Genomic DNA, 55,570 nt, shown 5'->3' on the forward strand with positions numbered 1-55,570 from the left:
TTTTGGCAGGTTGCAGGCTACAAATAATTGAAAGGAGTTAAATCCTTTCTAAAGAGTCTTAGGGCAGAACATATTAAAGCCACGTGGATGGACGCGCCTGGTGTGAGGAGGTGTCAGTTTTCCGTGCCTTCTGCACATGCTCTTTGCAAGCATTACCCTTACTTCGGATTTCTTTTTTTAATTAACTGTTCAAATGCTTTATGTGTTTGCTCTGAAGTTCCGCGCTGTGAACTCGGTGTTAGTTTGGAGCTATGCATTGTTTAATACCATGCCCTTTTCTCCTTCCCGAATCAAAAAAAACCCAAACCAAACACTCCATTTCTCCCTGATTATGCCAATCTCCTCTGACACCCTGGATTATCACGACAGCAGATTGGGGTCCCAAGTGTCCTTTATCCTGGATTTTTCCCCATTTTTCAGCTGTGGAAAGCTCCCGTGCCGCCCACCTCTGCCTGTGAACACTGCAGGACTCTGCTGTGGTGGGAAGAAGGGCTGAGGCTTTGGTCCCGCACCTGCTCAGAGCCCTCACGGCACATCTGACCAGTGAATTACTTGCCAGCCCCAGGGCGCTCTCTGGTTTTAAGTTCCCCGTGTAGAAATGCGCGGTGTCGTAGCGAGTACATAATCAATTATGCATTTCTTGTCATGCTCTCCGTACTCTTTGTCATGGTTGTTCCGAAAGCAAAATAGAGTGGAAAATGCCAATTGCTTCCTGGTTTTCATAGTGAAAACCTGACAAGCCTTGTGCTGCCTCCTTGCAGGCCGTGGGGAGGGAGCTCTGCCCGGCGGCTGCATGGACAGACAGCACGGTGAGCAGGACAGAGCTGCGTGGCGGCAGAGCCTTATTTAGCTATAAAATTTTAATGCCGCTTTGCTTTCCTTTAGCTTGTTGTTAGGGGGTGTTACACAGCACTCGGAATCTGCTCAGAGAGAGGAACCAAGGGGAGAATATTTGCCTACTGAAGTGCCCAGACTCATGGCTCTTGGCTATAAATGCCACGCACTGTGCTTTTAGGCGAGCTCCTGCAGGTTGGGACATCCACCCAATGTGCTGCGTGGCAGGGCTACCCTTGCCTCGGCTCCTGCTCCCTGTGCCCTCTCCCCATGCCCGCTCCCTGGACATCCCGGGATGCTGGACCACGCTCCCCGCATCCTCCCTCTGGTCCTCGTCCTGGGCAGACATAAAAAAGCTGAATTTCGGACCGTCTCGCATGCTTTCCGAAGAGCGCCTAGGAGACTTTGCTAACCGGAGCGTGAAACGTGAGCTGATACAGCGCGTCTCTGCCCGGGGTGCTGCGGGAAGCGCGCAGAGGGAAGAGCCGCCGGGGTATGCAGAGCGGAATGGCCCTAAACCCACCGGTGAGCCACATCAGGGCCTTTTCCACAGCAAAGATGACTTACAGAGCTGTCCCTTCTCAGCCTCCTTCCTTACAATAAACCACTTCAAAAGACATTGTTTTATCTAAGTTAAACAAAGGGGCCCAAGTGGACGCAAGTTCCCATAACAATAAATGGAAGCTGTAAGTTTCCAGGACAGCAGTGTCAGGATCTATTTTAAGTCTAAGCGAAGAATAGCTAAATATGGTTTGCAGCGAGATGCCAAGTTTTCTTTCTGATCCATGCCATGTGACTGAAGGGATTTTGGCTGTATAGGTACTTTCACCAACAGTCCCCCTGACATGTCAAGCAGGCATGAGGACAGGCTGAAATGGATTGATTTAAAAACATAACTATACATATTATTTGGCAGAATATGCATTACAAATAGCAGTTAGTAAAACGCTGTGATTTAAAGCCAGGAACAGCTCAGTTGTGGGCTTGGGGGGGTGTTACATGCAAACAGGGCAAACCCTTTTTCCTGCTAGTTCGTTTATCTGGTTTATCTACAGTGGCTCCCGCGGCTGGGTGTGCAGGGTGAGCCGAGCTGCGACAGCGAGCCCCGTGACACGGGGAGCAAGGAGTCTTTTGGGTGGCTCCCGGGGAGCTGGAACGGCCCTTCGTGGGCACACGGGCTCGGTAAGTGGTGGAGAAAACAGTGACATGGGATGGAAAAGATACAGGTGTTCCCAGAAAGCAGAAGAAACAGAGAAGGTGGGAAGGAGAGTGGAGGGCCCAGAAGGGAGCTTAACCTTCTGTAATTGAACATGCCGTTGCCTTCGAGAGGAAATTCCCATGAACTTTTGGCCACTTTCTAGTAAAAAGAGAAACAGCGTCATGCTACTTAACAATGAGCTGTAAACACAGTCGGACTCTGCAAATTTAAGCTCAAGTAAGAGAGACTTGGCAGATAGGCAGAAAAGAGTATTGTGAAAATACCAAATTACTTCAGAAGTCAAACAAAATCACTGTAATTACTTTCTTCCCTCTCGGAATAAGTAATTCTTGTGAACTATTGGAGCGGACTCTGCTGTTTCTGATCCAAACCCCATTATTTCTGGTGCTTTGCTGGACTCACAAGAAGGATTGTGGGTGCTGATACTCTCAGCATCCTGCAGCAGATCTGTATCGCTCCAACTCTGCCCAAGTGACACATCCTTCTTGTGGTTTAAAAAGGAAGTTTGTTGATCATAAATCACTTCCCAGTCATCCTGCAGTGTGGGAGCGATAAAATACCATCCGCTTCCTTCCATTACAGACCCAGGTGTGATCAGAGCAGGGATAAGACAGAAGAGCCTTCCTTTCATGCTGCAACCAGCGTTTAACTCCCAGTGCTATTTTCCTGGTGCCCCCGCACTTTGCCGACGCAGCACCTGGCAAGGTGGGTGGGGGCCAATGGCACAAAGCACTGCAATCACTATTTTTGTTATTCACAGACGATTTTTGGGCACCCATGTTCTCCGTTCGCACCTTACCTCTCTGCGGCCACGGCCGTCATGGAGTAAATGCTCACGAACATCGCAGTGATGGGGAACCAGTTCTGAAACCTGCAGAACTCCTCACCAAAGTACCAGACGTTGTGGCTGGCGTAAATAAAATTGAAGATGGTATTGAAAGCAGACATCAGCAAATCCGAAAGAGCCAAATTGACGATAAAGTAATTAGTAGCCGTCCTCATTCTCCTGTGCGCAAGAATGATCCAGATGACGGTGATGTTGCCAACGATGGATGTGATAACGATGAAGGAGTAGGTGATAGCCCACAAAGCAATCTGCCATCCCGGCTGGGTGAACTGGGTGACTGCCGTCCCATTGCTGCCGTCCTCGAGGGACTCAGCCTGCGATGAGTTGCTAGCGTTTAAAACGGAAAAGCTGCTCATGGCTTTTTCTTCAGCTAAACCTAAACCTAAAATGTCTTCTGGCATCTGCTCATTTTCTTGCAGTAGATGCTGGTGCTGAGAATCAATGTGCATATGACCAAGTGCCATTAAAAAGCCATTGGGATGAGACATCCCACGTCCTCTTGTCCTGTTTTCCAAGCAATGCAGTGCGGTTCCAGGAGTAGGTGAGCAATAGCGACGACCTCCTTGCCTGGCATTGTAACCTGTGCTTGAAGAGCAAAAACTGCAGAGTGACTCTCTGTCCTCAAGTTTCTTTTCCTCTAAGTAAGAAAGAAAAAAAGAAGATTAAAAAGAACAAAAGTGGGGGTCCTTTTCCAGGTGAATGGCAGGCAATGTCTTCCTATGGATTAGTTTTAAGGCCGAGAAAATATAAATGGAAATATCAAGCCATAAAGCATTTCAACCCAAGCGGAAATCCCTCTTTTGCAGGGCAGGGGTTTCCCGAGGACCAGGTGGCGACTGCCCTGCAGCAGGCTGGGGACGGGGCTCCTCTGCCCCGGGACTGTTACACCCAGGCGGTCGCTGCGCTGGGCGGATTCTCTGCGGGGCTGAAGGAGACTTTGAGGGGAGGTGGAGTCTCTCGCAAGCAGAAATTAAACAACCAATTTGACATCAAATGACAGGCGGCAAAGTGGTGCTTCAACCTTTCCCCCCACCATCCACTCAGTTTGAAATAACCTCTGAAGCAGATACACTGCTGTATCAGGATCTACAGGTTTAAATGCACGGGTAGCTACTTTGCTGGGTTTACCAGTCCTGCCGGACCCACCCCGGCTTCCCACGAGCAACCAGAGTGAAAAAGGAAACAAAATGCATTTTAGCAAGGCGGTCTTGCTCTCTGCAACTATTTTTAATACATTTTACTTAATGGTGACTGCTCAATATAATACTACTCAGCTTAAATTACAGCAACAAGTGCTGTTGGTGCTCGAGGAGTCGTCGGTGAATATTGCCAGGAGAGAGGTGTCTGTGGAGGCCGGACCTGAGCCGGGACTTGCGAGCAGGTTTCGGTGGGAAGCTGGTGACCAGGAGCCCACCCAGAGCTCCAGAAATGCCGCTGCAGACGCTCTCCAGCAGGGAAACATCTGGAGGAGCCTCGGCTCCCAGCCTGCGTGTCCCACGACGCCGAGGGGCTGAACGGGGACATTCCCCCTCCAAACTGCTGCAGCCCCTCTCCCCACGCGTGCTGCAGAGACTTCTATCGGCCCCACACCCGCAAGGAGAACAGTACCCGGTCCCCGCAGGAATGGAGAAGCATGACCCCCACCTCTGCTCAGAGCACAGAGCTCTCGCTCGCAGCTTTGCAGTAAGTGACAGGAACATAAGCAACATGCCGAGGCTGAGATTTCAAAGAGCACTTGGCGCTGCTCGCGCCTGCTCTGCTGGGAGCTACAAGTGTTTCAGGTATTTAAATCTGTTTTCAGCTACAAAACCTATTTTCAGATATTAACACTTGTTTTCAGGATTCAGAAAGCTCCTGGCGAGTAACATGAAGGAAACACTCTACCTCAAGTGCATGCGGCACTGGGACAGCAGTGGTTTTCCAGCTCCCCTATTCCTGGAGCTGCAGCTGTGCTACGGGGTAGTATTTACCCATTCAAGGTCCCTTCCACCAGCTCAGCAGCACCACTCTTGCCTTGCTTCATTAATTTGTGGAGGCAGCCTTTAATTAACCCATCACCTAACCACTGCAGCTCTTCAAAGCAAATCTTCTCTGATATGGTATTACCCAAAGTTAATACTTGTAGTGCTACGTGTTCTCCTCATGATGGGCTTTCCCGCAGGCAGCCCCACTCACTGCCTTACAGGGACTACAGAAATACACTTGCACGTATCTTCTCATGTGCGTTGCAAAGCTGTTCCAGGCTCTTCTTGAAGGTCTTACGCTGGTGCCTCGCTGAGCAGCTTATGAGCCGTGTGCCATGCAGGAGGGCTTGGCCTGTTTCGCAACACGAATTCAACAGTTTGTAGCGCTCCTCAGGTTTTTTTTCCTTTGGCTTGCTCAAATTTCTTCAAATTCCAAAGAGAATATGAGCAAAACTCTCTTTGTTGAGCTGAAGTCTTTGTCATAGAAAGCAGAATGTGAGCAGGGGCTTAGGGCAAGGGCTGTACTTGTTGGTGTTCTGATGGTGAACTCAAACCCTCTCCCAGCTGACTGTAAAGATGGTCACGGTGTCAGCGTTTCCCAGGAACCTTCTTCTGAGCCATTTTTCTTGGTCCCCGATCTGCTATGTGGGTGATAATCGGAGAGCAGCCACCCTTTGGTCAACATTTCATCACGTAAGTCAGCAAGGACTTGCTTTCATTTATTCACACCCACACATTTTATTCGTTTCCTGGTTGTGCATCGATGAGTTTATCATCCTGGAGCCTGCCCAGTGATACAACCTGTGCTATCGGCCTTTTACCTTGCAAACTGGAGCGACTGTTTTACAAAGGCAGGCTCCAAATTCCTCAGGAAAGCTGCGCTTGCTTGGGACTGTGTGCAAAGCCTGCCTCTCCAGTGAACTGGACGCATACCAGGGAAAGGGACTATCCGAGAGCAGGGGTTTGAGTTCGGCTGGTTTCACTGCTGTTTTTATTACAGGCAGGATTGTTTGAGGCCACACGTCGCTGTGCTGAGTCACTGATCCCAGGCCTGTGCAAAGGCTGAGAGATGCAAACAAACGATGCAGGTCTGGAAGGGGGAATAAAGGTGCATTTTGTCTTTTGGAAAAATAATACAATGTAATATAGGCAGTAGGGACTTTAATTGTATTGCCCGTTGGATTTGGCTCTGGGAGGAAGGACCTTTGTCCAGGGAACAGCAGGACACGTGGGCCATGAGCATACACCTGCAACGCGCAGCTGGCCTGCAGCCTGTCAGCCAGGCTCGGGCTGCAGGAAAGCAGCAGAAACGCTGCCGGTACCTCTGAAAAGTTCGGGGTCTTTCTGACACGCTGCCCTTCCTGGCAGGTCTCCGAATGCCCCGGCTCAAACGCTCTGCAGATCGTGGTTTTGGAGACCATCTGTGGCACCCACCATGCCCCGTACACACTTGTGACAGCCCGGAAGGAAGCGAGGGAGGAGATGTGGACGTTACCCGTCCTAAACGTGAGCCAAACCCGCTGCTGGTGAGCCATCAGGTGCCTTGGAGCGGATGCTGTGACGATGCTGGCACCGTTTCTGAGCTCCGGCTGGGAAGCTGCAGCTCCGTGCTGCACCAGGCTGGGCCGGAGGGAGCAACCTCAGCGCCGGCGCCATTCGGAACGTCGCACTTTAAACCACTGTTTGCTGCTGAACTACATTAACTGGGTCCAGGAATCTTGCCATTTCATTGTCTAGACAGAGCCCCAATTCAGACAAATAAAAGCATTATTCAATTATTTTTATATGGCTTTGTAACACAAACGAGTCTTAACGTATTGGTTCAATTCACAGTGAAAACAATGGGAAAACGGACACTCCTTTTAAGCGGCTTCCTGATGCAGCCTGTTGTGCCCTGATGTTCTGTTAGCAGAAATCACAGCACGAATGACAAGGCAAGGTGTGAGGAAAGTCGAACTCCAATGATTAATTTTGTTAAATAAACAAACACAGAATATGCGTAAGTGACAGGAGTTTGTTCAGGTGCGAATGATGCCCATGAGACATGAGGAACGTGTGGTGGACTGTAATCCCCAGCGTTTACATGATCTGCAATGCGATTTCCAGCCTGCACACTCTGGGTAAGCACCAGGGATATTTGCACGTTTGTCTGAAAGTTGCTGGTATTTTAGGAGATGAATGCTCTAGGCCATTGTATTACATATTATTGTCAGAAATGTAATAGGCGATGAGCTGCTCTGTTGCCAGCAGGGACAGGGGCTGGATTATTTGTTTCTCAGAAGCAGAATTTAGCACTGCATGCAAAAACAATGGCACTTTTTATAACAGAATTATGCAGGAGTCTTTTTTAGCCTTTATAAAAGAGGTTTTGGTAGTGATTACGGGTTTATTTTACGTACCTAACAAAATGATGTGCGACCGACCACTTATACATACACAGGTTTTCCACAGTCTCGTTGCTCGATAACAATAAATGCCGCTGCACTTCATCTCCCCTGATCGCAGACGCTACTTTCAGGGCCGTCTGTCTCTGCTCTGCGCCAGGATGCAACAACTGACCCTGTGACAGTTGTCTGCGCTTTGAATGAGGCCTTTTTCCCCGAGGAAAATGGTCCTTTGTGGGGCAGGAGTGCAGTGTTGCCAGCTTGAAAGGGCTTATTTCATCTCAGAGGCATGAATGGCGTTTGCAGTTCATGATTGCTGTGTAGACCCAACACCGACCCACTGTCACGGCAGCGGGACGTGGATAAATGCCCACGTAGGCAGAAAATTTGGCCAGGGCACTGCGCCCTTTCCCTGTTGCACTTGTGTGTTGTTATTTGCAGGATGGGACCCTCACTGCATGTGCAATTGCCTGGGTAGTACAATGAAAGGTAAATGCTCTGGTACTGCTTAATTGTGCTGCTGTAGAGTGTGTGGATTCTTCTTTGCGATGTTTATGCATGCTTAACCAAAAAAACCCAGCACCCATGTAGCACCTTTGCATTTATAAATATATATATATGTATTATTTTTTGCCCACGCCGTGGGCAATTGCAAAATAGCAATTGCAGAGGTTTGTGGGTGTGTGCGTTGCTCTGGGCTCTGGCAGCAGCGTCAGGTGCCTGTTTCAGTAGCAAGATATATATATATATATATATATATATGATTATTTTAGTGTTTCTGAGATCCGCGCTGCGGGGCGAGTCCTGGACGCGCGTTGAGAAACAACAAGAAAAGGAAGAGCCGCCGCCGGCAGAATCTCGGCGGTCTCCGTCCCCCACCCGTGTTATCCGTGTTTCTCCGCCGTGCGCTGGGCCACCCCCGGGCACCCCGTCGTTAAACCCCCGGCCGATGCCGCTGCCGGAAGCGGCGGTGTCGCCCCCGGACCCGCCCGGCGGGGCGGCCGCTCCCTCCCCCGGGCACGGGCCGCCGGGAAGGGGAGGGGAAGGGAAGGGAACGGAACGGAACGGAGGGAGCGGCGGGAGGCGGCAGGTGCTGCGGGGCGGGAGGATGGCGGCGGGGGACGCGGAGCAAGTGCGGTACTGCGGGCGGCTCTCCTACCTCTGCCTCAAGCTCACCCTCATCACCTACTCCACCACCTTCTGGGTGAGGGCGGCGGGGGGACAGCGACAGCGCTCCCCCAGCCCGGGGGCGGCGGGGGGCGCGGCCGCCCCCGCTCCGTGCGGCGTTGGGGGCGGAGGGTCCCGGGTCCGGCTCCCGCGGTAGCGTCTCGTCCTGCCGGGAACGGGGTTTTGCAACAATTGCTGCTCCCGCTGCCGAGGCGGCGCCGGCACACCTGTGGAGGAGGGTGTAGCTCTTCCTAGGGAGCGACAGACTGGTTTTGGCGGACGGGGGACTTGCAGGGGTTGGAAGTTTCGGCAGATAAAAATCACTCGTGCATGTATTAAAATATTGCCTTTTTTCCCCCTAGGGGAGCTAGGTAGATAAAGCCTTTGCCTGACAATGGCAGTCAGCAGTATGTGGGATAATTCCTCTTCTGAGCCTCGGCTCGGTGATACTGTGAAGTTTTAAAGCTTCAAGGTGTGTCAGAGTCACTGTCCTCCGCCGGGTGTCAGGTGAAACCCACGCACAGCCTCCTGGAAGTGGTGAGGTCCCAGCTTCTTACCTCTGCCAAATGTGGCAGATTCAGCACAACCTGGGCTGTGAAAGGAGCCGTCGGGGCTCACTTTAGCGAACGGTGATTTTACACGGTGCTTTTTCAGGGATACTGGGGTGATGCTGTCTGGCTGTGCTGGCTCCGGGCTGCACTCATGTATGAGATGCTTAGGTGGGATTTCTTTCCGGCTCTTTCAGTTTAAACACCGCGTAAGCTCTTGTTTTGCTGGTCTGTGTTTCTGTCTTAATAGTTGCCGTATTTACCAGGTGGGAGCATAAAGCTTTTATCATGTTGCGTGGGAGAGGCGGTTTAGATCCACCAAGTTTGGTGGTGGGTGTCTGATGAAAGCCACGATTTAAGGATGAACAGAAAACGAAATGCAAAGTGTTCGGTTGTCATTCAGACTTTCTGGGGTCCTGGATGTCTTTTGTGTTTTCTAAGCAAATAAAACCACCCAGGGAAAACCAGGTTTGCAGTCCCGAAGTTCCCTGCATTTCTCCACAACCCCTATTCCGCAGGTGTGATTTTTTAAACGGCAGTTTGCTGCGTTAGTTTTCCAACCTTTATTTCGGCGCGTGTCCTTCACGTAGGGCTGTGCATGTTGGTTGCTCCGCGTTGTCCATGGGCAGCAAGGGCCCTTTGCGGGTGGGACGTGAAAATTGCTCTGCTAGCAGAAAAAGGGCCCTTCTGAAACGTTTCTGTGAGAGTCCCTGGAGGACAAAGCCTCTTTCAAACAGCCAGAGGATTATATTTACTCTTTGTGATTGCTTGCTCTGGATTTTCAATGCTCTGCCCTTGTTTATAACCAAGGGCTTCCATGTCGCTGCTCGGCTGAAGAGCTGGTTTGCTCTCGGGGGGGGGGGGCTCCTGTTTTGGTTTATTTTGGTACATTTGTGAGTGATGAACATCGGGATCTGAGTCCCCAGGGTTGCTGAAATCACCAGGAAACGAATGTCAGCCGTGCCAAAGGCAGAGCGGAAGCGGCGGCACGCGGGAGCGCCAGGGGGTGTTCGCTGCGGGCCCTGGCACTGCCCCGGCCCCTCGGTGCTTTTGGAAACACTCATAGCCGTAACTTTCCTAGGCAACTGTTTGCTGGTGAATGCGGCTGTTGTGGCATTTCACCTGGCTGAAACAGCACCCAGCACCTGAAACACAAGGTGCTGGTGTTGAGCAGGCACTTTATTCAAGAGTAGGTATTGTAAACACAGGGTTAACTCACTAGTCTAGAAATAAATGCTCTTCCTTTCTCTTGGGAAAGCAAATCCTGTGCATGCAAAAGCCCCAGAGGAAGTCCCTGCTGTTTGCTGGTGGACACTCGTTTAGTGTGAGTCAGGGCCAGTTCAGCTGTCCTGTGGACAGAGTGCGAATTGCCAGCTTGGAAGCTGTTGTGAAGGATGCAGGATGTAAACAGCTCGTATAGGGCTGGGCTGCCTATGGGACAGTGGCGTTTCCAGCCCTGCTCGCGGGGAGGGAAGGCACATACGGGGGGATGATTGCAAACTCGCACAGCAGCTTGGTTCACGTAATTGCTGGTTTGACCATATGAAAGGTTTACAAAATGTTATTAAATGTTTAAAAAAATTAGAAGATAATAAAAGCGTAAATCCTGCTTGTTAGGGAATGCAGATTTTAATTGTGTGCCGAGGTGTCACTCGTCCGGGGTGGCATATCGGCCTCAGTCCGTGGGACAGTAAAAGCTGTAAAGTGTGGGAGTTTGGGGTGTGGGATTTTAGGGTTTTTTGGGGGTCAAGCTGGTGTCAGAAAACAAAAGGCGGGACTGTACACTTGCACACTTGAAATGCTACAAGTAGTCTTGGAGGGCGTGTGAGCAGAGGTGCAAACGGAACATAAAGATACGTATGTATCTGTAAGATTACTCTCTCTCTATATATATATCTTAAGCTCTCAAAGTGGAAATGCATCTTGTGTTTCTACTCACAGGCACCGAACATCTCAAAGTGAATGTACTGCTGAGAAAACGACATTTCAGTAAAACACTCTGGCCTTGAAACAGCAGAGTTTGAAAATTCAGCCAGTCCCCATCGAGTTATAACACCCGTGGTTTATGTCTGTCTTTGGTTTTGATTTCCTGAGCCTGGGATCTCCCAGGCAGGGCTGGAGCTCCTTAACGGCGCTTGCGCAGTCGGTCTCTGAGTTGCATTACTGCCGCTTTCCACGGGGTGAGCGCGGTTTGGGCACAAAGGGGTCAGCTTTTAGATCTTAGGCGGTTCATTTTCTTTTAAAATCATCATCATAATAATAGAACTGCTGCGTCACGTACACATGTACAGTCACCAGTTTTATAGTCTGTAGTTGTTTTGTGTGGTTCCGAGACTCTTCGATCAATTGTTATAGCTGTATTTACAATTTTCAAACTGATTTGTTTGTTGTCTACTGCTTGAAAAGGATGTATCGTTTATGACCTGAGTAATTGAATATTTTAAAGAATGAAGCTAACACTACAAGTTCACTATTCAGTAATAAGCCCCCAAGCTACAGTTTTACAGTAGAAGCACATAAATGGTAGATTTGGGTGCCTGTTACTTGTCCCCCATGTTTCCTCTCCTGCCTTCCCTAATCAGCATGATTCCTGAATTCCTCAGAGTGGAGTTACTCTGAATTCCATCGGGTACAATTGTAAGTTTCTTTCTAAATAGCTTCAGTATATTTGTGGGTGAACCCTTCTGAGATGTGTTTCCTTTTTAAATGCAGCCTGGTGGCATTCCTCACGTCGTGTCCCTTGGGTTCTTATTCTTACCTGTAGCAAATCAAGAATTGCCAGTAAGCTCTGATTTATTTTAATATATCCAATAATTAAAAGTAAAATGCAGCTGTTGGACTGGTGACGTCCCAGCTGGGGGTGTCGTGTGTGCATGGAGCTTTGCGTGGGGTATCCGGCTGAGACCAAGAGCTTCGTGTGTGTAAGAGGGGGTCTGTCCTGCAGAGGCACTGGGTCAGGGGGAACGCTGTTTATCGGGCCGCTAAGATGATGGGTTTGGGTTTGGGATGTGCCCGGCTCTTGGAGCCGGCAGGAAGCTTTTCCACTGCAGTTTTCACGCCTTAGGTGTTGTAGGCTATTTTATTCTTTAGTGTTTTCAAATTCAGCATAATTCAAAGTGACTCGAAGTATGGCATAGGTTTGATACCTGATGGCTTTGACTTAACCATAATCATTTTGACTGAAATATGTTATTAAATGAAATGTATCGCTTCTTGCTTCACTTGTCAGCTTTATCTGGTAGTGCTTAAGATAGTGTGTAATTGCCATTTCTGTGGGTATTCTTTTCTGTATCAGGTGCATTGCCCCCAATGCCAGGAGGACTGGACATACAGGATACACCTGGCCGTATTTACCAGCCTAAATACAACAGGAGCTGATGTGAAGGGCCTTATAAGCTGTTGATTGCAGACTGGGGTAGAAATTATATGGCGTTAGGGGCATACACACACACACACACACACACACACACACGCCACATAGAGAGGGAGGGACAGACAGACGCATGGAGGAGGAATATTAGTGCTGTGGCATTTGCCAGTGTGTGTAATATATGTGATCTCAGATGAGTAATAAATTACATTTTAACCAGTGACGTATGTTTCAATTTGTTTCACTTCCAGAATGTTAAAACATTATTAAATATGTTTTGAAATGAACATATCTCAGTTCTTTTCTAGCTGGGCTATGTTCTGCGTGGTCTTTGAGGTCTGTCTTGTTAATCCACACTTGCGGTTCGGCGTTCCATTGTCTGTCACTAATTCTGAGGGGAGCAGTCACGGGTCTGTGTGCTCACCCAGTGTCACCTCTGCTGTTCTGGGCAGTCACCTCTGTGCTCCTCTCTGTGTTCCAGGTGATCGGGGCCCTTGTCCTCGCCGTTGGCATTTACGCAGAAGTCGAAAGACAGAAGTACAAGACTCTAGAAAGTGCTTTTCTAGCCCCAGCGATTATTTTGATACTTTTGGGCATTATCATGTTCCTGGTATCATTTGTGGGTGTACTGGCTTCTCTACGAGACAACTTATGCCTCCTGCAAGCAGTAAGTCTTGATTTCTTTATTTGTGATTTTTAAGCTCGTTGCTTTCCGGTGTCACCCAAATTCAAACCCTTATCGATGTCTGTGTTGAAAAATGGCTTTTTGCAGTTGCCTTTTGTGCTTTTGGTGGAGCCAGAGCTGCCTTGTGGCGGGGGTCCCGCACCGTGTCTGGATGTGCCCCGTCAGGGAGCGCTGTGTCTTTGCAGTGACAGGGCGGGCGAGGGGCAGAGCCCCGCGCTGAGAAACCAGCTTTCCTATAGTTAAGGGCTTTATGGAAAACCACCAGGAACGTGAGTTATCATGTGCAAACTTGCCGTTCCACACCATCCGACGGGGGCTGGCACCTCCCGCAAAGTCTGGCTGCGGCTCCTCCCCATCGGTGTGGGGGGTTCCCTAAAACCGAACCTCTTTGCTGGGGCACCAAGTGCAGAGATGAGCTGTGGTCTCAGGTGGTTCCCCAAACGCTTCTCGTTTCAACACCGTGGTTGCAGATGGAAGTTGCGCATGCAGCTAATTAAAAACAAAGCATGAAAACATAATTTTCACCTTCGTGTCAGTTCAGTCTAAAGAAATGCTAAAAGTGTCGTATGTTATGTAGGAGAAAGCAGAAAGTTATCCTGGAATTTTGCTGAGGGTCTGTCCTTGTGTGGTGGTGGCGTCTTCTACCCTTAGCATGGTGCTGCATCCTCTTCCGATGCAGAACATGTTTTCTGTTCCCAGCGGTAGCAAACCAGGCAGGGTATGGAAACGAAGAAAGTCCCCGACGTTTGCTTCTCAGGCTGATTCCAGAGTTAGCAGGAGAGAAGATCTGTGAATATGTGACACTGACACTGGGTGCTGAGGGCACAGGAGTTGAACCAGCATTCGGGGCACAGTGTTAGAGATTATTTTCACATGAGAGATCGTAAAACTTTTCTCCCGTTGAGGTTTGCTGTTCAGAACCGGAGCTAAATTAATGCAACAGCCACCTTTTATGCCTAGAGAATCCTTCGGGTTAAAATAACGTTTAAGTACTGGCACATCACAGTTATGATGTTGCTATGGATTTCTTCATGTTATTCGTATTTTCCAAGCGCTTTTGATAAGCAGTCACAGACGCATACGTTGTGGCGATTTGTGAGGTGCGGTTGTGAGCACGGTGCACAAAACGAATAAATAAATAGCTGGCAGCTGTGGTTTCTCGTACCAGTGAGCACAGCAGGTCTGGCTCGTGCCTGCGCGCAGCCCCGTGTTGGGCTGGGAGGTGGCGCGGCGCGGCCCCCGCTGCCAAAGCGGCACACGCACAGCTGCCCAGCCAGAGCTTGGCTTTGATTTATTGAACACTGGCAATGCAGTGGAAAAAGGTTTGGATTATCTTAAAGCACCGCTTTACCCAAGAAATGAAGGCTAACGAGTAAGTACTGTGTAGGAGGCATAAAACATTATTTTTGGTGTGGTTTGCAGCGGTCCGTTAACGTGCTTCTCTGGGATGCTGCTGTGGAGAGACATATCTTGGCGTGATAAATGCATCGATCAGTTTTGAGTCCATCCAAAGCAGAAAAATAATGTGTTTGCCAATTGGGCAAAACCCAGAATGACTCAAGTGAGGAGAAAAAAGCTTTCTGTGCCATGAACAGTTTTATAAGAACAAACCCATAATTTTATATCTTTCTTTAAAATGGCGTCTCACATGCAGAAAGCCAAGTGTGTTGGCAATTGGATGTTACCCACTTAAGGACACTAATTGAAAGAGTAATTGGGGTTTGTTCTGTTGCACTTGTTTTCCTGCAGTTCATGTACATCCTTGGGATCTGCTTGCTGATCGAGCTGACCGGCGGAGTGGTGGCCCTGATCTTCAGAAACCAGGTGAGCCGCTCGTGTTGAGCTTTGATCACCAAGGACCTTCCTCACAATCCAGGACCACGCAGCCGTGCTGCGGAGCAAATACAGGATGTTCAAGTTGTCACTTGAGCGCTGATTGATGGAGTTCTGAAGGCAGCTCAGGCCTTTTTTAGGGCCTTTTGGGTGTGGGGAGGGATGGGGTTGGCCACTCGTTCTGGAGATGAATTCCAGATTAAAGAATGTGGAGAACACCTGGTAACTAAGAGTGTGCAATAGAGGCTGAATGAGTTTGCAGCTCTTCATGGATTACAAGCGCTTTCTTCTCATTGCCATCCGGGGCTCACTGCTGATCCGGGAAGTCTCCAGCTGGGTTTGGGGACAGACTTTATTATCTTTTAGGGGCCAAAATGTTTTACTTTGCCTAAAGGACAGCTCTTCCATGCCCACATGCTTTAAGCAATGTAACTGATTTCTGTAGGAGAGCCCATCCTTTACAAGCCTGCTATAATTACATAAAACCCTTAGTTTTTCTAAACAGAAAGCAACAGATTTTTTTATCTGTTAAAAATGTTTTAAAGCATAAACGTGTTTGCTATGGCAAGTACTGGATTTCTGTGCTTTCATTTTTCTCTAATCTGGCAAGATACAAGCATTAAAAAGAGATGCTGAATTACAAGACCTTTTCCCTCCCTACCCCAATCTTGCCAATCTCATTTCCACAAAAAGGAGTCATATGTTACGTATGTGATTTAAAAAGCTTTTAGAAAAGATCTCATTGTTCTTTTGAAGCAGTATTGCGTGTTTTCCCTAGCTAGTGTGTTCTTCTTACTCCACGCGGGACCGGAGTCACACACTTGACTTGCGAGAGCGGAGGATGAGTTGTCCTCGTCTCTAGAAGCCGTTGCTGTAGGTTCTGCCCTGGTCCCACGCAAGGAGTTGTTCTCAGTTGTGGGATGAGTGGGTCGGTCTGCCCGGCGCAGGAACGCCAGTGTCATGGGATGCACAGAATTTGCATGATGGAAAATTAAGTAGATACAAAAGCTGGTATTTGGTGAGAGGGCAAGGAGGAATTGCTGCCAGCTTTCAGACAAACTCTGGGTTTTGTGTGTTCGGGGTTTCCCGAGCCGTTTGTTATCCAGCGGGACTGCTATGTGCAGGGACAAGCTGGGTTAGTATGGGGACGAGAGGGAAGGATTTCATAAAAACTTGTTTATTTTGCATTTGAATGCTGGTTGTTTTGCATGTCTTGCTGGTTTTTCCCTTTTCTTCCTCTATTTCCCTCTCAAACCTGCCGAGCCTCAGTGGGTGCTACAGGCAGTGTGAGGTGTTGGTGCTTGCTGCTCTTCGTTATTGGCCAGTTGGGACAGTCCTGCAAAATCCCATCTTAATCACCGATGCCATAATGCGTTTCGTTCTGTTTTGTTTCCAGGTGTTGCAGTTTGTAGTACTGAGACAATGAGTGGGTGTATTAGGTGTATTTCGGTTTTCTTTCTGACCTGTGAGGATTTAGCTTTGATGGGTTTAGCCACTGGGTTGCAAGGAAAGTTGTTACGTTCTGATGGTGTTTAGTCTCAGTTCTTGCTGTGCTCTGCTGCTGACAGAGGGTCGGTCCCTGCAGGACTGGGCTATGATTGATTTCTAATTGGTGTTTGTTTTTCCTTTGAAAAAACAGAACCAAACCAAAGAGCCTTTCCTCTGTGCCACCAATTACACTTGTCGCTTTAACCTGTTCTTTTCATTTGGTTTTGGCCTGTGTAACCCATGAATTTTGGTTTACTTCTACCTTCTAGACAATCAAATTTTTGAACGATAATATAAGAAGAGGAATCGAGAATTACTACGATGACTTGGACTTCAAGAACATCATGGATTCTGTTCAAAAGCGGGTTGGTCGCTTTGTTTCTTTGACTTTTCCCCGGGACTATATTGTTGCCCAGGGGTGGTGAATCCTCAGTGACAGCTTTGAGTTTTTCCAGTGATGTGATAATCAGATTCTTATTGATGAGGGGGATGAGATCTCACGGGTCATCTGGGGCAGCATCGCTGTGGCCAGGGCTCCCCCGGCATCTGGCTGGCGCTGGATGCCCTAAATCACTGCACAAAGTGGGTAGAGTGATGTGGATGACCAAGGGCAGATCCTGCAAATGTGTATTCATACAGGGTCCCCACAGCCAGATTCAGACAAACTCAGCTGGAGTTCCACCCGAGTCCTTGCGCTCGGCATTTCTACTGGCAGGTCCAAGACGTTCAACAGCATCTCGTTAACAGGAGGCAGTGGATAACGAGGAATTAGGTGGCAATTAGGCTGTTGGAACGGGGGCCATTGTATTTTCAGTCGAGGGCACATGGCAAGCTCATTAACAAGGTGATTATTCAAAGGAAAAGCCCTTGGGAGCGTATGTACCTGTAATTAAAATTCAGAGATTGCGTTGAGCCCAGCTGCACGTTACTTAATGGCACGTGTGGTTGACTCACAGCCCTTTTAATTTTCAAGGCTGGCGTGTTGAAATCTTTATTGGATTATTGAAGAGCTCTGCCATGCCGTTCAGAGGCCATAGAAGCAGCAGCAGATGTCCAGAAATGTGCTGTCAGGGCCCATGTGATGTCAGTGACCATGCCAAATAATGACTGAAAACAAAAAGTGAGGTTAGGAAGTGATATGTGTATTTTATGACATCGTTATGGAGATGAAAACAAAGTTAGCATGGAAAGTCTGTCAGAAGCAAACCGTCCTGAGGAAATTTTGTCATTAGACTTCATAATGCATTAAAATTTCCATGCACTGCCCAAAATTATGTGTACGTATAACGACTATACATTTTAGTGATTAAATAAACGCCTCCTTTTCCTTTCATTTAGAATATAAAATGAATGTTTGCATTAAGTCAGTGTGAACTTTGAGTATTTGTTTTCCAGATTTTAGTTTCACTAAATCACACCCAAAATGTTTTGGGGAGATTATTTTTATGCCTTCCAGCAGCGCTTTTGTCCTTCAGAGTAATGTAGAAGCGTAGTCCCGATTCTCTATGAAACCTGAAGCGGTGTGTTACAGCTGGAGAGGCTGTCATAGTGCTTGATGATGTCCAGACCCCAACAGAGGGTTTTCAGCTCGGAAAAGATGGGAGGTGGAACTGAGCATTCCGTGCTTTCCTCCGGCACACAGAGCAGCAGCTCCATGAGTGAGAGGGCTGCTACCGCGATCTTCAGTTCTTTTCAGTTGTGTCCATCCTACGTATCAGCCTTGCTGATGAAATGGCAGAATTACCGCGTAGCCCGGTGCTCTTAAAATTGTTATAGTCTTACTTTGCTTCCTACTGATGTGAGAGTTTCTGTTAAGACGTGAATTTTTAATTTGTTTTATCGAATTTCTCCACAGTTCAAGTGCTGCGGTGGGGAGGATTACCGAGACTGGTCACAGAACGTCTACCACAGCTGCGCGGCGCCGGGACCGCTGGCCTGCGGGGTGCCCTACACGTGCTGTGTCACTAACAAGGTCAGTCCTGGCATCTGGCGTTGCTGCTCCGTGCCGGGTCGCCGGCGTTCGCATGAAGAGGCACCCAGCTTCAAAAAGCCGCGGGGAGGACGTGAAGGAAATGGGGTCTCTCCTGGAAACGGGAGCTGTGGGTCTGTCGGTCTTGGCAGCCTGACAAGGAGAACGTTGCTGCTGTGGGTGTGGGTCGGGGTGCACCAGCTGCTGTGTGAATCAAAAACCAAACCCCGTCATCCCGAGACATCCAAAACGTGGGGAAGTGGCCTCAGGGTGGGTGCAGCCTTGGGGGTGCAGGTCTGGAGCGGAGCTGCGACTCCGTCCTCAGCCGCCCCTGCACACTGCTGCTTGCTGCTCTGGGAAGCCTCCCTGCAAGGAAACCTGGGCACATGGAGTCCGGACCCGTTCCTCAGGTTGTGCCAGGCCAGGTTTAGATTGGGTATTAGGAAAAAATTCTCCACAGAAAGGGCTGTGGGGCATTGGAACAGGCTGCCCAGGGCAGTGCTGGAGTCACCATCCTGGACGGGTTTAAAGGGCATTTAGATGAGGTTCTTAGGGACATGGTTTAGTACTAGAGTTCGGTTAAGTTATGGTTGGATTGGATGATCCTGAGGGTCTCTTCCAACAGAAATGATTCTGTGATTCAGTCTACGATGAACTGGTGTTAGCTGGTGCTGGCAGCACTAGGAGCAGGCATCAAGTTCCATGTAAATGTGTTTTATATAGATTTTAGCGGTTTTAATTCATCACTCTTCATTTGAGGGATGGATGTAATGCTGAATTTGATAAAGAACGGTTTTTCAACTTAAAACCAGTATGGGCCATCCCTCCCTGACTGGGTTTGGGGCTTTGGTTGGAACGTGAGTCAGAGAGGTTGAGTATGTGCGAGAGCAGAGGTTGTAGAGCTCGTGATGGATGACCTACCCTATGTGTTGTGTGCTGCTCTTTCAGTGTCTGCCTTCAGCGTGGCTCTTTAATTAAAAAAAGGGAAAAGAAGTGCAATAAGTGTGTCAGTAATCCTGCTAGGTGTTGCTGAGAAATGTGTATAATATCCAAGTGTTTATTCCATGTGCTTACACATTTTTTGTGTATGAGAAGGAGTCTGTTTAAGTCTGCGCTGAGCTTTGATTTATTCTCAGAAGCCAAAGCTAAACAGTTATGCTTTAAGTCTTAGGTGTTTGGGAATGAGAAAGTTGTGTATATGAAAAGAATATCTGCTGACCACAGCTGCACTGAGCAGAAGAGCTCAGGATTTTGCCCTCGGTTGATGGTAAAGAAAGATAGAGCTGGCTAGTAAAGAGCAATCTGGCTTTCCGGGGGTCGTTCAAAATGCTGCTTGTTTTTCTGTAGCGCTCATTTCTCTGTTGAAGTCTTATTTTAAAAGTTTAGTTGGCGTGTGTGTAGAAAGAGCATTAATGTGAAGGTGAAGCACTGCAAAATGGGTGACTAATAATGCCAGGTGCCTTTACAGCCACAGCACAGTCAGACACATCATGTGTTTCAAATGCAACCTGTCGGGCAGGAAAATGCTAAAACAGGAACTTTTCCGGGGGGTAAAAAGGGAGTATATTCTCCATATGCTGTATTGTAGCTGGGGAGCGCGGATGAGGCTCCTTGCAGCCTCAAGGTGGCTTGCAAAGTGGTGAGCTCAGGAAAGGTAATTGAAAGGCGGGGAGAACCCCCAAAATTACAAAGAAAACTTATTTAAGGGTGGGCTGTTCAGCGGGACACTGTGGTGCTTCAGGGCTTGTGGCTTTGGCACCCTGGGATGCCATCAATGTCCCTCACGGAGTCCAGGTCGCAGGGGGGCACTGACACCATGGCCAGCTCTGCCGTGGAAAGAAAGAAAGAAAAACCAACAAGAAGCTGAATAAATCTTTTATGTTTGACAAATGCTTCCAAATACAGGCTGGTTTCTGTCCTGGAAAACGACAGATATGGCTTGTGATTACTCACGGGCTTTGTAGTCATGGAAAACTCGGGCTCATGCCGGCGGCCGGGCTCTGGTGCTCTGACGGGCTCTGGTGCTCTGACAGCCTGTGTGCTCAGACCCGCCAGGCACAGCCTGCAGGGCTCCGAGGGGACTGTTTTCCAGTCAGAGTATTTATTGAACACTTCCACTAGGGTAACAGACAAAAATTAGTCCCCAAATGCCTATAAACTGCTGTTTAAACGCCTTTATCAGTGTTGCGTACAGTTCCCTGTGCCATGGTGTCGTGTTAGCGAATGCCATGCTTAAAATGAAATGGCGTGACCGTGTTCCTTGTGCTTGTGTATTTTGCCTTATTCCCATCATTTGCTATTGTCCTTTTCCTCCATGTTCCAGCTTTGTTCATTGCCTGATTTGAAGCCGCTGGGCTTTCCGTTGCCTGATCCGTAAGCGGATGGTATTTTCATATGAGCTTTGCCGGGCCGGGTAGAGCTTCGGGGCTCGAGCAAAATACTGAATGGCTACACAAAGTGTGTTGGTCATCAGTGATGAGTGCAAGTGCTCAGTCTTTTAAAAATGTATTTTATATTCATATGTATAATGACATATAAAAATAGATTATAATAAACTTGTTCTTGTAAAATGTTCATGTAAGCATTCATAGCATTGGACATTATTGGAGTTTTGGGTATTTCAGAGCTGAAATTTGTCATCGTGATGGTATGATGGCTGTGTTCATCCCTGGTTTTCTTAATAAGATTTGTTGAAGTTATTAAGGCCTGAAAATTAAAGCCAGCTGTTCGTTCTGTGGGAGCAGCTGCAGCTTCCAGCTCCGTTGTAGCCAGCTTTGGTTTCCGACACCACGCTGGTTTTCTGGATAGATACGCTTCAAACATCTCGTGTCACGAGACAATGGCAATACCGATTTGTCTAAAGTCACATAGAGCTGTGTCTAAACCTGAGCCTGGGGTGCTGGACTGAGGAATAACCCTTCTTGTTGCTTTTATATGGGCTGGGTGAATGCAAGAAGAGTAAGAATTGTGTGTGTCTGTGATTTTTGGTTTCTGTTATAGTTTATATTTACTTTTTATATTTATATATATTATATGTGTTTATTATATTATTTATATAATATTTATATTATTTATTATACGTATATATTATATTATTTATTATATTTATTATATATATTATATTTATATTTTCTTTTCAGACAGATATTATCAACACTATGTGCGGATACAAAACCATCGACAAAGAGGTAATGTAAGCGATGGCCACCCTGTCATGGCAAAGGGTGATGCTGCTCTGCTCTTTTGGTTTTGTTTTGGTCAGATACAAAATAGTCTTCCACATACTGAAATCCACCAGACACTTAAATCAGCCATTAAAATTATTTTATCTGGAATAACTTTCCTATATATAGAACATTAATTGTATTTTATTGTGGTGTCTTCCTTTCTTTGTATATTCCATGATTTTTTGTTTGATGTGCATGAAGCTCCTCTTCCCAAAGCTCGTCCCCTGTATGCTAATTCCACAATTAATACAAAGAACGATGATGCTTCAATTCTTTCAAGTAGTGACTCAAGCTGGCGAGAGCTTTTAATACTTAAAGCCAAAGTTTCTCACTGAGTAAAATTAGTCTTGGTAAAGCCAGCGTAGCTGTTTCTAAGTGTTTTATGTCCCAGCAGTGGGTGTTTTGTTTTTAAGGCTGTAATAGTTATTCCTGGGAGGGGAGCAGAACATCCCAGGTGGTGTTGGCTTCTCCCCTCCAGGAGTGGGATGGGGACTCCTCCTTGGGCTTTCCCCTCCGTGACGCCACAGTGCAGACTGCTGGCCCAAGGCACTAATTACAAAGTGATTAAGCTGGGAAATTGGTAATTGGATCCGCTGTGAGTTCTCCACTCCCAGCTTTGTAGTGCGGTGCGGTGGTCTGAAAAAGTCCCTCTCCCCAGCTCATTCGAGGCTCTTGGAGCACAATACCAGCTTCAAATGTTGGTTTTTGGAATTACCGGCTATCTTTACGTGCGACCTGTCTTCATTTAGATTCATTGATTTATGGCTTAATCACCTAAAAGCTCCAGCCTGGCTCTAGCGTCCAAAGCACTTAAGAATCTGCTTAACTTCATGCCATTCATCTGCTTAGGACCCTTTGCAGCCTCAAGTGCTGCTCCGTATTATGGGCTGGGGCGATGGTGCCGCACAGCTTGCAGGGCTGAGGCTGAAATCCTCTTGTTCCTGCCCCGTTTAGAGTCTGTTGCAGATCAGTTGGTCCACAATTGGTGTCTTTCCGCTGCTGCACTTTCAGCTTGGGAGCAGGGATGAGAGCTAAAGAGGCACCTCTGCTTCCCGAGTGATCCAAAATGACAATTGGATGTGATTCGTGGGGAAAAAAAAACAACTCAGAAAATGGAATAACTTGTTCAGATGTGAAACCACTTAAAAGCAGGCAGAAGAATCAGTGATGAGGTCTGCGTCAAATTCAGTGGGCTGAAAGCGGTGGAAGGAGGGCCAAATTCGCCTCCCTGAAATTTGAATTGCCACGTGTTACTGTGTCATATGCTAGTGCAAATGCCTGTTTGAACGTCTGCTCTATTGTCTTGCAGCGCTTGAGTGTTCAGCATGTTATATACGTCCGCGGATGCACAAACGCAGTGCTGATTTGGTTTTTGGACAACTACAGCATCATGGCCGGCGTGCTGCTCGGCATATTGCTGCCCCAGGTAAGAAGGGACTGGTGCGTTAGCCATTAAATTGGATTGTCTGATTCGTTGCTACGGTATGCGATATCCCATTTGACTATATTTACTTATAATGTTTTACTTAAATGTAACGTAACTGGTAAGCGTTCTGGTAACTTAGTAGCATTACTGTGAGATATTGCACGATTTGTTGGGTTAATTTGGTTTTGCATGGGGTTTTTTTGAGTCCTCTCTTCCTGCATCCACCGAGACTTTCCAATGCTCTAAGGCACAGGGCTGGTCGTTCTTCTACTGTATTAGCTCTTTGCAAAAACAACCCATTTATAACCTGTATGCAAAGAAGAAGAACAGTGTGAGTTTCTGTATAGAGACTGCGTACCTGCCCAGATATGCGATGTATGTGTAGGTAATCTCTAAAAGCCGCTGTGGGAAGTGTTAGATAAGCAGTACTGGAGCTCTGGCTTGAGCTGCCCTTCCTTTTGCAGTTCCTGGGAGTGCTGTTGTCCTTGCTGTACATAACCCGAGTGGAAGACATCATCACCGAGCACAAGCTGAGCGAAAGGCTCTTCCAAGAAGCGCCGCAGAGATCTGCCCCCGAGTTCGCTGGGGCCGGCTGCTGCATGTGCTACCCGGGGTGACTTCGGAACCCTCACCATCCTTTAAAAACTCATCCGTTCTGGTTCGTGCTGGCTGCTGTGGCTGTTGCAGACTGCGGGTGCGAGGACCGGGCCCGCGGAGCGGCGGCGGGTCGGCAGCGCCGGTACCTCCGTCGCTCCTGGTGCGTCGGCATCCCCGGGCGGAGCAGGAGGGCTCCGTGCTGCCGGCAGTGCTGCTGGAAGTGGGCTTCTGGATCATCAAATCGCTTGGTTTCTAATGATTACTCAGTGATACCCAGCCGGGTAAACTGCTCTGTGAAGATTTGGAGGTAGGTTTCTGGGGAGAGCCTTTGCATCTTGAGGTGTGGTATTTAAATGTTTGTCCTTTCCTTCCAAAGCAGATTTCTTACTGATCTGTGTGGCGAATATTAAACATGTGTTTAATAATTTTTTATGCTAATCTGGGTGAATTTACTGACAATAATGGATGTGATGCTGAACACTTTCGTTGCTCAGTGTTTTGTGCCTTTGAATAAGAGGACAAATGCCAGTGTTGAGTCAGGTAATGCCTGATATATTTTTAATGCAATTTATTACCGTCTGGCTTTTGTATAGACTTACAGGATGTTTTAGTCTTGTATGTACTGTACTTGTCCCTTTTAGTAAATTAACTAGGTGATTTCTTGGTTTTTTTTGTTGTTTTGGGGGGGAGTTCTGTGTGTTGAGATGTTTCTAAATTTTATTCTTCTTGTCAAAAATAAAACAATGACTGTTTTTAATTAAAAAAAAAAAAAACCAAACACAAAGATTTTGTTTAGAATGCTGGGTATTTGCTATGTAAGGTGCTGGGCCGGGAGGCAGCGATGCCCAGGCCATGGCGCTGGCCCCGCCGCTGGCTTGACGGGGTCTGGACGGGTGGCTGGAGGTCTGCGCCTCACGCACTCCTCTCAGCGCTTCTTGGGGTTTGTTGGTGGTCTGTGATGTTCCAAATAAACACATTCAGGACGAGGATAAAGCAGGTTGGGTTTATCATCCCGTCTTTATGAATGTTGTCTTTTCTGGTTCTCCCCTAAGCCACATGGAGGAATATCTGCTGTCATTCTCTCCTTGCTGCTTTTCTTCTGTTTTTGTAAGTTCCTTGTCCTGGATATATCTTCTGCTCTCTTCAAAACTCGGTGTTTGCTGCCTAGCCCCCACCTTCACCAGGGGTTTCTGAGGAAGCTCCATGCTTTTCCAGGACCCACAGAGATTACTCACCCAGTTGTTCGAGGTTCCTGACGGTGTCCAGAGACAGAGATCCCTCAGTGTGACCGAGCCCATCGTCTGCCAAGAGAGGTTATTTCCTACACAGCACACTCTAGCGTTGGGTCCCACGCATGGTCACACATTCCATTGCTCCATGTCATCACCTACATTTTCCTGGTCTCTGTCCTGAATGACGTATTTTGGTAAGTTAAGAAGCAAGGTGTGTTCTGAGGGCGGATTTGTGTACGGAGAGAGGCGGGTGCAGCTCTGGAGGACCAAGCTGGTGAAAGAGAGGAAGAGCGAAGCTGGAACTGATTTACTGTGGAGTTTTGAAGTTGTGTTGTGATGGTTTGAAGTACAAGGTACCTGGGAAAGCAGGAGATGACAGAAGCATGGATAAAATTGGGGTGGTTTAAATGACACATGGAAAGTATTCAGGGACACCACAGAGCAGTTCACAAGGAAATTCGTGGGCTGTGCTGAATTTTCAACCATCCTCAGTGCTCTCTGTAATACACAGTGTTTTGGAGGGGGAGGGCGGGGGGTTTGCCTGTCAATTGTGTTCTAAATGTGTGTGATTTTGTTTAATAAATGATTGGTTCAAATACTGCTGACCCTCCTGTTCCCTCGGGTCTGAGGAAGCTGACTCTTCCCTCCGCAGGCCCCTGGTGACCAGGGAAGGATGGTGCCCATCGGGGGCGGCTGGAGGAGAGGGAGGCAGGTCCCTGCCCAGCTGCCTTCGGGCACCGGGGCTGTGGGAGGCGATGGGAAGACTGAAGTGGGGGGTGAATTTGCTCTTAAGCTTGAGTTTTGGCTCTTCTCAGTGTGCCACGCTATGTCCTGCTGCTAGATTGTTTTTTTAATCGGTTTGTAGCATGCGTAAGGTGGTTTTTGTGTGTTTACAAGTGCTTTTTAATCTTGAGCCTCTGAACCTGCAGTCCTGCCTGGTTCGTCTGCATGAGCCAAATCTGGAGGGGGTGTGAACCTGTGGCTCGTCCCCATGCTGCTCCACGAATTTCTTTTCAAATACGCATGTCCCAGTGTCTACAAGCAGATTAACTGCAAGCATGCGAAGGTCGACACTCAAAATGTTATCATGGACTCATTTTTACCCATTTTAAGTGAAAACCACTATGGCCACACTAGCGAAGGTCATCTGGGCTCTTCCAGACAGCTGATGTGGAAGTTGGTTTTAAATGGGTGAAGAACCCTGATGTAACTCGATTCCTACCTTCCTGGCAGGAGCAGCCGCAGCTGGACCGCTCCTCACAGTTCATCCTTATACCTGCTCTTAAAGGTGCTCCTTGCTGTTTAAAAGGCTGGGGCATCTTTGCCAACCCCAGAACCGTTGCAGGAGCCAGTTTCAGTGCTTTCCGTCCCTGGCGGTCACTGCACCGCTCAGGAGCGTGGAGGCGCTTTGTACTGAGAGTCACGTGCTGTTCGGCTCAAAATTAGGTATCTGCCATTGTATTTCAAATAATTACAAGCTGTCCAGACATCATCTTGGGCATTGCACACTGATGAGCTGGAGACCTGGCTGGAGCATTGTGCCTGGTGTATACTGTACAAGGATGTTACATGACAAAAATCTTTAATTAGAGCGGTTCCCGAGGAGAAACGCTGAGCAGCTCTCCCTCTGGTGGTGCGGATGTGCCATATCTCAGGGTGCTGATTAAATCTCTGCTCGCTGTGAATTAAATCTCCACTCACCGTGTCCGTACGGCACCGGGGTTTCTCCTGTGGCCCTGTCCCCTCTGGACAGGGATTCCATGGGCTTCATGCCCTCCCAAGCTGGAAATCCCTCGTTAGCCCCAAATCTCTGCAGTAATTAGCATCTGTTCATGAGGCAGAGCGGGACACCCATGTGCAGCTGCTCATTACAACCTGACCTGGAAAGGCACCCTCAGAGGTGGGATGAGCTGATTTCCTACTGATGGGGGAAAAAGTGGGTCTTTAAGATCTAAACCCCATTTAGCTAAAAGTTGTTTTGCAGGTTTGTATTCCTAAAGCCCTTTTCTTCACCAGGACTTCCCAGTGCTCATGACTGTCTGTACAAGATGATTATTAAAAGGTGCGTGGGCTCAGGAATTGCGTTTAGGTGAGAAATAACCTGGTCGTGTTCCAGCTGCAGAGTGCAGGTGCTTCTACTCTGCGGAGGATCCTCTGGGAGATCATCTTGGCCCCGAGCACGCTGGTGACATGTGAAGTTGCTTTGGGTTTGCATCCTCCTTTGATGTCTTCCCCTTTCTGGGGAGGAAGGAGAGGGGGTCGCATCTTCGCCTGTGGTGGTGAGAACAACAGGGCAAAGCCACCTCGTGCTTCTGGACACCGGGTACCAGTTTGCAGAACGTAACCCATTCTGGTGCTCAGCCTTTGCTGGAGGTTTCTTGTGGGTCAGTGCCCCGGGTGCGGACGTTACTGCCTGCAGCAGGTTTTGGGGACAGGGAGGCTTTGCCTGGGAAGCAGAAGGAGCTGCTGGCCCTGGCTGGGCATCACTCCCTGCAGCACAACCGGGGTGCTCAGTGAGCCTGCAGCGGGAACCACACGGTGCTGATCTCAGCTGGAGCAGAGCGGAGCAGCACTGTCTCCTCCCGCTTGAGGCTACAGCTCGCTGGGTTAAAATACAGGTAACAACACCCTGGGGGTTTAGAAGGTGCTTTCTGTGGGGTCCCTGGAGCTACATGCAGGCTCTGGCAAAGCTGTCGAGCTGATGAAGAAAACTGGCTCTTGGAGAAGCTGGCATGCAGGGCTTTGAAGTTTATGGAGTTTATTCAATATAACTGCTTTTTCTGACTGAGACAGGTGTCCCCTCCCCATGTCAGGCACACTGGCCCCATGCAGCGCGTCCTTTTGCTGGGCTGAGTAACTGCAAATCGAAAGGGCTTCATGGCAGTGCTGGGAAAGCTGCCTGTGCTGGAGGAGTGGTGCACATGGTGCCCAAATCTCAGCTGCAGGCTGTGGTGAGTGGGGAAACATGGTCTTCTGGGGCAATGGCCAAGTCCATGGTCGAAGGAGAGAAGATGCAGTTAAAGAACTAAGTGTGAGCTCTGAAAGCCTCAACCTTTCCAAGCAGGGAGCCTGCGATGAGGTGTCCTTCAACCCAAGACCTTCGCTGCTGCTGCTCACAGTGAGTTTGGCAGCTGTCACGCTGGAACTGGGCCCGTGTAACGCTTCCATCAGGTCATGCCTTTGTCTGCTCCTTGTCCTTACTTTTGTGCTGAGACGCTGTGCAGCCACAAGCCCTCCTGGCTCATCTCAGGGCATCCGAGGTGGTGGTGATGATTTCCAGCCCCTTGGCTTGCCAGAGCATCAGACATACCCCAGGACTGATGTAGCTTCGCTGGCTTGGTTTCCCTGTAAAATGGCATCGCTAAACACAGCACTGAACGGGACTGTTGCTCCCAATGGTGCCCATGGCCCCCCTGGGTCCCTCTCCCCGTGTGCGGGCTGAGAGATGTGCAGCTTTGGGAAGGCTCCTCTCCCAGCAAAGAGGACAAACGCTGGTGCTGTGGCCTGCACTTTCCTGGGCTGACACCGCTGCTCAGGTAAAAGCGTTCTGGGCCCTCATGGTCCCTGGCACTTGGTGTGTCCTAAAATAGTGTTCATACCCCAGGAAAAGGAGGTAAAATGTCTAAGCCTCCCCAAAAAGAGCTCCACGTCTGGGCTTAGTTCAGGTCCCAGCCAGCTGTTAGCTTATTTCCATAGGAAATGTACTTGTGCCACCGCAAGCATCCGATCCACCTGAGGAAATGAGCTGTGTAAGGAAGAATCTCTTATCTCAGTGGGACGCGTGTGTGTGTCACAGGGGTCACACCCAGCAGCAGGGACCGAGGACGGGGACGGAGGGGCTGCGCCTTTTCACATCCCACGGCGAGCAGCCCCATTGCCCCAGCAGGGGAAGGAGAGGCCATCAGCACCGGCAGGGTGGCAGGAGTGCCCCCGCTGCACCTCACCTGGCCCTCCCAAACCCAGCACCCCCTGCGTGGGGCAGGATACGGCCCTGCCGTCCCCAGCCCAGCGGCACGCCAGCCCCCGGCCCTGATTATTGTTGGGTGTCAAAAAAGACATTGAAAGGGAGGAGGAGAGCTGTGAAGAGGGTCACTTCAGTGGCTCTTTCTCTCTCTGTTTTTCCCCGAGAAGGAAGTTAGAAAAGCAGAGCCCTCAAAGCCGCATTGAAAGGGTGACAGAGACAGGATAATGCGTAAGACGGAGGGAAGGAATCTCAGAGCACTCGCCACGGTGTTTTAATGATCTGTTAACAATTGCCCCTTTCAGGGGAGAACATATGGTAGATGGTTTGCTTTAAAAAACAAAAAAAAAGACAAAAAAGAAAAAAAATTACTTCAGAAACTTAACTGATGGTGGAAAAGGGTGGGGCTGTGGTGGGGAGCTGGGGGAGGGGACACTGGATGATGAGGGGACACTGGATGATGAGGGGACATCAGACCGTCTGTCTGTGGGCACAGGGACTTGGCTGGAGCCAGAGACTCCCAACATGTGCAGGAGCTGCTGGGGATGGCTTGGGCAGGTTTGAAGAAAGGTAGCGATGAAGGAAACTGATCGGTGCTGATAAAACCCGGGAAGCCGCTGGGACCCTGGGGTGTGTGTATGGGGTGCTGCTGTACCCATGCAAATCGCTAAAATGCTCTGGGTGCACTGGCTGGGTGAGAGCTTTGAGATCTCCCCGCTGTTACCTGCCGTGAGATCACTGCCTTTTCCCCACTCTTACACCGTGTTGGCATGAGGTTTGATCACAGCTGGCAGGAGGGGCTGTGCCACTCTTGGGTTCCCCAGGTTTGTTATACACCTCAACACTGGGGAGAAAATGGTCCCTGCTGGGTACAAACATCTCAGCACTGCAGCAGGGCAGGGCAGGGCAGGAAGGCTCCTGTTTGAAGGTCAGGGACTCAGCAGATGGACCCCAGTGCTGGATGAAGGGCTGGGAGAGGGACACCGGCATCAGGAGCTGGGCAGAGATAGCTGGGAGAGGCCGGGATGGGGCACCGAGGCTGCCCGATGGGGACACCAGTGCAAGGAAGGGGGACATGAAGGTGTGGGGATGGGAGTGAGGGGATGGCAAGGCTGAGACAGAGGAAGGTGGGAGAGGAGGGATGCTTCTTTCTAAGAAACATCCAAATGTCCACACCGCACCTTTACGGATCACATCCCCGTTGCCAGCAGCGGGTTGAGCAGGGACCCCAGCACCAGACATTGGAAGCAACATCCGTTTGCAAAGGAAGAGTCAAAGCACCCCCATCTTGCTCTGTCTCGTGCTGTGGGCTTCAATGGAGATCTGGAGAGGGGCTGGTGGTGTGTGAGTCCCTTGGGACACATCTGCCCTTGTTTTCAGGCCAGGTGGGGAACTGCCTTCCAGACTCCTGGCTTTTGGCAACTTTTCACTTCTCAAAAGCCAGGTCTGGTGCCTTGTGCTACACCCAAAGTCTGACCGGTGGAGCGTCTCAGCCAGAGAGGAACGCACATCTCTGACTGTTTCCAGCGATAAGGAGGCACCATCTGTCTCTTTGATGGGCAGCTGGGGATGAGGAGCATCAGAGTGAGCAAATATGGCCAGTTCACATTGCTTATAACCTCATTGCACATCAAAATGCCAGAAGTTAGATTTCCGCCCTCACAGGAGAGATGTGCCGATCAGGAAGATGGCAGGTCTGAGACCAGCATATCCACGGTCCGTGATTTTGTTGATGGCAAAAGCAGGGTTGATGCAGGTGGACACTGAAGCCTCAAGTCTGTGTCGTTCATGTGCCAGCTGAAGATGACCACTGCCAGCTGCTGAAGTCCAAGTGCTGGAGGGACCTTGACTTGAAATCTTCCTCCTGTTGAACTGTAGATGTGGAGACAGTAAATTTCTAACTACAGTTATTCTTTCGGATTTCCATGCGGTCAGGTACACGAGTATGGGCTTATTCCAGACCACTGGGGCTGCTAATAAGTTAAAGATGGACGTGAGCTTGAACACCTCTTAAGCCCCTACTATGTTTCATTCAAACATCAGGGGAATATTGTGGTGGTGGTGGTGGTTTCTGTGAAATCTCACCAGAAACTTGTAAAGCTTAAAGCACTTGGCAAACCTGAATGAGCGTGCTGGATGTGTAATCCATCCTGTGTGCCCAGGCTGCCAGCAAGGGAGAGGTGCTCGTTCTGGCAGGTGAAATCAGCTGGGGCAAGGAACTGCTTGGCACAAGTGGAGAGGAGAGCAAACCTCGAAGAACTAGGAATGACGGGAGGCGAATGACCCCTAGAGAGGTGAGGACCCTTTTTCCTTACCTGGGAAGATGCTCAGATGATTGGGTAAATACTTTCAGGTAAGAGGTTTCACAGCACCCACCTGTAGGCATCACAGCCCAGTATCCAACTGACCCTTTAGTACTTGTTGTTTGTTCTCTTCCTTCCCTTTCCATAGGATTTATCTTCCTTTCTCCTATCCAGATACAATCAGGGTTTTTGCTGTGTTTGACATGGTTGCATTCTGACCCAAAATATGTTTTGGTATCACAGGAGCTGTGTGCTCTTGCAGCCTTATGAAGCCATTTTCTGTCAGGCGGTGTTTTAAGGGCACAAACGCATGAAGTTTATTTTAGTGCAGAAGAAACTGTTGGGCTTGCTTACCCTGTGTGCTATCAGGGCTTCTCCTCTTCTGGTGCACTTCATGTCTCACCTGGGGCTCTGTTGCGTTATCCCTGTCCCTGAGTAGCCTCTGACCGCAGCTTTTGAGAGTTGTAGCTTGTGAGGTGCAGGGCCCAGCTGCTGGTGGGGCTGGAGAAAAACCCAACGGCTCTGGCGCAGATCAGGCCTTTCAGGTAGATCTCTACAGCACAGAGGGGGTGAGGGCTGCTGGATGGTTACGCAGGGGATCAGTATTCAGAGCTGGGGGGGATTTATGCCACCATGGCAGGAGGGGACTCTAGCCTAACTTTAGGGGGATGTGACTCCTTGCACAGCCCCTTCTCTCGTGTGCAGAGTTCACTTTGCCTCCATGGGGAGGGACACCCAAAGCAGGAAACATCCTTTGCAGTAGCACTGGCGCATACCAGGGAGACCTTTTGCTAGCCAAGCCCTCAGTGAGTGTTACCAGTTGCTCTGGACTCTCTCTTGTGCCAGACCCCGGCCACAAAACGCAGGAAGATTTAGGGTGGCGAAGTGTGCTTTGCTGTCCTTTTCCCAAGCAGCCTTTGCCGCTCTGCCCGTTCCTGGCCCCGGGGGGCTGCTTGCTCAACGCTCGCCGGGCAATTAACGTTTTCCCGGGGAGGCTCCGTTCGCCCCGGCGGGCACCCCCGCCCCCTGCCCGCTCTGGCTGCCCGTTCCCCGGGGTGGCGGAGGAGTGCTCCCGAGGCGCTGGGCTCTCCCGGCCCGGGGCCGGCTCCCTGCGCTGCGCCCGGCCGTGCGCCCCGTCGGACGGCTCCCGGGGCTGCGCTCCCCACGCCGCTTGCCGGGAATCTCCTTTCTTCTCCTATTTTTTTTTTTAATATATTTTCCTTTTTGCGGCACTTCTCCTCTCCCTCTTGTCGGGAGAGGAGGCAGGGGGGAGGAAGGGAGAAATATTGTTTGAATTCACAAAGCGGGGCATCTGGTGCACCTTGCGCCTGGCATCTGTGCTCCTTGTGTCCCAAGCAGCGTGCTCGCACAGGGGCGAGGGGCAGGAGGGGCAGCCGTGCATCTGTTGGGCGCCACAATAAAGTCACAAAACAGAGGCGCGGAGCCGGCCCAGCCGCGCTGCCCTCTCAAAGGACGCGGGGCTGAGGCTCCAGGTATTATGCGCCGGGTAGGTAGGGCCGGAGCAGCAGCTGCTCCGGCTCTGAAGGGCTGCGCTCCGCCGAGCCGCTCGACATATGGCACCGCAAATCACGGTACCTCCTGAGCAGCTTCGGCCGGGGGGGAGCGGGGGACGGAAGGGACGGTCCCACCGCAGGTGCCTCCGCCGTGCGCCCCGCTACCGCCGCTGCCCCGCAGGGAGGAGGCGCGGGCGCGCACCGGCGGACCCGGGGCAGGCGGAGGGTGCGGAGCGACCGGCGGCCCCCCAGCCCTTGGGGAGAGGTTTCGGGAGCAGGTCTGGCCTTATCTGCCCTCCCCTCTCCCGAGCAAACAGCTCCCGGCGGGCAGGCGGGCTGCGACACAGCCCCGGCTCGCAAAACGTCCCCGACGCCTGGCAGGCGAGAGATGCGCCGGGGCTGGGCTGGTTACCATATGTTTTCAATAAAATAAGACAAATAGGGCCGGGAGATAGGGATTGCAGTAAACCTGTTATAAAGCAGCATAAACTAGGCCAATGTAAACGGCAGAAGGGCCCCTCCTGGAAGGGCCGTTGGGTGCCAGTTCCGAGCCGGGCGGCTCGGCCAGGTGTGAGCGGGAGCCCGCCGCGGTGCCCCCGCAGTTTTTTATCACGTTTCTGGTAATATGGTGCTTGTTATGCTAACTATGAGTAAACATACCCGGCCGGGCTTTGTGGCGACGGGAGGGAGTTATCGGAAAGTGGCAGTGGAAGGTGATTTAACAATAAAGTTGTCTTGTTTGCCAGCAGGTGATGTCTGCCCCCAGCCCCATGATTAATGCTTCCCAAAGCACTCCACTTTACAATCTCTTGTAATTATTTATTAAACGAAATCTATTTATTATTATTTTAGCAAACAGCGGTACCAGGTGGGGCTTTCTTTTCCTCTTCAGCTTTTGTTTGAAGGACGTTTGAAGTGGGCAGTCTGAGGCTTGGAAACTCGCTCGCCAGATTTTTTTGTCATCCAATTGCACAGGCACAAAAAAAAACCCCGCCAGGCCCTTCCTATTCATCCTCCCCTGCCCTCCGAGCCGCCCCTCGAGAAGGGGCGCCCGAGCTTGCCGCGGTGGCCGGCCCCCCTCGGCCCCGCTCCCCCGCCCTCCCAGCGCCGCCGCCGCGGGGGAGCGGGGCTGCCCGCCCGTCACGCCGCGCCCCTGGAGAGGCAGCGCGCACCACTCCGCACGGCCCCGCACCACAGCAGTCGCGGCTGCCCCGCCGGGCTGGGGACTGGGCCTGACCAGGGGAGTTGCCCCCGCACCGCCGCGGCCCGGGTGGGCCGGTCCGGCCGCTCCCGGCGCCGGTGTTGCCGGCCGGGATCCGCCGCGCCGCTTTGGTGAAGGAGCGGGGGGTTCCAGCCTCGCCGGGGCTGCGCCCTCCTGGCAGCTTTGCCCGCGCCCGCGGGGGCGCCGGTCCGTGCAGGGGGGAGTCTGGCCCCGCCGCCCGCGGCCTTTCGTCTTCCGCCGGGGAAACGTGCCCCGGGCCCGAGCCAGTTTCTGACGCCCGCCGCAGCCGGTGCGCAAAAGTCTCCGGCACGTTTTGCGCACCGAGCCCAGGCGGAGGAGAAGTTCCTCCCGGGCCAAGCGCCGGGCCGGCGGGGCGGCGGTGGCCGAGGGCTGCACGGGCAGGCCTTCCCCCGTGGGAACCAGCCCCAGTTTCCCCGGGGGACGCAAAGACACGGCGCGGGGGGGGTAGGAGAGCGGCGTCCCCCCTCCGGTGCCGGTGCTCATCGCCCGCGGGACCGTGCCCGCAACTCCGCCGGTCGGTGCCAGGGCAGCGCGGGGCTGTCCCTGACACTGCAGGGACGATGAGAGGGGTCGTGGGAGGTGACGGGGTCCCCTCGGTTCCCTCCTGGGGCGGTGGGGTTGTCCCGGGAGCGCCCCACCGCGCTGGGGCGGCGGGAGGAGGGAGGTGGATGTGGCTCAGCCGAGCGGAACGGAGCCTGGGCCACCCCGGAGGAATCCCCAGGGCCGGCGCCGGGGGGACCCCGCCTGGTCCGGCTGTGCGTCGCTTTGCGCGGTGCCCGGCGCTGTCCCGCTTTGCGCAGCCGGGTCCCAAGACCCTCCTGTCACCACCGGGCCCCGGGGCCGAATCCTCCCGCCCGACGCCCCGCCGCAGCCACCCGCGGAGCCCCGGCGTGCGCGGCGGCCCCGGCCGACGTACAGACGCTCCTGCTCGGGGTCCGGGGCTCGGCCTGAGGGTCCCGTCCTGGTGGAAGGCGAGCGAGGGCCGGGCCTGGGAGAGAGGGGGTGGGCGGGGGGTCCCGGGGCGGCGTGGGAGCCGGCGGGGTCTCGCGTGGCGGGGCCGGGGCGGTGCTGAGCCCGGCACGCTCCCGCCGGGCTGATAAGATAAAAGCGTGCCAAGGGGTGGGTGCGGGCGGGGGGGATGCACACGCCGCCCGACCGGGAAATCCCCATTGTCTGCCGGCCCTATATATAGGGGCTTAACCGCAGTCGTGTGCCGGCCGCGCAACCTTTCCTGCCCGCACTCGAGGGAAAGCGGGAAGGGGGGAGCGGCGAGGGGCACGGAGCGAGAGCCACTCTTTTGCCTGCAGCCTCGCTCAGGCTCAGCAGGTACAGCTGCGGGGGAGAGAGCTTCTCCGCGCCGGCCGCACCGCCGCTCTTTGCCGGCTAACAGTGGCTTGGCTTCGCAGGATGGCCCCGCAGAGCGACCGCTCGCCGGGCGAAGGGCAGCCCTATTTCGGCGGCGCCGAGGACGCCCCTTCCGCGGCCGGCGGCGGCTCCGCGGGCAGCCGGGGCGACTCGCCGGCCCGCAACGCCTTGGCCCCGCGGGAAGCGGCGGCCCGCAGGAAGGGGAAGGCGCGGCGGGGCCGCGGCAAGGCGCGGGGCGAGGGGCTGCTCAGCAAGCAGAAGAGGAGCCGGCGCATGAAGGCCAACGACCGGGAGAGGAACCGCATGCACCACCTCAACTCCGCCCTGGACGCGCTCCGTAGCGTCCTGCCCACCTTCCCCGACGACGCCAAGCTCACCAAGATCGAGACGCTCCGCTTCGCCCACAACTACATCTGGGCGCTCACCCAGAGTCTCCGCTTGGCCGAGCAGGGCCTGCCCGAGCCCACCCCGCCGCCGCCCCCCGTCGCCGCCGCATCCCCCGGGTCCTGGGACTCGCCCTGCCCCGCCGCCCCACCGCCTGCCGCCCTGCGCCGCGGCCCCAGCGCCTTCCCCGCCTTCCTCTGAGCCCGTCGCCCGGCTGCTTTCCACTCCTTTTTGGCCTTCAGATAGCCGGTGGAGCGGAGGGGGAGCTCCCCGCGCTGCGCCCCGGGGGGAGGTGGGCGCCCCGCTCTCCCCCGCCCCATCCCGCTTGGCTGCAGTGCAGCGGGAGCGGGCGGGGAAAAACAAATCACGGTTTTGTACTTGGAAACGGTAAATTATATTAATTTGTCGCTATCGCTATTTATTGATTATATTTCGTAACAAATATATATTTTGTATATAAGAGTATTTTTGGCAGCGGTGGTCCGGCTGTTTGTACCGGGGAGGAGAGCCGCGGTTTTTGGAGAAGAGAATAAAGTGTGTCACGGTCAGACCTGTGCGACGCCGTGTTTCTTTCCACTGGGGGTGTTTCAAATTCGCTCTTAGCCCGCACCGGGGAGGGCAGCGCCGGCCTCGCGGGGACTTGCGCGGGGTCTCGGGCAGTGTGACCCGTGCCGGGGCGCAGTGCCCGGTGCAGGGACACTCCCCTGCGTGGGAAGGAATGGCGATGGAGAGCGGCGAAGCGGCGTCCTGCGCTTGTGCGCACTCCGGAGTGTGCCCGTCGGGGCCCAGGCGCGCATTTAAAACCGGCTTCTCTTTGCAGACGCGCTTTCCCGCACGGCCCGTCTGATATCCTGTACCGCTGGGCAGCTGTCCCGCTTCACCCGCCGCGTCCCGGGTAAGGTCTCCCACGCAAGGTCTCCCACTCCCCACGCAAGCGGATTTTCAGCGCCGGACTCGGCCCTGGGGCTATTTTGGGGATATCCCCGGGGCATAGCGCTCCAGCTCGCAGGGCGGTGGGGGTCCCCGGAACAGCATTGCCCTGGATCGACCCCATCTTCCCCAGGGGAGGGTTTAGCCGGGGTAGGGGCGGTGTTCGGTGGGCAGCGGGCGCGGTCGGAACCTGCAGCCCTGAGAGGGGGCTGGAGCGGAGGGCATCAGGCCTGTTAAAGCCACAGGAGGTGGGAAAAGCAACACCTCCCACGCCACGGCGGTAAGAGAAGCTGTATGAATCCCGCTAGCCTTTCCCGGCCCTCTCCTGCCAGTGACTCAATTTGTAGCTGGTAGATTTACGGCCGGGCCACCTCCCCTCTCCGCGCTGCGCCGGCGGGGCGGCAGTCACTAGACAAAGCGGGCCGTGAGGCCAAAAGCCCATTGTGATGCTAATTGTTCTCAGCTGAGCCCGTTTGCCCGCGGCAAAGAGACGCTATTGAGGCAATTTGTAGAACAAAAGAAATTTGGTTACTGGAAACAAAGACGCACGCACAACGCTTCTCCCCCCCCCGCCCAGCACTCCCTTCCCGCACCGCAACAAAAGAGGCAAGAGTGAAACCTGACCGATTGAGGGATCCCGGGGCCTTGTCCCGCCGCTCCCCCCCGCCCCGCCGACGGGGAGGGGGACATTGCCCTCCACCCCCCCGCCTCCGCGCTGCTCCCGCTCCCCGGGTGCCGCGGAACGGGCTGCGGTGGGGGAGACACGGCGGCGCGGGGAGGGCTCGGGGCTGGCGGTGCGCGGTGCGTCCCCTGCGCCCCGTCCCGCACCGGCGCCGCGGGCTCTGGCCATGGTGCTGAAGGCGACGGCCGGGCCCGGGAGGGGCTGGGTGCGCGGCGCGGTGCTTCCCCCCGCAACCCTCCCGGGGCTCAGCCTTCGAGTTGTGTGGAACAGAACCCCCCCCGGGCACGGGGTTGTGGGGAACCCCTCCTGGTGCGGACCCCCGCCCAGTGCGCCTCTGCCCAGCCTTGCCGGACGCAGCCCAGGTGCAGGCTAGCTCTGGGGCACTGAGATTCAGGTGGGCTGCGGGCAACATCATCCAGACCTGTGTCAACGCGAGAGGCCAGCTCGGCGTTGGTGCTGACCAGGCATTTTGCAGCTCAGAAAGCACATGAGGCTGGGGGGAGTTTGGAGAAGCAGTGATTTGTTCTTGTGCACTTGGTCCAGCCTCGGTCAATGAACCGTCCCACGGAGAGGAGCCACAGGTGCCCTGTGCACCAGGGAAAAGGGAAAAAGGGCACCGTGCTGCCAGTGCTGACAAGCAAGGCAAGAAGGAATCCCTTTCTGCTTGAGTTTTTTTGGAGACATTCTCTTCCTGCTGCCTCCTGGGACCTGTTCATTCATGCAGAGCCCCTCTTCTTTGCCTGTTCATTGATTTGAGAAGCAATACCTACATTGCTGGAGAAATGCAGCCCATGGGGCAAGGCTGAGGACTAGGAAAAGCCCGTGTGTGCCTATCTCTGTGTGTAGTGTTAGAGTCCTGAACGTGATCTATCTGTGTCGTAGATCAGATAGGCAGAATGAAAGACCTAATAGTATTCCTCCCCCTTCCCCCCTTTCTGGCTGAATTGTGTATTGTTTTCATACTCTAACAGTCTGCAAAGTGCTCCAAGGCCTCTGTGTGTGGCCACAGGCGAAACATGGTGATTATTTGGGTGATAAAATCATTTAATGTTTTCCCTGCTAGTGCAGCTCCACTCTGATATTTCCCTATGAGGTATCACCTTTCCCTGGCTGTCTGTGTGTGCCATGGGACTGAGCAGGATACAACACACTCACTTGGTCTGTGAAAGTCGTATTTTTGCAAAAACACTGCAAAAGGGAACTCCAGGTCTATATGGGCAAGAAAAGGGGCAAGGAGAGCCCGAGAGATCTGTGAAGAGCTTTGGGGATTATAGAAGTCCCCAAAGACATCTATACAGCTGTATTTTCAGAAAGTGGTGACTTCAGTGGGTTTTACTGCATTGCAAATTCTTTTCTCTGGAGGCCGAGGACGTTTCTGATCTTCAGCCGTGGGGCTGTATGTTGGGGGTGGCGGGGAGGCGGGTGAATTTACTACCTCTGGAGAACTAGCGACTTCTTTAGGGGCTTGAATGCTTTTTTTTTCTTTGCCTCCACATTATTAGGTTAATCATTGCTTGAACTGGTTGCTATGGTTTTGGCAAACCCATGGAAACTTGATAATGAAGACTGAAAGACTCTTTTTCCATTTATCTTTTCTCTATGTTTAGTGCATGATGGTCTCATTTCTCTTGACGGGGCTGCCCCAGCGTCAGTGCCCGGCCTTTATAACCACGGTGCTGTAATGGCCTCCGGACTTTTTGATGTGGAAGAAACAGGTGGCTGCTGGGACCATGACCGTTTCAGGGACGCAGGCTGGTGCCCCTGCATACTTGCAGGCAATGGGTTGAAAACAAACTTAGCTGCCAGGTCTGGTCACTGAAATCCCATGCAAAGCAGACTCAACTTTTATTTTTGTAGCCAGGGGAGAGCCCCTTGCTACAAGCTGATGTTTTCAAGCACCAAACACTGAGTTTTAGGTCTATTTCTGTTTAGACATGAAGATTTTTAAACTATGTCATATTTTACTCTATCACAGACGTACCGTGTCTCCTCCCCAGCCTTCCCTCTCCTCTGTAGCTGCACTTTACTGCTGAACTCTGGCTGCAAGGACATTTGGCAAACTCTGGTGATGCCTCCAAAGCAGAGCCTCCTGCAACCGCCTCACCGATGCTCTGCTCTGCTCAGGTTAAAATGGGGGACTGAGGATAACCAAAAGTTGAGCACAAAGCCTGTAAGTAATCTGCAGGGCTCAGAGAGGCCAGGCTCATTGCCAGGGCCAGGGAAAGTGAAGCACTGTGGGGTTCTTTCCTCAGTGACAGGCTCGTCCCCCTCCTCCTTGATCCTAGCGGGCTCCCTCGTGTCTGAAGGCTGGCAAGAAAATGAAGGTGATTCCCATAATCCCAGGGCAATTCCTTTGACCTCAGACCTCCATTCTGCGCTCTAAACACAGCTTTAAGTGGGTCGCCTCCTGCCCTCTCACATTGTCTGCCTCTGACATCGCAGTCAGGCTTCCTGGCAGAGAAGGCAGGAGGCAGCCCTCCGTGCTGCTGGCAATGCCGCCGGCAGGGCAGGCCCTCTCGCCTCTTTGAACGTGCCTCGGGGTGCCCCGGCGTCCCCCGGAGCTGCTCCTGTGGGGCCATGGCAGGATGCTGGACGCCGCCGCATGCCCGCGGCCGCTGCGCACCCGTCCTGCCGCACCACATGCACGTTTCGGTGCAGCCGCGCTCACCGGCACAGAAAAGCCGAAGAATTGGAATTCTTTCACATGGTCAGCCCTCAAAAGTCTGCCTTTCCCCCCTCCTCCCAGCTATAATGACAATCCAAAGAGTTCCTGATAGGGTTTTAAAAGATGCTTATTCATTCACTGTCCACCAAGCATGAAAATCCAGCTCATTTGTTCATTTGTTGCCATTCTTCGTCTGAACGACCCCACAGGGGCTGAAGCCTGTTGCCGAAAACTTGTCACTCACACTTTTAACTTCTTTTTGTTGTACTCCTCTTGATTTCATTCTTCTGGGTCTCCACCTCCGCCACCACCCCACCCTCTCCTCTGGTCACAAAGGCGAGTCTGGGAAGCTCTTTAAAGCTGCAGTGCCCTCTTTTAAAAATCAATACAAAAAAAGGAGTAGCTGAAAGGAGATCCCAAGTTTGTGTAAGGAAGGGGGACACTCCATCTCGTGTGCACAACCCAGATGGGGAGGGCGGGAGAGGGGACGGGGCCAGGTGCCAGTGCCCTGAATCCACCATTGAGCCCTGTCTGGGGTTCACGTGGCACCCTGACCAGAAGAGTTGGGCCTTTCTGTGTCAAAGGGAATGTAACCTGAGGGTTTCAGGGCCGTGGAAGGAGAGGGAAAAAGCATCAGCCAAGCAGTGAGCTTCTTGAGGAGCAGCCGCCAGCGCAGCCTCTCCCCGCAGCCTGTCCTTGGTGCTCCGTCCCCTCCATACAGAGGTTTTTGCAGCATGTGTCTGATGCAGCAGCTCTGCTTTCTAACGAGACCAACCGGCACACACTTCCACTTTGGAGCTGTGGGCTCCATAATGTGGAAGAAAAGGACAAATTAATGAGTATTTGTATCTGGAACTGGGCTGGATGATGCTAACTAACCTCGAGCAGATCCTGGCTGCTTATGAATTCAGCTCCTGGCTGGGAATTCACAGCTGGACTCTTCCCAGCTGGGACTATTCAGGGATGCTTGCCCTTCCTGGATCCTGGGGGTGATGCATTTGGGCCCACCTCAGCCCCCCCCATCAGTGCTGGGACTGGCCAAAGCGCGGGGGTCCCCTCCCTGGGGGGCACACACAGGTTCCGTTTAATGGTCCCCATGGACATTTCTGATCGCGTTTAACCCCTGCAGCCCAGAGTTGCACAGCTGCAGCCACGAAGAAGCTCTGAAGCCTTTTGCTTTTGCTTCAGTGGATCTGTGAGGTTTCACCTCATTTCTTGGGGGCCTGAGACATGACTTTTGCCTGTACTTTATGCAGCTCTGCCTGGAGCGGGCCCAGGTGTAAGGAATCACATCTCCTGCTTCTCCCTGGAGGGTGTGGGTGAGGCATGGGCTCCTCGCTCAGGCTCAGCTCGTTATTTCAGATAGCATGTTGCAGGGAAATTATCTCTCCCCTCCCTTCCCACCCAGTGTATGCAAGTGGAGCTCATTCCCTTTTTTCCTCAGGACACCACATCCCCAAGTCTGCAGTACCCAAATTTCAGTGGAAAAAGCTGCCCCCAATAGACACAGGTATAAAAGCAGCTGCCTGCCCACACTTCCCTCCCCAGGGCAGGGGCACCGCAGGAGCCTCTCCCTGTCACCTCCCAGGTACCAATCCATCATCCCAGACCCTGGGCACCAGTGGCCCAAGCCCTCCCGCTCCCTGCCCAGGCAGGTTGTTTCAGCCACCGAGACCTTGCACCCGTGGGACAGGGGGAAGATTAATGGGGCAGGTGCTGGTGCCCGGAGCTGGCTCTTGCCCTGATAAGGTGGGAGCTGAGATAGCGCTGGGTCAATACTCCGCGGTGGCCACCTGGAGCTGTGGCTGGAGCCACCTGAGGGGCTCCAGAGAGGAGAGGACACGGGGGTCCAGCCGTGTCCCACGGGAGGTGCGGCTCTCCACCTCACCCAGCCCCCTGCACAGTGCTGACCGTGACCCGCTGCTCCCGGACGGATCCCGTCTTCCCAGCCACCTGCTCCCCCTGCCCGCTCCCGCACATCAGCTTTCACCACGCAGCCTGGCTCCCGGGGCAAAGCCAAGGCTGCAGCCTCCCCCTGCGGTTAATAATTCCCAGGGGAGGGTGGCATTCCCATTTATCACCCTTCTTTAAAACCCAGCTGTTATTTATGTGTGTGCCCCCCACCTCGCCTTTTCCAGTGTGCTACTGTGCCCCTAACACATTCTGTGACACCCTAATGTCCCAAGTTTGGGTGGGAGGCAGTTTTGCATGTGTGGGGGTCCCACCATCAATATATGCCCTGTTTTAGGCACCGGAGCTCAGAGATAAATGGTACCACTGGCTGCAGACACTGGAACAGCAAAAGGACACCTGTTGCTGGAAAAACTGTAATCCAGGGTTAGCTGATTTTCTTTGTTTGTTTGTTTGAAAGAACTCCTCTGGTAATAAGCCCTGGTGTAGTTCATCCTTACCTGCTCCTGGAACTGCGTTTCATCAATACTTGGTGGCGGGTGGATGCCCTGGAGGGAGACTGCCCAATTCGATCAGTGTTTTCTTTCACCCCTGCTGCCCTCGGACTCTGTGCCTGGGAGATGCCCCTACCCTGCCTGGTTTGCTTTGGGCCACTTTATCCCAGTGACCCAGGAGACTTAAGGATGGGACTCTGGGGTGCCAATAGCAACTGTCTTTAAAACTATGTGTTTGGGGTGCACTTCAGCAGCCCTGCGGTTCAGCCTTTGCAGTATCACAGGCAGACTTTCTGAGGAGGTTGTTTTCCCTTTTTCCCATGGTCCGTCCCTGGTCTCTTGTGGGACGCTGTGCTGTCCTGGCTGCCCCGCGCCAGGCTGCACGGCTGATTAGGGGCCTCTTTTGTCACCTAATTGGATTTTTCTCCCCTTGTTAGCCTGCAATGAAAATGTCATGGGCGGCAGTGAGGTGCCCATTCATCTCGAATTAAACTCGGTCGCCTCTCGGGCGAGCTGCGCTGCTATTCACCCTGCAGCAGGCAGCTGCTGCTCGCCGGGATGCAACGGGGTCCTGCATCCGCAGCCACCCCAGAGCCCGCCGTGATGCTGCAGCAAGGGAAAAGCACCAGCTTGGACAGGCACGAGGAAGGCTGGGGGCCGCGCAGCCCCCAGTTCCTCTCTCCAGGTGGTCCCCGTGGCTTGCTGGAGGATTTTTGGCCGGTGTGTGGGCCATGCACGGCGGTGCGTTGCCAGGAGGTGGTGCTGGGATCCCGCGCCCTTGGCCTTGGCCAGACACGGGCCAGCACTCCGGGCTTCTGGCACACTGTTTTTTCCAGGGAGCCGTGGGTTGTGGAGGGCTGTGAGGGGACCGGGGTGGCAGGGTTGTGGAGGGCTGTGAGGGGACCAGGGTGGCAGGGCTGTGGAGGGCTGTGAGGGGACCAGGGAGGCAGGGTTGTGGAGGGCTGTAAGGGGACCGGGGTGGCAGGGCTGTGGAGGGTTGTAAGGGGACCGGGGTGGCAGGGCTGTGGAGGGCTGTGAGGGGACCAGAGAGGCAGGGTTGTGGAGGGCTGTGAGGGGACCGGGGTGGCAGGGCTGTGGAGGGCTGTGAGGGAACCAGGGAGGCAGGGTTGTGGAGGGCTGTGAGGGGACTGGGGTGGCAGGGCTGTGGAGGGCTGTGTGGGGATCAGGGTGGCAGGGCTGTGGAGGGCTGTGAGGAGACCAGGGAGGCAGGGTTGTGGAGGACTGTGAAGGGACTGGGGTGGCAGGGTTGTGGAGGGCTCTGAGGGGACCAGGGTGGCAGGGCTGTGGAGGGCTGTGAGGGGACCGGGGTGGCAGGGCTGTGGAGGGCTGTGAGGGGACCAGGGAGGCAGGGTTGTGGAGGGCTGTGAGGGGACCGGGGTGGCAGGGCTGTGGAGGGCTGTGAGGGGACCAGGGTGGCAGGGCTGTGGAGGGCTGTGAGGGGACCGGGGTGGCAGGGCTGTGGAGGGCTGTGAGGGGACCGGGGTGGCAGGGTTGTGGAGGGCTGTGAGGGGACCAGGGAGGCAGGGTTGTGGAGGGCTGTGAGGGAACTGGGGTGGCAGGGTTGTGGAGGGCTGTGAGGGGACCAGGGTGGCTGGGTGTTGGAGGGCTGTGAGGGGAAGCAGCCTGGCCGGGTGTTTCATAGAAGGCAGTTAAAGAGCTGCCAGCTCTGTAAATGCAGCTGCAGAGGGGCAGCTCAGCTCTCAAAGTGGGGCTCGGGTCAGGTCTTTTCGGCCACAAGGCGCTGGAAGCCGGAAAGCGATGTGAGGTGATGGGAAACGGGCTTTGCTGTGGGGTGGGTCCCAGCAGGATCCTTGGGGCTGGCCGGCAGCGAGCCCAGCTGCGTTGGTGCAATGTAGTCCACAGTATGTGATATTAAACAAGAAAGAACAGTGGTTTTTAATACACCATAAGATTAGAGAAGGTGAAATTATTTGTGGCGAACAATGGCGTTGATAACTTTTTCCGTTCTTCGCTTTCCTGTGAGTAAACATCTATTCTTCTTACTTTTACAAAAGCCTTCAGCAGGCGAGTGCAAAGCGTCCAGGATTGTTTCTGTCCTGACTGGATGCCTCCCAGCCGGGGAAAGAGCTTTCCTGTTCCCTGCCCGAGTTCCCCCTCAGTGATTCGCTAAAGCCCAGGGCGGCTTTGCCTTTCCCTGGCCGCACTGGCACCCGAGAACCTCCCTGACCTAAACTCGGCAAACTGCAGATGAAAGAGCTCCGGGGGCTCCGCAGGGACACCTAATGACCTGCAAACAGACAAACGCTTTTTTCCTTGCTCTCCTCCCTCCTCTGCTGCTGACATATATATATATATCTGGAGAGACACTCGGAAAAAAGTGGCCTTGGGTGTAGTGTCCCCAGGGGAGTTTGCTGAGTTTGCAGGGGTTCACTGCTGCCAAAAGGATGACATGGGCGGGAAGGAGGAGGAGGAGAAGGGGAAGGAGGAGGAGGAACGGCTCCACGGGAGCATCAGGAGGGGAAGACCATTAATTTCCTTACTCAAATGGCTTCTGCCACTGCTGCCTGGGAAATGGGCTCCTCAAAATCCACCCTATAGGCAAGGAAACCAAGCCATGCAGGTGAGCGCCCCGCTGCCTCGGCTCACAGCCCAGTCGTGTCAGTGGTCCAGGCTGCGAAGCCGGGGCTCCCGCTCTGAGATATTTTTATTGCCTTGGGATCGGGCTGAGGAAAGGTGTGGCCTGGCCTTTTTTGTTTTTCCCCTTCCTCCCCACTTTATTTGGCCAAATCCAGGAAAACGCAGGGGATAGCTTATGTTTTGGAGCGGCATGATGGGCTCTGCTCTGCAGATGGCCCCGTGCATTTCACAGGGCCACAGAGACGATGCTCATCACCCCCTTACCCCTAAATTGTTATTTTTCACATCCCCTGGTGGTGTTAAAAATCAATGCATCTGGTTCCCCTGAAGCAGAAGGTGGAAAACCCTGGGGGTCCTGGGGGGGCACGTTTCCCAGCTCCCGCAGGAAGGAGCTGCTGCTGGCAGCCTGAAAACAGGCTGGTGTGTCACGGCCAGCGGTTTCTTGGCACACGTTGGGAAACCCCGAGTATACTAGAGGACAATACATCCAGAAGGCCGGGAGAACAATAATATCGCAGGAAGCAGCCAGGGATACTGCAGGGGAGAAGCCCGATTTAGCGCATTTCCTGGCCCGAAGGCCCATGCCACGGCATGGCTGCGGCTGTCCTGGTTGTACCCGTCACCAGAGGGGCCGAGTGAGACTGTTTGCAGATCCCTGCAAACTTCTTAAGCTACTTATTTGCCAGTTATTCATTATTTTGTCAAGTTACCGTTTTTTTTTTTTTTTTTTTATTTTCATGTTATTGCAAGTCGCCTTGGCCATGTAGAAATGAGCTACTGGAGGAGGAGAAAAACATGGAGGAGGTACCTGGGGCAGAACAATTATGCATTTCTTATAGCACTGGCCAAATTTGTCTCTGGTGGCCACCAGCCCAAGCTTGCCCCCTGCCCACACTGCCACCTGTCCTTTCACCCTGTGCAGCGCTGGCGGAGGGAGGGCAGCGTCTCTGGTCGCTCTGCCGCCAGCATGGCTGCTGCTCGCTGCCCTTCCCCAGCCCTCATCTCACCATCGCGCCCGGCTCTGCTGCAGAAGCAGGGGTTGCAGAAAACAAATTAAAAATACAAGCAGGTGGGAGGGGAGGGGGCTGCGCTACCTTCCCCGCTGCTCCCCTGTACTTTTCACCCCGGCGAGGTCAGCCCCATAAAACACAGATGGGGGATCCCTGCGGCTCCTTGATTGCTGTTGGTGTAACCCCTCGCAGGAAAATCTCACTGGTAGAAACAAGGTTTAGGAAGGCTTGAGGTGGGGCCTGGGAATAACATCTCTAGGGGGGTTTCATGTAGGGCATTGTGGAGTAAAACGAAGTTTCCATTCTTGGAGCCCCTGGGGTGCCGCGGCACAGACCTGTGCCCCTGGGATGCCCTGGCACAGCCCTGCGCCCCCGGGATGCCCTGGCACAGCCCCATGCGCCGATGGGATGCCCCGGCACAGCCCTGTGCCCCTGGGATGCCCCGGCACCATGGGGCAGGTTCCCGCCATGGCAGAGCTCCCCAGGCCAGCTGGCAGCGTGGTCCGCCAGGCAAGGTTTTACATTCTTCATGGTTTGGAAAGAAGAAATCAGTCGGATGCGTGTACTTCAGCCAATAATGCACAGCAACACACGTTTGATCTAGTGTGTGTATTAAAACAGAAGTTGAAGAGCCTTTTTTCAACACTTATGAGTCCTTATATGACTTTCTTGACTTTATTCACTCTAGCGAGCACTCCTATGCAGCTTTTTTTTTGCGTATTTTTCAGCAGAGAAACGTTTTTGCCTGCACTGAATGGCTCTGCTCCTGCTCTGGGGGCCTGGGGGCTCAGAAAGGCTTTGACGAGCCTCCTCCTCGGGTCCGCGTGGAGGGGCTTCGCTATGCCCCAAAAGGCTGAGAAATGCCTATCAGCCAGCCAGGCTTCTCCGGACCCTCGGAGGTGGGGTGGAAGCTCCTTTCCCATGGCGGGGGTTGCACCCCGAGAGGCCCCATGCATTCCAATAATTCCCCCCCATCTCCTTTAATTTCTCTTCCCACCCATTTTTTCTGTAACTCTGCTGTGCCGTCTGCTATGATGGTGAAAAGTACTTAATTCCCAAAGAAAAAACAGACTCTGGAAATCACGGTCTCTTTTTAGAGCTTCTCGGAACTGGAGCAGCCGGGGGAGCTAATAAAATCCTGAGTTACGAAGTGCCGTGGAGCTGAAACCCTCCCGCTTGTCCCACAACAAGGGCGAAACAAGGACCCATTCATCCCGGGTCCATCTCCTATGGAAAAGCCGAGAGGGGAGCCTGGTGATATACGCGGCACTGGTGCAAAGGCAAGGCACAGCTGGGCCTTGCCAGAGGTGTGGGCACAGAGGTGGCTTTGGTGATGTGGGATCTGCTGGACCCGGCTGGGACTGGGCTTTGCTCAGTCTGTGGTGGCTGAGGGACAAGCCGATGGCCCGTGGCGGTGCTGGGGCTTCCTGCCGCAGGAGAGGTGGCCAGAGCAGGTGCTGTCCACAGGGACAGCACACCATCCCGTTTTGGGACTCACACCTGAGGCTGGCAGGGCAAAGAAAGAGGCTTTTTGCCCTGGGTCCCTGCCCCACAGTTGCTGCAACAGGCTCAGCCTGCCAGCAAACACTCTGTGGAGCAAGGATGAATTGATTTTGGTCTCTGACTTAGAGATGGGCAAAGAAAGGCTGCATGCACTAATCCTGCACTGGATTTATTATGCTGCTATATTTTTGTATATTGATTTATTATACTTTATTATATTATATTTTAGTAACTGCCTGGTGGGGCTGGGTGCAGGATTAACCAGGGCACAGTGAAACAGGGTGCAATGGGCACGCACAGGGCAGGGACAGGCGGCACCATCAGCCCCCTGAGGACAAGCCCCAGCTGGGGCAGGACCCCTGATTATTGCGGGCGGAGCCTTGAGTGTACTAATTGGCCTTAATGGCCCTAAGCAGCCTCACCTGGGGCCTCCTTACATCCATAGGCTGGCTCTACTTAAACCCAGCCCACGCCTGCCATCTTTTCTTTGTCTCCAGCTCAGTGCAGATGGATGAGACTTGGGGAGAGCTGAGCAGCTCCCCACTGCGGCTCCTTGCAGGTGGGTCGCTGCCGTGCCAGAGGGCAGTTCTACGGGGTCCTTTCTGCTCTTCTTACCCAGGCTGTTTTGAAGATTAAAACCTCTTTCTGGATCCTTGGCAGACACCTGGTGGAGGAGCAGCTTTTTGGTAGGAAGAGGCTGGGTGGAAAAGCCATCATGGGGTTGGGGAGGAGAGGGTTTCATCCAGCTGAATGCATTTTTGGGAATGGTGAGCAGTACCTAGTGTAAGTGGCGTGAGAGAAGGGAGCTGGTGGGACCCTCCAGCTGGACCCTCCTCCTCCCTGCGGTGGCTGTGTGGGCAAACCTCCGTGGTGAGGATGTGCGGTCCAGGCTGGAAGCAGGATGGCTCTGCTTTTGCTGGCCACGCTTGGTGAGGATGTAGTGCTGGGAGGAAAAAACAATGCTGTTATTTCCATTCCCTTTCCAATATTGGTTTGAGTCTCCCTTTTCTGTTCGACAAAGGGTCTGCCTACCCCTTGCACTAAGGAACGTGTAGCTTGTGTGTTTGGCTGCAGTGGTTTGTAGCCTGAAATGGATGAAGGTCCCGGGGGAGCCTTTGTGGGGTGACGACTGAGTGTCGGGGCTGGGCAGCCCTTCTCCAGCCTGACCCGCCATCCTGCTGCATTTCCACCATGGTCATGGAGATGGGAAAGCTCTCCTGGAGAGAGGGGGGTGTCCTAGGTCTGCACCCAAGAGGTGGTTTCGTCTCAGCTGCTCAGCCAGTGCCGTCCAGGTTTCCTTTTGCTTCCTGCCATCTGCATAAACGCTCAGGAGACGTTTCCAGCAGCTCATCCCTCCGTTCCTGGTGTGTTCTGCGGGTCTTGCCTGATGCCTCCTTCGGAGGCAGGACTTAGAGGTGAACTGAGGTGATGTTGTGTCAACACAATCCTTAAGTTTCTGAATTACTGTGGGTTATGATATCTCCTTTAATGCAGGAGATATACAGTGCATCAGTGCCTTTCCAGAACCTTCCCCATCCAACCCTCATCAGAGCCAGGCAGTGCACATATGGGAACAGATTTGCTTGGGAAGAATGTTTTGTTCTGTCGAGAGCCCCAGGGGGTATTTATTTTATATTTTTTAATTTTAGGGCATGATATTTTTCTATATTCTCTTTTTGGTTTTTTGGAAATTTGGCATCAGCTAAGGAACATCCTCTGGCTGTGATTTGCAAGGCTGAGTGTGCCTCTCCTGGCACGGGGCTGCGTTCTGCAGCAGGGATGATGCTGGACAAATCTGTTAAACAGGAGGTGCTGGAGAAGGAATTAACCTTTAAAACACACACGCAAGGTACATGCGAAATATTCCTCCTAATGTGGCACTTGGGATGGGGGCAGATGACAGCAGCAGAGCAGTGGGCTGTGTGGGATGCGTGGTCAGCCCTGCCTGTGGCGATGGGCCAGCCAGGCCAGGCAGGGCTGGGGACATGCTGAGAGTTTTAAAAATCATCATATTGGCCAGGTGTCCCTGGTTTCCCAATGTTTGTGCCTGCCTGGGTGCCTTGGATCTGAGGTGTTCCCCTATGGCGAAGCTGGACGCAAGGATTTAATGAGTAAAATGTTAGATTTATAGATTTTTTTCTTTTTTTCTCTCCCTACTTATTACATTTAAACATACATTTTTGGTAGCAAGTGGGGAACCTGCGTGGCTGAGCGGGGGCTGCTCTGCGATGCACCCGCCACCAGCAAAATCCATCTGGCAGAGGGGTTTGAGGGAAAGATTAACAGTTGAAGCACACACGTACGGACCCCCAGCATGCAGTGGGCTCGGCTCCTGCCACACAGGGGTCAGGAAATACAGCTCGAGTGGCGTTTGGGTCTGGTGACAAGGACTGGGAGCTGGGAGCTGCTCTCACAAGGGGCCATGGGGCAGGTGCAGAGGAGAAGCACCATATGTTAAACAACCCCCAGGAAGCTTTCAAGCCTCCGTTGTAAAAATCCCCCGTCTTTCTCCCTGTATTTAATGCATCTTTGTATGGACACTAATTCCTCAAGTATCCACACCAGGGCTGACTTTTAGTATGTTTGTCCAGGCAGGCTGCCAGCGAGCGGTTCCTACAAGGCTCCCAAGCTCTGACGTTTGTTAACGCTGCAGTAAATCACGGCGGCTCTTTGGGCAAGGTTTTTCTTGACAAAATGTAGGAGACAAGAAAAAGAGAGAAGAGACCACAACAAAATGCAAAGGGCTTATTTAAGCAGGAGAAGAGTAACTGGCATGAATAAAACAGATGGGGGACAATGAGGGAAACCTCCAGCTCTGCTCCCCCCGTCTCCCTTATTCATCAGTGGGCAATAATTGAAAGGGGAAAAAGCCCAAGGTTGGTACTTTTGGCTGAGGAAGGTGATGAAGGGAGCCCAGCTGGCCAGCTTGGTCATGGAGAAACCTGCTGAGATGGGAAGGTCTTGGGAAGCAGAAGTGTCAGACTGAGCTGCAACTTTGGTGGGATCATAACCCCAGAATCTCCTGTGCCGAGCCTCTTTGGTTACTCTCGTTCCCCCAGTGTACTTTTGGAGGAGGATGTGTTACATGGCCCCTTTAGCAGCTGGCCATGGTTTTGAGGGAGTGAAATGGCTCACTCAGTGTTACTGAATGCGGAGACCTCACCCCAAAGCAGCCACCTCCGTGGCAGCATCTCCATCCCAACGTGGGCTGCATCCTGCCCCTGTGCTGCAGCCCCTCTCCCTGTGCCTCCCCCAGCCCTGCTGCAGTGGTATATTTATTTATCCCCGCCAGCTTTCTGTCTTCCCTCTTTTCCCCAGCTTATTTATGGCCGTTGCCTTTCAGCTCCCGGCCACCGCAGCCTGAACTTGGCCATTATGTGCGGCTCGTCACGGGGGCCATCAATCTGCGGGGCCGGCGTGCGGCCCGATGGACTTCCCTCATCATCATCAATTTTCCCTGCCATGCTGGCGCATCCCTTTGGATTGGGGCAGCTGCACATGTGTTGCTGGTGGCCTCTGGGCTCCCACCTCATCCTCACAGAAGCCTTTTGTCCTGGGATGCTTGCGGTCATCAGGTGGGCCTGCTGTCCAAAGCAGGGTTGGGGTGGCTTCAGAGAGGTGATAAGAGAGCACTGCACAGGAAAAAAGGAACAAAAAAATTGCATTTCACTCTAAATAAGCACCATGAAGTGCTGCTTAGCCAGCCTTACGTGTAAGCAAATTCTCCCTATAAATCTGGCAGGAGAGTTGTTCCTATTCTGTTTCTTGGGTGGAGGCAGAGGTGTGATCTTGCTGTGCTTGCAGACTGATGCCTTTAGGGAGGCTGCAGAGCTGCTGCCTTTCCTGCCTGTGAAAGGACTCCCGTGGTGTTTAGCCCATTGCGCTGTGAAATGCATGTGGGGCTGGGGCCAGAGATTGCAGCTCTAACAGCGAATGGTGAAACTGCCAGTGGTTCTGGAGTGATGTCAGGAGGGTTGTGTGGGTACCACTGCCCATGGGGCTGTGTTTGGGAGGGGAGGTGAGAGGTGCTGCTGAGCTCTCCCTGCCCCACAGCAATGTGATAATGCTTGGGTTGTGCCACTTTTGGGAGGTTCCAGTACCATGGAGGAATGGTGCTGGGCTGTGGGGAGGTGAACCCCAGCTCAGCCCTCCTGTGTGCCCCCCAGGGCTGTGGGGCACTGGGGTGTCTAATGCCTCCCTGAACCACCCCAGCCACCTTCCTCCTGCTTGGTGGGGCAGGGAAGCAGCTGGATTGAAGGTATTTCTCAGTGACTGGATGGTTTCATCCTGATCTACCCAGGATAATTCAGATCTTGAAATAAGGCACTGTTCAATTAAAAAAATAAAACAGGAAGGCTGCTCCAGCCAGGCTGTGGTTGGGATCCTGTGGTTTGCCCGGTGTGTTTTTCTAGGGTGATGGTAGAGGGATGTTTTTAGTGGTTGGACATTGATGCAAACTGGTGTGGGGCCGTGGGAGTGCTGTGTCTGTGGGAGGTGCTGCTGGCCCTTCTCTCGACTGGGGGGCAGAGGCCATGGCTTTTGGGGGAGCAAAAGAGCAGCCAGTAAGGTGCCTGGACAGAAGGGTTAAATTCCCTTGGTCCAAAGTGAAGCAGGGCTGGCTCCTGATAAGGCAGCAGTATCGTGGGAGCTCAGTTTCATTAGGAGCACTGTTCGAAGCCCCTGGTGTCCTGCGGATGCTCAAAGCAGCTCCCAGGAAGTCAACTGCTGCCTAAAAGCCAGTTCGGGTGTACGATTGCAGCTCTGCTGCTGCCTTGCTGTGGGTGATGCTGGGCTGTCACCCTGTGACCCTCCTGGGGAGGTGAAAAAGCCCAGCCTGGGTCTCACTCAGCTGCTTCAAGTTGCTGCCTCATTCAGAAATAACTGGGTGGCCATGGTGGCCTGGCTGAGGGAGGGGGTGAGCTGCTGGTGGCATCATTTCTTGCCACCCGTATTTTTAGGGGTGACGTTAGGACTTGGCACAGGTACAAGCAGCTGAAAAATGCGTGGCATTTCCTCTTCCTGACAGGGGATCTGGGAGGCTGGATGATGCCCATGGTCCTGCCGTGTCAGCTGCCTTGGGCAGAGGGGACTGATACAGAAAGCAGGGACACTGACATAATGTCACCTCCTGGCCCTGCTGCACAGGGTGGCGCAGGGGCTGGGCGAGGCTGGCGCTTGTGGGTCTGGCTGGAATGGGGTGGCAAGGTGTTGCATGGTACCTACCATGCCTTTCCCCCCTAAAATACATATTCCCCGTGTGGGCTGTTGCATCAAGTCACTAAAATATCCCAGCTTTGCATGAGGTGTTTTGCAGGGTCGCCTCTAACTGCTACAATGGGGGTTTTTGCTGTTGGTCTGGGACAAGCTGGGAATTTAGAGCTTGAGCCTGGTTTGCGTCCCTTGTTGAGCCTGACATCTTCTGAGACTGTCACAGCTTGAGCGGGAGCAGCAGCCAGGCCACCCGCCGGCCCCTCTGCCTGATGCGTTCGCCATGAGCAGAGAATGTGACCTGCAGCCCTGCCCTTGCCCATCTCGCCTCCTCTCCTTCCCCCTCCTTTCTCCCTTCACCTGGAGAAAAAAATCTGGTGCTGAAGCCCATCTGGAGAAGTCTTTTAGGAGAGGGGAAACCCATAAATTTCCCTCCGGCTCCCCTGACCTTTAGTTTCCCGAGGGAGAGGAAACATTTTCCCCGTGGTGGTGACATGGAGGACGGGGGTCTCCCCTTGCTGAGCCAGATGTTATATAGATCTGCAAACCCAGGCTGTTGGTGGGGGAAGATGTTCAGAGATTAACCTCAAAGTCAAGGAGGAGGATGCTGGCGAGTGGGCTACAAAAGCTTTGGTCTGTCCTGCTGGGGGTGGTACTGAAGGAAATGAAACCCCCAGCCCTGCCCAGCAAGGTATACACCCAGCATGTGTGCAGGAGGAGTGGCGGGGGTGAACCCGATCTTGGTGTTTCCATTTCATGTGTTATGAAGTACATCATTATTCTTCGAAGCGATGTAAAAATGGGAAGTGCTATTCTCTGGAGCCCGGCAGGGAGGAAACCCGTGGTCTTTTATCAGCCCTGGCTGTTGCAGCAGCCTGTCCTACAGCACACGTGTTTGGGTTTCGGTGCAGACGCTCCCTGTGGCGTTACCTGAGGCTGAACAATACCTGCTTTCTTCCCTGAGAGCAAATGGGGCTGCCCTGCCTTTCCAAAACTGGGGAGATTTATGGGGTGCTTGACTGCGGGGGACACCGACACTGATCGCCTGCTTGGGAAGAAAGGAAGGAAAAGGGTTCACTTTCAGTAAAAGCCAAACAGCAGTTGTCACAGTGGCTTTATCCTGGTCTGGGGTAATACAGTATGGTCCAACACTTGGTAATGCCTTTGGGTATAGAAGATGGGGTTCAAAGCTAAACTCAACTTTGATTTCTAGCAATGGAGTGTTAATGCTGGATCGTTTAACTCAAGGCTTCCTGTCTCCTCCCCAGGCATGTCCTAAGGCATGCTGTCTTGATGAGCTTCAATCAAAATGCGCAGCTCAGCTCACTGCTGGCCCTGGCCAGGCAGGCTCCAGGCACCGGGGTCATTATATTGCTGACCCTAATCTCATCCTCCACCTGTTTTAAGGAAAACTTAGGGGTTGCTAGCCAGCTGTGAACCTGAAGCCTTTGCATGGGGCTTCTCCTGAGGTGTGACAGGGCTGGGAGGTGTCCCCAGGCACAGCCTGGGCACTGGTACTTCTGCTTGGCTTGGTGAGGACACTTTGCTCTTGTTCCTGCTGACTTGAGGCTTTAAAGTTACTGGTGTCTTCCTGCTGCCCCTTAATTTTGCCTTGGGGAAGTCTGGGTCAGGTTCATCTCTGGTTAGACGGTGGCATCCTGCCTTGGGGTGAGGGCAGTGGACCACTTACCCCAGGTCATGCTTCTCTTTCACTTGGCTAGAGGATACTGTGGCTCTGCTCCAGGTTGTAAAAGGAGATTTCCTTGGGCATCCTCCAAGGGAAGGTGCCAACCAACCTACTCCAAAGGAAGATGGGGAGTTTTCAGAGGCTCTCAAGTGGGCAGAGCCTGGTCTGTGTCCAGAAGAGCCTTTTTCCTCTGAAGGAAACATCCTCACCTTGCCATGGAGGACCCACAGATGCACCCCAGCAGATCCACCGTGATTACAAGATGAGAAACAAGGTAAGAGGCATGGTCTGAACCCAATGTACACCCCAAATGGCCTTTCTGCAGCCCCATCACTGCTCATTTGCCTCCAGGTACCTTCAGGACAGTTGCACCCAGAGGTGGCAGCTGAAGGTTGGGGTGATTTATTTGCTGACGTGGCCAGAAAAGGCTCCCCAGGGTGTGTGTGGGTGTCCCTAGCTGGCTGTACCCCCTCCCAATATGGCTATGGGCTGAAGTGGGGTGTTTTCATCAGAGGAATTGCTGGCGATGGTTTAATCTACCCATCCAGTCTGTATTGTGCCTCGTGTGCGTCCTCCTGCAGGACCGGTTTTATCTGTGACTTGAGCACTCAGTGGGGATTTAAAAGGTCGGGCTCTGTCCTACCGTGTGTGCGTGTCCGGGCTAATGCGTATGAAGTCTCAGCTCGAGGGGGCACGTTGCTGGCCGCTGTTTTGCAGACAGCTCTGCACCTGTTTCTACCCAGTGGTTTAGAGTATAATAAAGGGATATAAATACCGTGGTGACGCCTGTGGGTGGCGCGCAGCCTGCTGCGGGGCCATCAGCTGTGCCTCTGTGGGTGCTGCGTGTCGGGGAGGGCAATTCGAACCTCAGCCTTGCGGTATCACGGAGAAATAGCTAGGATTTTTTTTTTTTTAAGGGAGGGGAAAAAAATCTACCCTGACTTTGACGAGTATGTTTATAAAAATGTATGTCAGTGCCAGAGAGAAGCGCTGCAGGGGGCAGGAGACCTGGTGGGTTGCAGTGATTTCCACCCCAGTCTTGTGATGGTCATGGGATCCTGGTGTCTTGCACAGGGGAGCCACCCTGCACCTTTTCCTTCTTTCCTTCCAAGGCTCGGATTTTCAGTCGGGAAGGGGACAAAGCACCAGGGCTGGTGAAAAGCAGTGGGGAAGGAGCCTGCTCCTGCCTATGGGAAGCCTGTGCTGTGATCAAGGGTGACCCCACAGACCCCACCTGCTCTCAGCACTGAGAGCCCGTAATCTTGTTTCCTAACATCGCCCCCAGTCGTCAGGGTGACAGG

General features: G+C 52.8%; 3 protein-coding genes across 7 annotated transcripts in view; 2 read left to right on the forward strand and 1 right to left on the reverse strand.

The window, feature by feature from the left end:
- TACR2 (tachykinin receptor 2) overlaps window positions 1-3,536 on the reverse strand; it is a 9,845-nt gene extending 6,309 nt beyond the window's left edge. The window contains exon 1 of one of the 2 annotated variants that reach the window (XM_005512776.4): window positions 2,853-3,536. In XM_005512776.4, the coding sequence (XP_005512833.4) occupies window positions 2,853-3,388 (536 nt within the window). In that variant the 5' untranslated portion in view covers window positions 3,389-3,536. The remainder of the gene's footprint in view (window positions 1-2,852) is intronic. The other variant, XM_021279911.2, reaches the window with a different exon arrangement.
- Window positions 3,537-6,768: 3,232 nt separating this feature from the next.
- TSPAN15 (tetraspanin 15) lies at window positions 6,769-24,568 on the forward strand. 4 transcript variants are annotated; one of them, XM_065067976.1, is made up of 8 exons: window positions 6,769-6,984; window positions 12,815-13,000; window positions 14,768-14,842; window positions 16,609-16,704; window positions 18,195-18,311; window positions 21,449-21,496; window positions 22,845-22,961; window positions 23,426-23,797. In XM_065067976.1, the coding sequence occupies exons 1-8, from the start codon at window positions 6,958-6,960 to the stop codon at window positions 23,576-23,578; spliced, it is 819 nt and encodes a 272-aa protein (XP_064924048.1). In that variant the 5' UTR covers window positions 6,769-6,957; the 3' UTR covers window positions 23,579-23,797. The 4 variants fall into 4 exon arrangements, with proteins under 4 accessions (XP_064924048.1, XP_064924046.1, XP_064924045.1 ...); XM_065067974.1 differs by lacking the exon at window positions 6,769-6,984 and adding an exon at window positions 8,105-8,338; XM_065067973.1 differs by lacking the exon at window positions 6,769-6,984 and adding an exon at window positions 8,288-8,452 and having other exon boundaries at window positions 23,426-24,568.
- Window positions 24,569-35,043: 10,475 nt separating this feature from the next.
- Window positions 35,044-36,071, forward strand: NEUROG3 (neurogenin 3). The gene has a single exon (XM_065068644.1). It carries the CDS (start codon window positions 35,219-35,221, stop codon window positions 35,759-35,761), a length of 543 nt encoding a protein of 180 aa, XP_064924716.1. The 5' UTR covers window positions 35,044-35,218; the 3' UTR covers window positions 35,762-36,071.
- Window positions 36,072-55,570: the final 19,499 nt, after the last annotated feature.

This window comes from Columba livia, chromosome 6, assembly GCF_036013475.1.
Source record: "Columba livia isolate bColLiv1 breed racing homer chromosome 6, bColLiv1.pat.W.v2, whole genome shotgun sequence".
NCBI lineage: Eukaryota > Metazoa > Chordata > Aves > Columbiformes > Columbidae > Columba > Columba livia.

Excerpts from the sequence above, each read along its gene's own strand:
- NEUROG3 (XM_065068644.1), top strand. The coding sequence starts at position 35,219 with ATGGCCCCGCAGAGCGACCGCTCGCCGGGCGAAGGGCAGCCCTATTTC.
- TSPAN15 (XM_065067974.1), top strand. The coding sequence starts at position 8,198 with ATGCCGCTGCCGGAAGCGGCGGTGTCGCCCCCGGACCCGCCCGGCGGG. Across the intron at positions 13,001-14,767 it reads ACTTATGCCTCCTGCAAGCA|TTCATGTACATCCTTGGGAT; the intron begins GTAAGTCTTGAT and ends GTTTTCCTGCAG. Across the intron at positions 18,312-21,448 it reads CGTGCTGTGTCACTAACAAG|ACAGATATTATCAACACTAT; the intron begins GTCAGTCCTGGC and ends TTTTCTTTTCAG.